Here is a 71,019-nt window from a genome sequence, read left to right as displayed (position 1 = left end):
CGGTTCAAGCTCAGCGCGGACGAACGAATCCATGCCACCGGATGTGGATGTCTCCCTGCACTGCACCCTGCTCTCTCTCTCGTTTCAGCAGCAGCTAGGCATGATCAGCCGGCCTCCGAATTATCCGTGCTGGTCCCCGGACGCCAGTTGTCACAGCAAAAAAAAAAGAGAAATAATTTTTCCCTCGCCGGGTCCACCTGTCAGCCACCCTTCTCCTCCTCCCAGCTCTGTTTCGCGGCGCGCACGTGTTGTCCCGTCGCCGGCGTCCATCCCCGGGACACGTGCCAGCCATCCTCGACAGCCGTGCCGCGCACGTCTTCCGCTCGCTCTTATCCTCCACGACGACGCCGCAGCCTTATCCTCTACGCCCCCCTCTCAAACCCTAGCCCGTTCCACTCCACCATTACCGCCGCCTCGAGCTCCCTCCGCCGCCGTTCCCCGCCATCCAAGTAGCCGGTGAGGCTCGCCGCCATCCCCTCCACCCCGTGCGCGCCTCCCCCGGCCTGCTCTGGGCTCGCCTCGCCGCGCCGCCTCGCTCCGCCGTCGGCGCGCATGCGCGCGTGGCCGTGCCCACGCACGGGTCAAGGCGCGTGCCTTGCCTTGACCCCGCTTGGGTGGGGCGCTTGCCCGTGGGGCCCACCTGTCGGCCTCTGGCCTGGCGGGTGTGGCCGGATCCGGGTGCACCTAGCGATTTTGCTAGGGTTTTCTTAGGTGTTTTTGTCTGCAATCTTGTAAAATGTGTAGAAATTCGTGTATAACTCCAAAAATTATGAAATTTATTTTGTTGGTTTCCTCTAGCTTAGATCTACTCAAGAAAAATAGTTTTTTGCATGTTACTTTGCTGTAGATTTATGTATGGTTTTTATCTTGCAAAAGTGATTAAAATGCTTATTTATTTGTGTATTGCTCTAAAAATTCCAAACCAAATTTTGTTAGACTCCTTGTGAGGTGTAGTTTTCAGTGGTTCAACTTGTTCACATGCCTCCTTGCCGTTTATCAAAGTTTTAGTTTGTTTTCTTATGCTTTATCTGAAAATGGTTTAATATAGAACTTTTTGCTGGAAAGTGAGAAAATAGTAAAAATAGTTTTGTTAGCCTTGTTTTCATGCCTAGTATCTAATATAATTTTCTTGGATTTGTTTAGTTTAGTTTGCATTCCTTTTCTGTTTTACCTTGTTTAGAGTGGCTAAAAATTAATATATTTATGATTAATTATAGGAAAATTCTTTTGCTGCAAAACCAATTTTCATGAGTTCTTTGCCATGTTCTCTGCATGGTCATTTTTAATGGTGATTTATGCTTGTTTTTAAGTTCATTTCTTAATTCTTGCATCTCATTCATGCATTATAGTGACCGAACCGACGGAGGTCGAACCCGTGGAGCCCGCCGAGCCCGTTGAGCCTCAACCCGGAGTCCAGTTCGTGGTCGAACCTGAAGTTAACCCAGGCAAGCAGCTAAGCATAATTCCTTGCACCTATCTAATTTGACTAGCTTAGTTATCTCACTTGGGTAATGTTGGGTTATATATATTATGTATGTAGTGCATTCTTGTACCTACTTTGATGCACTATCCTTCCTTGATTTGTTATCCATGTCTTTGTCACTTGTTAGTCAATGAACTACTTAATTTGACTAGATGCTTAGCCCTGCTTAGAATACTTATATTGCTCGCTAGACATGAATGGTTTGGAGAATCACATTTACCGTTTACCCTTGATCGCACTGGTTCAGTTGGGTTGTTAAGAGTTTGGTAGTCTCAAGATTCGAGCGGAATGGTAGGGCCTAAAGAATGGAGTCACATGGGCATAGTCCGCTTGAATCGTTTAAGGACCGTCCGTGGATGACGTCGGTTTTGAGCACCTTTCCGTGCTACCACATATCCAATATAATGGTATGGATAAGCCAATTACCTTCTTTGACTTGATCATTGATGTGCAGTCCTATATACGTGGCTACAAGTTATGCAGAGAGGCTTAGTGTGTCCCCAGGTAGACCTATGTGTAGAAAAGTTTAGAGATGTCCCTGGTGGAACTAAGTCGCTACTTGTAAGCTAGGTGTGAGGTTCAATGATCGAGCCTTGTTGGGAACGGTTGACGTGAGTACCCCCTTGCCCGGCGTGATCGGTTGGGTGAGTCGCATAGTCCTTGCGTCATGTGGGTAAAGTAGTACACCCTTGCAAGGTTTTAATCAATTCGAATTGCCGCGCTCTCGGTTATGAGCAAGCTCCTTATCCCATGAACTCCTCGTAGAATTTCGATTATGATGGGAATGGTTCATGTTACAGCTATGATTAGTTATAGATTATATTACTCTCTTAATCAACTAAAATTGTTTGGGGGTTTAGGCAATATTAATTAATTCTGATAGGTGATAGTGTACAGAGCTAATGCTTCTGCAATAATTACTTAACCGTAAAGCTTTTACTTGAGCTATTGCATGATCCTTGTTTATTTAATCGCGTAAGTCTTGCGAGTACCTTTTGTACTCAGGTTGCTTTCTAAACCTAGTTGCAGTAGAGTCGAAAGTGGTGTTCGGCCATTTCTACCCCGCTGATCCAAATGCGGGGGAGGAGTAGGTCGTTGTGGTTGAGATGGTGTATTTGAGCCAGGCATTATCATCTTAGTATGACTTTATCGTAATCGAGCTTCGTGAGAGCATGCAAATGCAATAACCTTTATGTTTCTGTTTAATATGACTTTCGTGAGCCCAAGGCTTGTAAGTGAAGCTTGAAACGCACCTATATTGAACTTGTAATATTAAGTTTCGAACTCTGTTTTTGATAAAACTGCTCTTTGTGGATTATTGACGATGTATTCGATTGTAAACGGTATGTGCATATGTTGACTTTGGGCGTATGTTGGAGCACATACCGGGACTACCAGATTTGATATTATTTTGGATGAATGACGTGTCGGTTATTCGTGTCTATAGATGTGGGATAACACGTGGCACGCTCTCCAGCAAGCACGTGTTAACTCTCATCTGGATGATAATGACCGGTGGTTCGTTTAAAATAATATCAAATTGGTCGGTTCTCACAACAGGTATCAGAGCTGAGGTTCCATGAAGTGAATCTAAAATTTGCTTAGTGGGGTGAGAGTAAAATAAAATTTGATCACTTGCACTAAGATTTACTTTTATTAAAAATTTGAACTTAAGGTGAAATGCTACCTTTCTTTCTTCGTCTTAGAGCTAATTCTTCCTTATTGCTTCACTTGTTTAATTAAGATATGCATAACTTCTCTTACGTTCATGGGTAGCGGGCGCGTAAGAACACCCTTTCACCTGCTGGAAATCTTTTGAGCCTTTTACCGGAGTTGAGAAGGTGGGAATCACCCATTGTCCTAAGTGCTAGTAGGAGGGTTGTAGCGCTGCTGGGCAATGCGGTTGTTTCGGGTCGTAAGTGAGTGTTAGAACGTTAAGGCATGATCACGATGTGAGGAGATGTCATGTTGCATTCATACCTCGCATGCATGCATACTCTTTCCTGTGGTTTCTAAATTTGTACTTGATCAATCTAGTGTACTGCTGTCAAGATCTTGTCTAGTTGGTTTTGGTTCATTTTAGTGGGCCAAATCTACCCTTTCTCTTAGATATGTTATTCTAGTGTTGGTTATGTGTTAGATTTTTATCTACACATTGTCTTTCCACCCTGCCTTTGAGTATCATTCTCCATCTTTCATTCCTGACCGCTAACCGTTTTGTTTATTAACAGGATGGTGTTGCGTTCGGGAACCGAGAGGGATGGTGCCAATGGTTCGGGTGGCAATAACAACCGCAACAACGAGGTTCCCCTCCCTAATCCTCCCGTTCACCCAAGCCTCGCGGACGTCCTAGTCCGACAAACTGAACTCATGGCGCACCTAGTCAATCAGATGGGCAATGTCGGCAATCATGGTCCAAGGGCTGAGCCTCAAGTGAACAGGTTTGGGGATTTCTTCCGCACCAACCGGCCCATCTTTCGTGGCTCTAAGGATCCTCTTGATGCGGATTTCTGGCTCAATGTCATTGAAGAGAAATTGGGTCTCGTTGAGTGTGAGCCATATGAGAAGGTTTTATTTGCTGCTCATCAACTGCATGATGCCCCTGGGGCTTGGTGGAGGAACTTCAAGGCATCTCACCCTGCCAACTACTGCTTAACATGGGAGGAGTTCCGCACAACTTTTCGTTCCTTCCATATTCCCAAGGGTATCATGGATATCAATATGCACCTGAAGAAGTGGCCACCGATGCCAAGAAGCAAGAACGCATGTACGATGGGCTCTCCGCAGAGTTGCAAGACAAGCTCTCCACTACCAAGTTTTAAGACTTCAATGACTTGGTGAATATCGCTATCAGAGCTGAGCACAAGATGAAGAATCTTGAGGCAAAGAACAAGCGTCCTGCTCCTACCTCTGCGGGCGGTAGCTCCTCACGTCCACGTCTGGGGCCTTCTCCTTTTCCACCTCGGGCACCGAGTACTCGACCTCCCCACCCTATGTGGATTGTGTGTCACCCTCAATCTCCTCAAGGACAAGCTCCTAGGCCGATCAATGCCTATTGGAGCAATCCAAATGTTGCCGCAAAGAGTCCATGCTACAATTGTGGTGGTATAGGCCATTTCTCCAGGGATTGCCCCTCTCCGAGGCGTGGCGGTGCCTTCAATGCTGTAAGCATCTAGGCCCTCAAGGTATGTTTCGGTGATTAATGACAACCATTATTGTGACTAATGAGTTTGTGCAGCTTAATAGATCATTATCGCTCATTTGGTCATATGTCAAAAGAGGCCCCTCAATTTCATTATTCAAAAAGGCGATCTCGGTATTCAACTCAATTTTATGTCAAGACTAAGGATCTTTCTAGTCCTAAGTGTCATAAGGTTGAGAAGGACACTTAGGTTAGTATAGGTTTTATAGTTTTGTAGTGATCGCACTATTAAGAGGGGTTAAAGCTAAGTAACTTGAGCATGGACATGATCATTTGAAAATGGATGCACACTATGGTCACTCAGGTTTCTAGAAATTCAAATAAGTGGTTCTCAAACTATATCTCAAGAATATTTGGATTTCATTCAAGACTCAAATCAGAAAAGACAAAATCAGAAAAAGTCTATACACCGGTTTAACCGACGCTCTCAATTTTCTATACGTCGGTTAAACGAAGTCAGCAGAGTCTGGACAAATTCAATACACCGGTTAAACCGACGTGTTTGAATTTAACGTCGGTGTATTGGTCCAGAGTTGGTTTTTCCAGGGAAATTCAAGTTCTATTCACCGGATTAACCGACGCTGTTTGAATCAAGACGTCGGTGCAATTGACCAGTGAGATGGTTTTTCAGAGGAATTTAAAAGTTGTACTCACCGGTTAAACCGACGATAGGTTTGAGTTAACGTCGGTGCAGTTGTCCAGAGACTTGATTTTTCAGTGGTTCAGTGGACAACTACACTCACCGGTTAGACCGATGCTACGTCGGTTAATCTGCCCCAGTTGTAACGGCTAGTTTTCAGAAGAGGCAGTTTACATTCACCGGTTAAACCGACGATGACAATGGGGGGTACGTCGGATTAACCGGCGCTACGCAGTTTTCTGGCAGCTTTTCTCCAACGGCTCTATTTGTGTGAGCTGCCTATATATACCCCTCCAATGGGTCATTTCGCCCACTCTTGACACCAGGCAACATCCATACACTCATACTATAGTCAAGAGCCACATTGAGCTTCATCATTCACATACTTGTGCATTCAATCAATCAAGAAGCAAGATTAAGGACTTGAGTAGAGAAAAGCTAGTGTGCATCCGTTCTTGGTGATCGGTTCTTGCTCAAGTGAAGGCCTTAGCTTGTTACTCTTGGTGATTGGCATCACCTAGGCGATCTTGGTGATCGGGGTGTTTCTCGCGGAGCTTGCCAAGGATTGTGGGAGCCCGGAGAAGAAGATTGTACGTGGCTTGATCTCCACCACGCCGGGATGGTGAACGGAGACTCTTAGTGAGCGCCCTCGTCTCGGTGACTTGGGAGGTGACAAGACTCTTTGAGAGTGTCACAACGTGGATTAGGGGTGTGTGCCAACACATCGATACCACGGAAAAAAATCCGGTCGTCTCTTGTCCACTCTCTTTATTCAAGCATTTTCTTTCTTGCAAATTACTCATGTGCTTGACTTAGAGATCATAACTTAGCTCTACCTTGCTAGGCTTTACTTTGTTTTTATCTCTCTTAGCTTGTGTAAGTAGCTTAGTTATCCGGTTGGTGAATTGGTGCCCTACTAGCTTTGCATAGGTTAAGGTTGCTTTACTTTATTTTAGAAATTGAAAAAGGCCCAATTCACCCCCCCTCTTGGTCCATCGATCCTTACAATTGGTATCAGAGCCTCGTTGCTCATTTGGATCATTAGGCTTCACCGCCTAGAGCTATGGCCAAGATGGGTGGTTCGCCGCCTCACTTCGAGGGCAAGAACTTTGCTTATTGGAAAGTTCGCATGGCCGCATACCTTGATGCGATTGCCCCCGAAGTGTGGTTGTCCACTAAGACCGGATTCACCGGAACTCCCACCGCCGAACAATTAAAATGGAATGCCAAGGCTAGAAATGCAATTTTCGAAGCCATTAGTGAGGAAGTCTTTGCTAGAGTTAATGTCATGGACTTAGCAAGTGATATTTGGAAGGAGCTCATTGAAATTCATGAAGGCTCCACTAAAGTTCGTGAGCAAAAATATCACTTGTTTAGAGCTAAGTATGATTCTTTTAAAATGCTAGCTCATGAAAATTGCAATGATATGTACTCTCGCTTGAATGTCATTGTCAAGGACATGAATGCACTTGAAATATCCAAAATTGACAGTGCCTCCATCAATCGCAAGATTCTCATGCTCCTCCCGAAGCCCAAGTATAACATCATCAATGCTATGCTTCAAAAGGAGAATCTTGACACAATGGAAGTAGGAGAACTTGTGGGCGAAATTCGCGCTCATGAGATGAGTATCCTTGGTATGTCCGAAGAGCCAACTTCAAGCAAATCAATTGCTCTAAAGACCAAGGCAAACAAAGCCCGCAAGCTCAAGATGATCAAGCAAGATTCAAGCTCAAGCAATGAAGAAGATGATCATCATGAAAGCTCATCCGATGTTGAAGATGATGGAGAGCTTGCTCTCATGATGAGGAAGTTCACCCGCTTGAATGACAAGATCAACAAGAAGGGTTTCAACTTTGACTCAAAAAAGGGAATGTTCCGGCCAATGGATGTCAAGAACAAAATTTGCTACAATTGTGGAGAAAAAGGTCACATCCGTCCAAATTGCCCCAAGCCGGACAAAAGAAACAAGGACAACAAGAGCAAGCATCGCCATGATTCAAGCGATGATGAAGAAGAAGAAAGGAAAAACAAGAACAAGAGACTTGGGAAGAAAAAGAGCCATGACAAGAAGACCAAGCTCTTCCCAAAGAAGAAAGGGCACACCAAGAGAAGCTTCTTGGTGGAAAAACAAGAGTGGGTGACCGATGTCTCGTCAAGCGAAGAGTCAAGCGATGAAGAAGACATAGTCACCATAGCCCTCACAAATGAAGAACCATCACTACCTCCACCTCCAATGTGCCTCATGGCCAAAGGTAACTCTAAGGTATGTGAGAGTGAAGATGATAGTGATGATGAGCTTGACCCTAATGAGTTTGCTAACCTCATTAATGAGTATACATCCGTTATCAAGAGGGAAAAGGGCAAAGTCAAGGTTCTTGAGAGCACTCGTGCCAAGTTAGAGCTTGCCCACTCCGATTTGCTTGGCAAGTACAATGACTTACTTAAAAAGCACAATGAGTCACTTGTACTTGCTAAGCAAGTTGAAGAGAGCCACAAAAAGCTTAAACAAGAGCATAGGGAGTTGGCTCACAAATATCAAGAACTTGAATTTGCCTATGAAGCAATTGACCCAAGTCTTGAGAACTTTGCTCATGAAACTATTGAGAAGGTCAATGCTTCTACTTCATGTGATGACCTACTCATTAATGCAAATGCCACTAGTGCTTTGCCCAAGCTTGTACCTTCTAGGGAAAAGGAATTGATGGATCAAGTGGCAAGCCTCAAGAGTAGTGTGGAGAAGCTCTCAAGAGGAGAATACATCCACAAGGAAATTCTCTTCAACAATGCATGTGACTATGGCAAGAGAGGTCTTGGTTCATTTCCGGAGCCAAATCAAGGCACTACTCCTTCTCCGGAGATCAAGATAAGCTTCATCAAGGAAGTTGGTTCATATTGCCAACATTGCCAAGTCACCGGGCACCACACTAGGGAGTGCACTTTACCATCACGTCCTCTTCCTAAATTACCCAAGAATTATTCTTCAATGTTTCAAAATAACTATTTTCTCTTGAGTAAAGTGAAGGGCAAGGTGAAGGCCAAATTCATTGGCAAACTCACTAAGGAGTCAAAGAAGAAGCTCCCCAAGCAACTTTGGGTCCCAAAAGCTCTTGTCACACATGTGCAAGGCCCAAAGCTTGTTTGGGTTCCTAAAACTCAAAAGTGAATTCTCATGTGTGTAGGTGAACTACAAAGCCGGTGGAAAACATTGGGTACTTGATAGCGGTTGCTCTCAACACATGACCGGCAATGATAGCATGTTCACCTCCCTTGAAGACCCCGGCGATTATGAACACGTCACCTATGGTGATAACTCAAGGAGAAAAGTTTTAGGTTTGGGTAGAATAGCAATTTCTAAAGATTTATCTATTTCTAATGTTTTGTTTGTAGAAGCACTTAGTTTTAATCTTATTTCAATTGCTCAATTGTGTGATCTTGGACTAACGTGTGCCTTTGACAAGAATGGTGTTGTAGTAACTCATGAAAAATACAAGTCATTGGTATTCACGGGGTTTAGGCATGGCAACATCTATTTAGTGGATTTCTCTTTAAAGCAAACAAGCAACATGACATGCCTCTTCACCAAGTCTTCTCTTGGGTGGCTTTGGCATAGAAGAATTGCTCATATTGGCATGAGCAACCTCAAGAAAGCCCACAAGAAAGGGATGATCACCGGCTTGAAGGACGTCACCTTTGACAAGAACAAGCTATGTAAAGCATGTCAAGCCGGGAAGCAAGTTGCAACACATCATCCCATCAAGACGATGTTGTCTACCTCCAAGCCGCTCGAGCTACTACACATGGATCTCTTTGGTCCAACTACATACAAGAGCATTGGTGGTAACCTCTATTGCCTAGTAATCGTTGATGATTTTTCACTTTACACTTGGGTTATGTTTCTAGGCGATAAGGGTGAAACTCCGGAACTCTTCAAGACATTTGCAAGAAGAGCTCAAAGGGAGTACAACTCCCCAATTGTGAAGATCCGGAGTGACAACGGCACCGAGTTCAAGAACATGAAGATTGAAGAATGGTGCGATGAAGAGGGCATCAAGTATGAGTTTTCCGCCACCTACACGCCTCAACAAAATGGAGTGGTGGAAAGAAAGAACAAGACTCTCATCACCCTAGCTAGAGCAATGTTGGATGATTATGGCACGTCCGAGAAATTTTGGGCGGAAGCAATCAACACGGCGTGTCATGCATCCAACCGAGTGTATCCTCACCGACTCCTCAAGAAAACTCCATATGAGCTCATCACCGGGAAGAAACCAAATATATATCATACTTTCGAGTCTTTGGTTGCAAATGCTTCATCTACAAGAAGAAAAGGCTCGGTAAGTTTGAAAGTAGATGTGATGAAGGTTTCTTTCTTGGTTATGCATCAAACTCCAAAGCATATAGAGTATTCAATCAAACCTCCGGGTTAGTTGAAGAAACATGTGATGTGGAGTTTGATGAATCTAATGGCTCCCAAGAGGAGGTTGTTGGCTATGAAAATGTAGGTGATGAGGAGATTGATGAAGCTTTGAAGAAGATGTCCATTGGGGACATCAAGCCGGAAGAGGTGCATGAAGGCAATGATCAAGGGGGAGGATCTTCCTCATCTACACCAAGCACCTCCACGGCGCCCCAAATGGATAAAGATCAAGAAAAAGATGATACACAACCTCAAGAAGATGTGCCAACGCCAACACCCCAAGTTCAAGAACAAGAAGAGCAAAGTGTTCCACCACAAGCACAAGTCACACATGATCCACCCCAACAAGCATCCACGCAAGTACCGCTAGTGAAGCATGGTCGCATCTCCAAGGATCATCCAATTGGTCAAATCATTGGTAGTCCATCAAAGGGAGTAAGAACTCGCTCTAAACATGCTTCATTTTGCGAATATCACTCGTTTGTTTCTTGTATTGAACCCACTAGCATAGAGGAAGCGCTTGAGGACTCGGATTGGGTGATGGCCATGTAAGATGAGTTGAACAACTTCACCCGCAATGAAGTTTGGGTCATCGAAGCTCCTCCGAAAGACAAGAACATCATCGGCACCAAGTGGGTCTTTCGAAACAAGCAAGATGAACATGGGGTGGTGATACGCAACAAAGCAAGACTTGTGGCAAAAGGGTTTTCTCAAGTCGAAGGTTTGGATTTTGGTGAAACTTTTGCTCCGGTCGCAAGACTTGAAGCTATCCGTATCCTTCTTGCTTACTCTTCACATCATAACATTAAGTTGTATCAAATGGATGTGAAAAGTGCATTCTTAAATGGCGTTATTAACGAACTTGTTTATGTTGAGCAACCTCCCGGGTTTGAAGATCCGAGGAATCCTAACCATGTTTATAGGTTGCACAAGGCACTCTATGGGCTCAAACAAGCTCCAAGGGCTTGGTATGAGAGGCTTCGTGACTTCTTAATCATGCAAGGCTTCAAGATCGGGAGGGTGGACACCACGTTGTTCACAAAAGACGTCAACGGGGATCTTTTCATTTGTCAAATTTATGTTGACGATATTATCTTTGGCTCAACTAATGATTTACTTAGCCATGAGTTTGCTACCATGATGTCTAGGGAATTCGAGATGTCCATGATTGGCGAATTGACCTTCTTCCTTGGTTTTCAAGTCAAACAAATGAAGGAAGGGACATTCATCCATCAAGAAAAGTATACTAAAGATATCTTGAAGAAGTTCAAGATGGATGAGTGCAAGCCAATCAAGACACCCATGGCGACCAATGGGCATCTCGACTTGGATGTGGACGGTAAACCGGTTGATCAATCCCTCTATCGTTCTATGATAGGGTCTTTGCTTTACCTTACCGCATCTAGGCCCGATATAATGTTTAGTGTGTGCTTGTGTGCCCGCTTTCAAGCTAACCCAAAGGAGTCACACCTTTCGGCTGTGAATAGGATCCTTCGGTATCTCAAGCACACTCCTAGCATAGGCTTGTGGTACCCCAAAGGCGCTAGTTTAGATCTCTTGGGATACTCGGATTCGGATTTTGCCGGAAGCCGTGTGGATCGCAAGAGTACCTCCGGGGGTTGCCACTTGCTTGGGCGTTCTCTAGTTTCTTGGTCGAGTAAGAAGCAAAATTCCGTGGCTTTGTCCACCGCGGAAGCGGAATATATAGCGGTCGGTGCATGTTGTGCCCAAATCCTATATATGAAGCAAACCCTTTTGGACTTTGGTGTGAAACTAGATAGGATCCCACTCCTTTGTGACAATGAAAGTGCCGTAAAAATTGCCAAGAATCCAGTTCAACACTCTCGCACAAAGCACATTGATATTCGCCATCACTTCTTGCGTGATCACGAAGCCAAGGGGGACATTTCCCTTCAAGGTGTGAGATCCGAGGAGCAATTGGCGGATATATTCACAAAACCTTTAGACGAGAGTACCTTTGTTAGGCTAAGGAATGAGCTTAATGTGTTAGATGCGGCAAACGTCATGTAAGTTGCCATGTCATATAGAAAAATGCATACATATAGGACACTTGTCTAACCATGGTAAGATAGTGATGAGCAAGGGTTTAGCTAGAGGTGGTGGTCCACTTGTTTTCCTCTAGGCTTGTAGAAAGGCTCATCATGAAGAAGCTTCCCGTGGGTTCAAACTTGACAAGTAGATCTTAATTTCTTGTTATGCATTTCTTGTCATATAGATGTGCACTTCATGTTTACTATACTTTCGCATGTGGTTGTAGCTTGCATTATCATTGCATGCGTAAGGGTCACAAAGGAGATCACTTGATGAAAATGAGACTTGTTTTCATATACAAGATCTTAATTCATGAAAAGTGAAAAGAGCAAAGTGTTAGGTGCGTTATTGCCTAGTGAGCAATGTCATGATGAGTTTGAAGCTTTCTATCTTCAATATTCCTATGACATGGCTCATACATTTCATTTGGCGCTTTGTCTCTCTTGCGGCTTTTCCTTGTATTTAAAAAGAAATTTATTTAAGCAAGTGTGCTATCCTATTTTTTTTGAGGGGTAAAGTCGCCTATGCAAGTCCATTAACTTGAGTTTATTTGAGTTTTATAAGTTTATTGGACTTAGCATAGAAGAGTGAGCTGAGTGTGGGGTTTTTGCCTTCACCGGTTAAACCGACGTTCAAAGGATCAATACCCATCGGATTAACCGGCGTTACTAAAGTTTGTCTCAGTTCAGTCAAGTTTCAGGCGTTCAACCGGCGTATACAAAAGTCAGAGCATCGGATCAACCGGTGATAGTAAATGCAAATCAGACCTAGCAATCAACCGGTGTTTTTATCAATCAACCGACGAGGTCACTTTTGGCAGCATCGGTTCAACCGGCGTTCAAAAACAGATCTGGTAGAGTCTCGGGTGAACTACACCGACGCAATCAACCGGCGTTCAAACCCTAGGCGTCGGATCGACCGGCGTTAAGGAAAATCGCGGGCCCACCTGTCATATATGTGTCTTGCCCGCGGACGCCTGGCTTCCTTCCTCCTCTGTTTCGCCCGACTCCTTCACGCCGCCGCCGCCCGACTCGCTCCCATCGCGCCGTCGCCTTCCCTCCGCACAGCCGCCGAACCACCGCACCGCCGCCGTGCGCTCGCGCTGCCACCACCGTGCGCCGGTCTCGCACGCTCACCGCGCCGCCCGCGCAACCGCTTGCGCCGCCTGCGCGCGTAGCCGCCGCCGCCGCTTGCACCGTACGCCGCCCGCACAAGTCTCCATCGCCAAGCGCCGCCGTACTCCACGCCATCCACGTGCTCAGAGCCGCAGCTTCCACACATCGAGCAGCCCACGCAGCCGCGCCGCCTTCGCTTTTTTCACGCCGCAGCCGCAGCCGATCCGTGCACGCCAAGTGTTCGATCGTTTGCCTGTTCGAGATGGGTCGCGAGAAGAGAAAGGGAAAGGAGGTCGTGGTCGAGAAGCCCGCTCGCAAGCGGACTCGTGCAGAGAAGGAGGCCGAGAGGGCCGAGATGGTGGCCAAGGCCACCGAGGAGCAGGCATCAGGCCGCGCTCGTCCGTTCCAGATCAGGGAGGACCCCAGAGGCAGAGGCAGAGGCAGAGGCAGGGGCATGGGTAGAGTGAGAGGTGCCAGGGCCACCAGAGCCGCAGCAGCAGCAGCAGAGTCAGATCAGTCAGATACAACTGCAGATTCAGATTCAGAGGCAGAGCAGTCCGAGCAGTCTAAGGGGCAGAGCACACAGGAGTCACCGACTCTACGACGGTCTGGCCGCACTCGGCAGACATCCCCAGCAGCAGAGACTTCACCAGCGACCGAGCGTCGCACTGGACCGAGGACGCGAGGAGGTCACCAGCCACAGGAGCCTCGCAGGTCCACAGCTGCAGCAGCAGCAGCTCGTAGAGCCGAGGCCCTAGAGGCCGAGCGCGCAGTGTTCCGTATGGACACTGTTGTGCGTCTGGAGCCAGGTGTGCTGCTCCAGAACTTGACCAAGGCCAATGCGGCGAAGGTCAAGAGGCTCAGGTGGAGTGTTCAGGAGGAGGACTGGTTCCCCGTGACCCGTGACAGCCGAGTCGAACGTAGGTTCTGGACGCTTCTTCAGGCCAGTTTCTACGAGACCTACCAGAGGCGGGGTCACAGGATCTTCCCGCACAGAGTGCTTGACTGGGTGTCTCTGAGGACAGCCGCAGGGGGAGCAGATGTCAGAGAGCACTTCGCTCACTTCAGGGGCCTGCCCAGGTTACTCCAGATTGAGCAGAACAGATATATTGAGGACTGGGTCAGAGTCTTCTATGCCACGGCCTGGATTGCTCCCGAGCGTCGAGCAGTACACTTTGTTTATGAAGGCCAGGTCTTTGGTTTGTCGAGAGCGACGATAGCAGGGATTCTCGGAGTTGACTTAGTTGACGTCTCCCTACACGAGATGGTTTACGGAGATGCAGATCCACCGCGCAGAGCGATGATTGGCGGGATTGCACCCTCTCATGAGGCGATCTCTCAGTGTTTCCGCCAGCCGTTCCCTGCCTCCTACGCCAGAGTTCCCAGCTTGCTGACCCCAGAGGCATACGCAGTACACATGGCACTCCGGAGGACTTTGCTACCGAGGAGTGGCTACCCAGAGGGGTTTACAGGACTGCAGCAGCTCCTGCTTCTACACATCCTCACTCACGAGCCGTTTGACATAGTTGACTTTATTTTGGCTGAGATAGAGGATGTGATCACAGACGGGATGGGTGTGGTGCGACAGTTTCCCTTTGCACACTGGATCAGCTATATATGTTCTATGATTGTGCCAGCAGAGTCACCCATCAGTGCTCCCTACCGTCACGACGAGGCTCCCCGGTTCCCAGTTTACCGACCGACAGCTCCACAGGACCGGAGGAGGGGCAGACAGGCAGAGAGAGCTGCCATGGCACAGTTGTCACCAGAGGCACAGGCCCGTGTAGCACAGGAGGACGAGGCACTGCTTGCCGCCGAGGCACAGCTTCCTGGAGGAGAGGATGAGATACACTGGTCTGAGCGTGAGTCAGACTCCTCCGAGGACGTAGAGTACTTCCCTGCAGCAGCCCCAGCTAGTCACGACCACGAGGCAGGGGGGTCTAGAGAGCCAGCTCCAGAGTCACCAGCAGCTGCTACAGTCTCTGAGTCTCAGGTGACTCAGCCGTCCGAGCTCACTTCACTACTACAGCAGCTCGTGACCCAGCAGAGGGAGGACAGACTTGCTCAGGAGGAGGCCAGGAGAGCCCATGAGGCTCAGATTGCTGCTATTCAGAGAGAGGCAGCCCGAGAGCGTGCAGCGACAGAGGAGCGTTTTGTTGGTCTCATTGACAGAGTTTCACAGAGGACAGACGCTCAGTTCCAGCAGATGCAGCAGGGCATGATGGCGATGTTCGGGATGATCTCACAGCTTTACTCTCACACCGGACTCGCCCCGCAGCAGCCAGGACAGCCAGGCCTTCAGGGTGTTGGAGCACCTCAGCTTGCCGTTACACCAGCTCCAGCCCCTACTGCAGCTCCAGCTACCTCAGCGACACCAGAGACCACGTTCTCGATGTCCGCATTACTTGGGTCTGCCGGTCGTCCACTGTTCTCTCCACTGCCAGCGACCACACTCTTTCAGGACTCACCGTCAGCAGTTCAGTCGGTCGCCCTCTCTTCCTCAGTTCAGGCAGCACCTTCAGGGGGAGGAGCAGTAGAGGAGTCCCTGCTTCCACAGTCGACGCAGCCGGCAGCTTCAGCGGTCACTTCTTCGGATATTGATACTTCTTCCGCTGGCCCGGTTACGACTTCTACGGATCCTCTACCAGGCAGTGCCAGCACGAGAGCCTCCACGACAGTCACCCCCCCCAGTGAACTCAGACCCAGACCAGCAGCTTTCGTCTGTCACCGAGGGTGAGAGTTCTCCGTCCGATGACGACGACCCGGACCGCTTCGTCGCCGTACCACGACAGCACGACCCGTAGCTCGCCTTTTGGTGCTTTGGTGCCAAAGGGGGAGAGGTGTTAGGGGGAGCACCAGAGTTAGGGGGAGGGTAGAGCTAGAGAGAGCTCGTAGTTATCAGGACTTTGATTCTTTGTATCACATTTGGTGTTAGTTCATGGATATGTACATTTGTCGCTTGAGTATGCCGTGCTTTGAGACATATCTATGAATTTCGTTTGAGCCGTTGAGCTCTTTGGTCCTTCTTTTCGAGTTCGCTTGTGTTTATCCTGTTTTATCTTTCTCGCTCTCTCGTCATTTATGTTTGTGTTGTCATCAATCACCAAAAAGGGGGAGATTGTAAGCATCTAGGCCCTCAAGGTATGTTTCGGTGATTAATGACAACCATTATTGTGACTAATGAGTTTGTGCAGCTTAATAGATCATTATCGCTCATTTGGTCATATGTCAAAAGAGGCCCCTCAATTTCATTATTCAAAAAGGCGATCTCGGTATTCAACTCAATTTTATGTCAAGACTAAGGATCTTTCTAGTCCTAAGTGTCATAAGGTTGAGAAGGACACTTAGGTTAGTATAGGTTTTATAGTTTTGTAGTGATCGCACTATTAAGAGGGGTTAAGGCTAAGTAACTTGAGCATGGACATGATCATTTGAAAATGGATGCACACTATGGTCACTCAGGTTTCTAGAAGTTCAAATAAGTGGTTCTCAAACTATATCTCAAGAATATTTGGATTTCATTCAAGACTCAAATCAGAAAAGACAAAATCAGAAAAAGTCTATACACCGGTTTAACCGACGCTCTCAATTTTCTATACGTCGGTTAAATGAAGTCAGCAGAGTCTGGACAAATTCAATACACCGGTTAAACCGACGTGTTTGAATTTAACGTCGGTGCATTGGTCCAGAGTTGGTTTTTCCAGGAAAATTCAAGTTCTATTCACCGGATTAACCGACGCTGTTTGAATCAAGACGTCGGTGCAATTGACCAGTGAGATGGTTTTTCAGAGGAATTTAAAAGTTGTACTCACCGGTTAAACCGACGATAGGTTTGAGTTAACGTCGGTGCAGTTGTCCAGAGACTTGATTTTTCAGTGGTTCAGTGGACAACTACACTCACCGGTTAAACCGATGCTACGTCGGTTAATCTGCCCCAGTTGTAACGGCTAGTTTTCAGAAGAGGCAGTTTACATTCACCGGTTAAACCGACGATGACAATGGGGGGTACGTCGGATTAACCGGCGCTACGCAGTTTTCTGGCAGCTTTTCTCCAACGGCTCTATTTGTGTGAGCTGCCTATATATACCCCTCCAATGGGTCATTTCGCCCACTCTTGACACCAGTCAACATCCATACACTCATACTATAGTCAAGAGCCACATTGAGCTTCATCATTCACATACTTGTGCATTCAATCAATCAAGAAGCAAGATTAAGGACTTGAGTAGAGAAAAGCTAGTGTGCATCCGTTCTTGGTGATCGGTTCTTGCTCAAGTGAAGGCCTTAGCTTGTTACTCTTGGTGATTGGCATCACCTAGGCGATCTTGGTGATCGGGGTGTTTCTCGCGGAGCTTGCCAAGGATTGTGGGAGCCCGGAGAAGAAGATTGTACGTGGCTTGATCTCCACCACGCCGGGATGGTGAACGGAGACTCTTAGTGAGCGCCCTCGTCTCGGTGACTTGGGAGGTGACAAGACTCTTTGAGAGTGTCACAACGTAGATTAGGGGTGTGTGCCAACACATCGATACCACGGAAAAAAATCCGGTCGTCTCTTGTCCACTCTCTTTATTCAAGCATTTTCTTTCTTGCAAATTACTCATGTGCTTGACTTAGAGATCATAACTTAGCTCTACCTTGCTAGGCTTTACTTTGTTTTTATCTCTCTTAGCTTGTGTAGGTAGCTTAGTTATCCGGTTGGTGAATTGGTGCCCTACTAGCTTTGCATAGGTTAAGGTTGCTTTACTTTATTTTAGAAATTGAAAAAGACCCAATTCACCCCCCCCTCTTGGTCCATCGATCCTTACAAATGCACCCAGGCCTAATAACCCTCTACCTCAAGCACAGCGCCAAGAAGCCAAGCCACAACAAGCTCCTAAACGTGGCCGCCTCAACTACACCACTGCTGAAGAAATTCTGGAGAATGCCGAAGTTCTTATGGGTACGCTCCTAATCAATTCTCACCCTGCTATGGTTCTTTTTGATTCTGGAGCAACTTTATTATTCATCAGCAAGAAATTTATACTACATAGTAAGCTTGAGATGTAAAATCTACAAGTGCCATACCATATAGAATCACCGGGTGGGGAAATCATTGCCAAACACTTTGTTAATGAGGTTCTAATTCTCATTGAGGGAGTTACTTTTCGAGCCAATTTTCTCATTCTAGACAAGCTGGGGTTAGATGTGATTATTGGGATGAATTGGTTGGGTAAGCATGATGGAGTTATCAAATGTGGGCCCCGCACCATCGATCTTTTGCATCCCTTAGGGAGTAGAGTTCTACTCTCTTTTGCCTAGATGGAATCTTGTTTATGTGCTTTGCAGAGTACTAAAGTTACTGCTTTGGAAGATATTCCTGTGGTGTGTGAGTATCCAGATGTCTTTCCGGAAGAATTACCGGGTAAGCCTCTTGATCGTGAGGTGGAATTCATTATAGAGCTCATGCCCGGGACTGCTCTTATCTCTAAACAGCCTTATCGAATGCCTCCTAATGAACTGAGAGAATTGAAGGAGCAACTCAAGGTTCTGTTGGATAAGGGTTTCATTCGTCCGAGCTCCTCTTCTTGGGGATGCCCGGCTCTTTTTGTGAAGAAGAAAGATGATAGTTTACGGATGTGTGTTGATTACCGTCCGTTAAACGAAGTCACTGTCAAGAACAAATATCCTCTTCCTCGGATTGATATCTTATTTGATCAACTCTTGGGAGCTCATTATTTCTCCAAGATTGATCTAAGGTTAGGTTATCATCAAATCAAGATCCAGAAAGAAGATATTCCTAAAACGGCTTTCTCTACTAGATATGGTCTTTATGAATTCACTGTCATGTCCTTCGGCCTCACCAATGCACCGGCTTATTTCATGTATCTGATTAGTAGCATCTTCATGGAGGAACTTGATGTCTTTGTGATCATCTTCATTGATGATATTCTCATTTATTCTAAGACTCAAGAAGATCATGCTCGTCATATTCATATTGTCCTTCAAAAGCTGAGAGAACATCGTTTTTATACCAAGTTTAGCAAATGTGAATTTTGGCTGGAAAAGGTCTCTTTTCTCGGTCATATTCTCTCCAAGGATGGTATTGCTGTAGATCCTAGTATGGTGCAAGATGTTCTTGATTGGAAGCAACCTCAGAATGTCCATGAGATTCGGAGTTTTCTGGGACTTGCGGGATATTACCGCCGGTTCATAGAGAATTTTTCAAAAATTGCGAAGCCTATGACCGAGTTACTGAAGAATGTGATTAAGTTTGAGTGGTCCCCAGCCTATGAAGAAGCTTTTCAAACCCTTAAGGATCGTCTCACTACTGCTCCTATTCTTGCTCAGCCAAATATTTCCAAGAGCTTTGATGTTTATTGCGATGCTTCTCGCATCGGTCTGTGTTGTGTCCTTATGCAAGAAGACCGAGTAGTGGCCTATGCTTCTCGACAACTCAAGAGACATGAAGAAAATTATCCTACCCATGATTTAGAGCTTGCGGCTGTTGTCCATGCTCTCAAAATATGGCATCACTATCTGCTTGGCAATCATTGCAACATCTATACTGATCACAAGAGTCTCAAGTATATTTTCACTCAATCTGATCTCAACATGAAGCAACGTTGATGGCTTGAACTGATCAAGGATTATGATCTTGAAGTGCATTATCATCCTGGTAAGTCAAATGTCGTCGCTGATGCACTAAGCCGGAAGGCTCAATGTAATTGCTTGACCATAGCCCCTCCTTTGCATACTCTCTGTGATGATCTCCGAAAACTCGGAATTTCTATGGTCAAGAAAGGTTATCTTGCTACTCTCACGGTTAAATCTGACCTTTATGATCAAATTAAGGAAGCCCAAAAGAAGAATAAGGGTATGGCTCGAATTCGGGAACTAATGAAGGAGGGCAAAGCTCGGTGTTTCTCTACGGATGATCATGGAGTTCTATTCTTTGGGAAGCGAATTGTGGTGCCTAAGGATCATAACCTCAGGCGAATTATCCTTGATGAAGCCCATAGTTCTCAATTCTCCATTCATTCGGGCAGTACCAAAATGTATCAAGATCTCAAGTAAAGGCTTTGGTGGACTCGCATGAAGCGAGAAATCGCTCGATATGTCGCCGAATGCGATGTTTGCCAGAAGGTTAAAGCCGAGCATCTCAAACCAGCTGGTACTCTTCAGCCCTTACCTATTCCATCATGGAAGTGGGAAGAAATTGGAATGGATATCATCATTGGATTACCTAAGTCTTCTCAAGGGTATGATTCTATATGGGTAATCGTTGATCGTTTGACAAAGTCGGCTCATTTTCTTCCGGTAAAGTCTACTTATCTCGTCAAGCAATATGCGGAGTTATACCTCACTCGTATTGTCTGTCTGCATGGTGTTCCTAAGAAAATTGTCTCTGATTGTGGTCCTCAGTTTGTTGCTCACTTTTGGAGAAGTCTTCATCAAGCCATGGGAACTGATCTCACCTATAGTACTGCTTATCATCCTCAAACCGACGGTCAAGCCGAGAGGGTCAATCAAATCCTAGAAGATATGCTACGAGCTTGTGCTCTCATATATGAGAAGAAATGGGTTACATGCTTGCCGTTCGCAGAGTTCTCTTATAACAATAGTTATCAAGCAAGTATCAAAATGTCACCTTTTGAAGCTCTCTATGGAAGACGGTGCAGAACTCCGATCAATTGGTCTGAATCTGGAGAAAGGCCTTTCTTTGGTCCAGATTTGGTGAAAGATGCTGAGGATCAAGTCAGGATTATTTGTGAGAATCTTCGCTTTGCTCAATCTCGCCAGAAGACTTATGCTGATCGTCGTCGCCGAGAACTCCACCTCAAAATTGGTGATTATGTCTATCTCAAGGTTTCTCCATTTAAGGGCACTCGCCGTTTTCAAGTAAGAGGAAAATTAGCGCCACGCTATGTGGGACCCTTTCGGATCATCAAGAAGGTTGGAGCCGTGGCTTATCAATTGGACCTTCCTCAATCACTCTCCGCCGTGCACAATGTTTTTCATATCTCTCAATTCAAGAAATGTCATCGTGTTCCAACTGACGCCAACGACCTTGAGTCACTTGACCTTCAACCGGGTCTTACATACGAAGAACACCCAATTGCCATTCTTGACCGAGATGAAAGAAAGGTGAAGCGTAACATGGTGAAGTTTGTAAAGGTTCAATGGAGCAATCATACCGAAGATGAAGCCACTTGGGAGCGTGAAGATCAATTACGTCAAGAATACCCGGAATTCTTTTCCGATGAGTAAGTTCTCTCCCTACCGTACTCCACTTTTTTGATGAAGTTCATTTTCCTAGATATTGTTATGTGTACACAGTCACCATCAAGAAAACCCTAGGAATGTCTCACACCACATCATCCCTGCCTTTGTGCACCATTTCTTAGATGTTTACCCTGTCTAGGTGAATATGGCCTCAACCTAGTCCGAATTCTATCCTTCCCCTCTTGCTTACCTAAATCTCGGGACGGGATTTTCTTAAGGGGGGAGAGTTGTCACAGCCAAAAAAAAGAGAAATAATTTTTTTCCCACGCCGGGTCCACCTGTCAGCCACCCTTCTCCTCCTCCCTGCTCTGTTTCGCGGCGCGCACGCATTGCCCCGTCGCCGGTGTTCGTCCCCGGGACACGTGCCGGCCATCCTCGGCAGCCGTGCCGCCCGTGTCCTCCGCTCGCTCTTATCCTCCACGACGACGACGCGGCCTTATCCTCTACGCCACCCTCTCGAACCCTAGCCCGTTCCCCTCCACCATTACCGCCGCCCCGAGCTCCCTCCGCCGCCGTTCCCCGACATCCAAGTAGCCGGTGAGGCTCGCCGCCATCCCCTCCACCCCGTGCGCGCCTCCCCCGACTTGCTCCGGCCTCGCCTAGCCGCGTCGCCGCGCCCACGCGCGGGTCAAGGCGCGTGCCTTGCCTTGACCCCGCTTGGGTGGGGCGCCTGCCCGTGGGGCCCACCTGTCGGCCTCTGGCCTGGCGGGTGTGGCTGGATCCGGGTGCACCTAGCGATTTTGCTAGGGTTTTCTTAGGTGTTTTTGTCTGCAATCTTGCAAAATATGTAGAAATTCGTGTATAACTCCAAAAATTATGAAATTTATTTTGTTGGTTTATTCTAGCTTAGATCTACTCATGAAAAATATTTTTTTGCATGTTACTTTGCTGTAGATTTATCTATGGTTTCATATTGCAAAAGTGATTAAAATGCTTATTTATTTGTGTATTGCTCTAAAAATTCCAAACCAAATTTTGTTAGACTCCTTGTGAGGTGTAGTTTTCAGTGGTGCAACTTGTTCACATGCTTCCTTGCTGTTTATCAAAGTTTTAGCTTGTTTTCTTATGCTTTATCTGAAAATGGTTTAATATAGAACTTTTTGCTGGAAAGTGAGAAAATAGTAAAACCTATTTTGTTAGCCTTGTTTTCATGCCTAGTATCTAATATAATTTTCTTGGATTTGTTTAGTTTAGTTTGCATTCCTTTTCTGTTTTACCTTGTTTAGAGTGGCTGAAAATTAATATATTTATGATTAATTATAGTAAAATGCTTTTGCTGCAAAACCAATTTTCATGAGTTCTTTGCCATGTTCTCTGCATGGTCATTTTTAATGGTGATTTATGCTTATTGTTAAGTTCATTTCTTAATTCTTGCATCTCATTCATGCATTATAGTGACCGAACCGCCGGAGGTCGAACCCGTGGAGCCCGCCGAGCTCATTGAGCCTGAACCCGGAGTCCAGTTCGTGGTCGAGCCTGAAGTTAACCCAGGCAAGCAGCTAAGCATAATTCCTTGCACCTATCTAATTTGGCTAGCTTAGTTATCTCACTAGGGTAATGTTGGGTTATATATATTATGTATGTATTGCATTCTTGTACCTGATTTGATGCACTATCCTTCCTTGAATTGTTATCCATGTCTTTGTCACTTGTTAGTCAATGAACTACTTAATTTGACTAGATGCTTAGCCCTGCTTAGAATACTTATATTTCTCGCTAGACAGGAATGGTTTGGAGAATCACATTTACCGTTTACCCTTGATCGCACTGGTTCGGTTGGGTTGTTAAGAGTTTGGTAGTCTCAATATTCGAGCGGAATGGTAGGGCCTAGAGAATGGAGTCACATGAGTATAGTCCGCTTGAATCGTTTAAGGACCGTCCGTGGATGACGTCGGTTTTGAGCACCTTTCCGTGCTACCACATATCCAATATAATGGCACGGATAAGCCAATTACCTTCTTTGACTTGATCATTGATGTGCAGTCCTAGATACGTGGCTACGGACTATGCAGAGAGGCTTAGTGTGTCCCCAGGTGGACCTATGTGTAGGAAAGTTTAGAGATGTCTCTGGTGGAACTAAGTCTCTACTCGTAAGTTAGGTGTGAGGTTCAATGATCGAGCCTTGTTGGAAACGGTTGACGTGAGTACCCCCTTGCCCGGCATGATCGGTTGGATGAGTCGCATGGTCCTCGCGTTGTGTGGGTAAAGTAGTACACCCTTGCAAGGTTTTAATCAATTCGAATTGCCGCGCTCTCGGTTATGAGCAAGCTCCTTATCCCATGAACTCCTCGTAGAATTTCGATTATGATGAGAATGGTTCATGTTACAGCTATGATCAGTTATAAATTATATTACTCTCTTAATCAACTAAAATTGTTTGGGGGGGTTTGGGCAATATTAATTAATTCTGATAGGTGATAGTGTACAGAGCTAATGCTTCTGCAATAATTACTTAACCGTAAAGCTTTTACTTGAGCTATTGCATGATCCTTGTTTATTTAATCGCGTAAGTCTTGCGAGTACCTTTTGTACTCAGGTTGCTTTCTTAACCTAGTTGCAGGAGAGCCGGAAGTGGTGTTCGGCCATTTCTACCCCGCTGATCCAAATACGGGGGAGGAGTATGTCATTGTGGTTGAGATGATGTCTTTGAGCCAGGCATCATCATCTTAGTATGACTTTATCGTAATCGAGCTTCGTGAGAGCGTGCAAATGCAATAAACTTTATGTTTCTATTTAATATGACTTTCGTGAGCCCAAGGCTTGTAAGTGAAGCCTGAAACCCACCTATATTGAACTTATAATATTAAGTTTCGAACTCTGTTTTTGATAAAACTGCTCTTTGTGGATTATTGGCGATGTATTCGATTGTAAATGGTATGTGCATATGCTGATTCTGGGCGTATGTTGGAGCACATACCGGGACTACCGGATTTGATATTATTTTGGATGGATGACGTGTCGGTTATTGGTGTCTCTAGATGTGGGATAACACGTGGCACGCTCTCCGGCAAACACGTGTTAACTCTCATTTGGATGATAATGACCGGCGGTTCGTTTAAAATAATATTAAATTGGGCAGTTCTCACACCAGTTACTTGGGCTCGGGGGAGTTTGTCAGACTGGTCACGAGAGCGCGTGTCTGTGGTTGGTTTTAGAGCGACTCCACACTTTCCAAGTTAGTCATCTAAAATGTAGTCTCTACTCCAGCAGCACCGACTAAATAGACTTCTAAATAAACTAAAAGGAGAAAAAAATAATGGGTCCTACTTTTAGTAGCCTAAGTAGAGGGTGAATAATTTGAGGGAGTGAGAGAGAAAATTTAGTCACTCCCTCATTTTAGTCACCGAAATAGAGACCCTACTGGTAATGGAAATTTGAGCAAAATAATTAAAATATAAATTTAGTCATCTAAATAGAGGTGCTGGAGTTGCTCTTATTGCGCCCGTCGCCGAGGATTCGCGTGTGCTACGTACGGCCTACGGGTCACATGGGAGACGCGTACTAGCAATCTGCGGTGCAGTAATGCTGTTTTGAAAACACGCGTCCCGGCACGACTTCGTGGAGCTCGATCCGGAGACTTTCAGCTTCCTTCTGGAAAGGAACCTGCCACCAAAATGCTGGAGCAACTACCCCCCACAAGAGAAGTTTTTTATTATTTTGATCCTTGTTCAGAAAAAAAAAACTTGTTTTGATCTTTACTTGACGAGGGGGTGGTGGGTTGACTTCAAATTTTGATGTCAATATGAGAAGGAGGGTCATGCTCGACTCATCAATAGACTAAAATATTCAGAGCAGCAGCTGCAACCCAACACCTGATTGCAGAAATGAGCTTTCGTTAGTGGCTGAACTGCACTTTCGATGCTGCAGGTGTGTTTAAAATCATTTGAATTTGTTTGCAGATATGCGCTCACTGAAGACCCGAAGGCGACGGCCGGTTTCGGAGGAATTTGGCGAATGGGTCCTCGCCTCCTCGGGTTACCGTTTCCACGGCTCGGTAATTTCCTGGGTTCTATGTCTTTCGTCGTACTAGTTCCCCCGCATTGAATCTGACCAGGACGGTGCCTCTCTTTACTTCCACGGCATCCAAGGTTCTTGTACCCTTGTACGTATGGTATGGCGCATCCCGTTCTCATTTCTTCCAACTTCTTGTACGTATCTTCCGAGCCAGTACCATGCGTGCCACCGAATCAATTCCAAGGCAAGTCGTCGTCACTCTCCGGGAACGCGGACATGTACATCGCCGGTGGTGTAGCACATCGTTATCATATGAAAATGACCGTATGCATGAATACAATGTGCAGAATGCTAATGCCAAATTCGACAGACGAGAGAGTTTGGAATATTGGTTAGGCGTGGAGGAACCGTCATGTGCTTTGTCACATGTGTGTATCATCATGTGCCTCTCTAGCATATCCTCGTTTCATCATCAGTATTCGTTTCCCTTCGGCAGTCCTGTTAGGACGTGTTGCTAGTGTCTTTTTTCTTTCGAAAACAACGTGCAGCTAGTGTTGACAATGGTATTATGCAGTGCCACTTCAGTACGATTTTGAAATGGACGACGTTTTCGTTCAGCTGATCGACGCGGACTGTTAGCCGTATGAAAGAGCATCTCTAGCAGTCTACACTTCCTTAGTAAACAGCCAATATTGGAACAATATATATTTGAACAGTTATCTAAAATCTCTCCTACCGAATTGTCCTAATATGTTACTCCAGCTTTCCTCAAACAAAGGTGGAACTTTTATTCTCCCATCAAGTTATTCGTATTGGGATAAAATTATTGGAGAATTATAAAAAAAACCTCCTCTAATAATCAATATAAATGTCACAGAGGCATCTAAATACTATTTTACGGAAGATATTTATTGAAGAACCGCCGGAAACCTGCAAAATGGTGAAAGGTCTTTTGTCGAAACGAGCACAAAACATAGGGCCGGCACGCAAAAACACCAATCCACCGACCGTGGAGTGAGTAAACAAACAATTGAAAGCCATCCCACGGTGGGAAAGGCGAAGCACTACAGAATCATCGCAACGGTCCGCTGGCAGCGAAACAAAAGAAAAAAAAAATATCGGCGCCGTCTCCTGCACTCCAGAGTCAGAAGAGACCCTGCCCCCCCAAATCACCGGGCGAGCGAGATCGTCGTGGGCGGCACTCGCTCTCGCGCGCGGTGAGGCGGCGCTATCAGAGCGGACTCCGCCAGGTAGGCAGGTCTGCTGCACTCTGCACTGCAAACATGGCCGCGGCCGCCGGGCTCAGCCGCCGCTGCACCGTCCGCGGACAAGTCGAGCTTTCGCCTTCCGGGAGCAACCGTCTTCGCCCGGTCCTGGTAATCGCCCGCTCCCTTGCTGCTACTGATTGGGTGTCTCTTGTTCCTACTTGCCAGAGATAGGTTGCTGCGTTTACTGGTGGTTAGTGATGTGATCCTGCGCCATATTGGTTGTTAGGTTTGGGGGGATTGTTTCGCCTTCGCACCGCACCGCACAGATCTGTTAATTAGGAATTCCTGGGTTGGCGGATGGTTAAAGGCATCGGAACGGAATGAGCAGCTGCGGGGTTCGGGTGGTGATAGATTTGGACTAATCGGTGCTTCTCCCGTAGTAACGACGTGCTAACCACTGCTCTAATTACGTTCGGCGGTTAGGGTCCACTGGAGCTCATGCCTTGCCTTCTCCTCCACCACCAGCTCCCTGCACAGCCTTGCCCTGCACTCAAATTCGCGGGAACAGGACAGATTCGTGCGTTTCAGCTGCCTAGCTTCTCATGTTGCTCTTTGTTCAGATTTTATATGCTTTGCTTGTTGCTCGCGTCTTAATATCTTATGATGACGCTGCGATTTCGGCAGGTGTTGTAGAAGAGGAAAGGTTAGGAGGAGGGGGAGAGGTAAGGTGAGCGACAATGGGGGCGATTGGGGGTGATGAGCTGGTGCAGTGGGATAAGATGGCTGGACCGGAGGCGGTTAATGGAGGCGGAGGAGGTGTGGGGAGGATGGACAGGATACAGGTGCTGGTCAGGCTTAGGCCGCTGAGCGAGAAGGAGGTTGCGAGGGGGGAACCTGTGGAGTGGGAGTGCATCAATGACACCACCGTCATGTTCCGGAGCACCTTCCCGGACCGACCAACAGCCCCGACGGCGTACACATTTGGTCAGTGACCTTGCCCCCCTTATTTTGATGCTACATTTGTTTTGTAGTTGGCCGCTGTTTTGTGCCTTTGCATGCTTAGCTTTTTATATTCTAATTCAGGAAAGTTCTTATTTCTGTTATTGTAACCCAATGGTTCTTGGAGTAATACCCAAATCCTAAAACAGTAAAACCTTTCAATAATTTTGTTTGCGAATGCGAGTATTTTTTTAAATTTAATTTAAGGTCCTTAGCAGTAGATTATCACCAGACCACAGATGTTACACATTTGGTCTGGTGGACCTTGCCCCTTCATTTGATGCAACATTTTCTGTAGTTGGCTGTTGTTTTGTGCCTCATTATCCTTAGCTAATCTATATTACAATTTGGGAAACTTTATTATTTATATTATTGTAACCCAGGCATCCATTGGTTCTAGGATTACCACCCAAAGCCGAAAACAGTTTAATCCCTTAAACAATTTAGTTGCATTTTTTGTATTACATTTAAGTCCCCTACCACTACCAGTAGATTATCACCAGACTACACTATACACTCACTATATATGTTACAGCACCATCTTTTGCTATTCTGAAGAATTTTGATGTACTCAGTTCTATGAGAGTAACCCAGATGGTCAAGAATGACTTCAATAGTTACAGTAGCCTTTTAAAGTACCTTTTCTTTTCTTTGTAAATAGAATGTACAATATTAAAGTGGTGAAGCTGTTGCCTGCAAAAGCCACCCTGGGTGATGTGAGAGAGCGATGGTGTTACCTGTATAAATTTTGTACAATGGCACCATCTGAGACCTTCAAATTCTGTTGTTGGGGCATCATATAAATATCAGCCCAACAGTCCTCCCAGACATACTAGATCTTGCTTTTTTTCCTCTCTTATTATAAGCTTATCCTGGCAACTATACAGATGAAAAGTAGGCATCATTTTTCACATTGCCCTTTGGTCACATCTATGACTGTTAACAGAAATGCTCTAATTGCAGATCGGGTTTTTCATTCTGACTGCAGTACCAAGGAAGTCTACGAGGAAGGGGTTAGGGAAGTTGTTCTATCAGTAGTCAGTGGCATTAACTGTGAGTGTAGACCATACAACAAAAATATTTCTATTTCTCAAATGACAAAGCTTCTGCTCTAAATTAAAGTTTTTTCCCCTTTGGCAGCAAGTATTTTTGCGTATGGACAAACGAGTAGCGGAAAGACATATACCATGACAGGAGTAACAGAGTATACAGTAGCAGACATATATGATTACATTAATAAGGTAAGAATAATCCTCATCCATCCTCAGGTTGCATGGTCAGTTTTATTTCGTTGCCGCTATAATAAGTCCTCAAAAAAGAAAGTTAAAGTACAGCCTAAGATGCATGTTTTTTCTTTTCTCAGCATGAAGAGAGAGCATTTGTTCTAAAGTTCTCAGCAATCGAAATATATAATGAAGTTGTAAGGGATCTTCTTAGCGCGGAAAATACTCCTCTTAGACTCTGGGACGATGCAGAGGTGAAAAACAGATTCCCATTTTATCACTATAGATTGTAATTCTCCTAGATTTGCATTTATTGATGTTTAAGTGGTATTTGTGAGACAGAAGGGCACCTATGTGGAGAACCTTACTGAGGTTGTATTAAGGGACTGGAACCACCTCAAGGGGCTTATTTCTGTATGCGAAGGTGCAATATTGGTTTCTTGCTGTGCCTTAAATTATTGTAGCTGGTGCCTATCTGTAGTCTCATTTGTGCATTATGTGATTGCAACAGCTCAAAGAAGGACAGGGGAGACCTTTTTAAATGAAAAAAGCTCCAGATCTCATCAGATACTGAGATTGGTTTGTCCTCTACTTGTTTACGTTGATCAATTGCATGGAAGTATGCTTTTTCCTGAAATCTGTATGTATTAATTCAGACAGTTGAAAGTTCTGCTCGGGAGTTCCTAGGGAAGGACAAGTCAACTACACTTGTTGCTAGTGCAGTACGTACATCCAGCAAATATGTGATGGAATTTTTTTTATATCAAAATAATCATGAGCATTATTTGTTCTGTGCAGAACTTTGTTGATCTGGCAGGAAGTGAGCGTGCATCGCAGGCGTTGTCTGCTGGCACAAGACTAAAAGAAGGTTGTCATATTAACAGAAGTTTGCTTGCCCTCGGCACTGTCATTAGGAAACTAAGGTTATTATCTCGACTCTCATTACATCTATTCAATTCGCATGCTAAGAGGAATGGCTTCTCTAATCCAGTATTAAATGCTCAGTTGGTTAATATAATTTAAGTCTGATCATTTTATGTGTGCAGCATGGGGAGTAATGCACATATACCATATAGAGATTCAAAGCTCACACGCATATTACAACCATCTTTGGGAGGTAATGCAAGAACTGCCATCATTTGTACACTGAGCCCAGCCACCAGTCATATTGAGCAATCAAGAAATACTCTATTATTTGGGAGCTGTGCAAAGGAAGTAGTTACAAATGCCCAAGTCAATGTGGTCATGTCTGATAAAGCGCTAGTTAAACATTTGCAAAAGGAAGTTGCTAGACTGGAGAGTGAGTTGCGGCAACCAGCTTCAAATTCCAGTCTTGAAGCATTAGTAAAGGAAAAGGACAACCAAATCAGAAAGGTTCTGCTTCCAACCTTTTGTTTTACCTTTCTGCTCTTCTTTCACGGTTGATCCATGGAAAATTACTCAAAACCATTTTTTGGCGCATGACCCTATTTGTATTTTCCTGTGGAGACACCTTCTTTCCAATATTTTAGCAGACAGCACAGTGCCACCTGTTTTGAAAATCATCGTCGCTTTGTTTCCATATATCCATGACATGCTGTTCACTTGCATTTGCAGATGGAGAAAGAAATAAAAGAACTCAAGTCACAGCGTGATTTGGCTCAATCTAGGTTGCAGAATCTGCTGCAGACTGTTGGGGACCACCCGAAGCACTCGGTATACTTCTGTGATTTCTGTTTCGTAGCAGTATTCATTTATTGTTCCTCACAGATGAATTTGCTTTTATGTGCTTAGGGCTCAGGAAAGCGTTCAGCCCGAAGTCCTCCATCAATTGGAATGCCCCCAAGCATCAGCAGGGATGATAGTTCTCAGATCTCTCATGATGATTCAGATCTTTACAAGGAAGTGCGATGCATTGAGACCAGTGGAACAGGAGGAAATGAACAGTTGGATATGTCAGCTGGTGAAAGCAGTAGTCCACAAGGTTCAAACATGAATTCTAGCTTGTGTGGTAATGGTTCAAATACGTCAGTGAATTCAAGGCATTCAAGGCTCCTTGGTGAATCTCCTATCACGTTGGAGCAGCATTTGGAGAATATCAGAAGGCCTTTTGCCACTGTTGGCAGAGATCTAGGATCTTCGACACGTAACTCATCAGGCTCCAGAATTCTTGGTAGAAGCAGGAGCTGTAGATCACTTACAGGTACTACTATGTTTGATGGCATGGAGGTGGATGATGACACCCCGCTGCATAGAAGTTTGGTTGGTTTCCCAGGAGGGCCTGAAGGGAATCATAGAAGGGGATCTGCACTGAACAATGATGTAGAAAGTGAAACTCTTTCAAGAGCAGGATCAATAGTTTCAACCAAGACGAATGGTGCATGCGATGCAGAGTTCACTGGTATAGGTGAATTTGTTGCTGAATTGAAGGAAATGGCTCAGGTTCATTATCAGAAACAGTATGGTGGTCAGGTACAAAACTGTCTGATTATCATAAAATAGGTTTTTTGCTCTTGTCACTGAAGCCCATGAAATAGTATGTCTATCGCCAAATTGTATTTCATGCTAAGGATTTATTCAACTTCACATTATGCACAACATGCTTTCTATATCTTTTCTTTGTACAGTGTTAGCTTAGTACTTCACCTATTATTGGAAAACTCTAGACAAACTTAAAACTAGTACTAATCTGCTGATTTTTCTTCTATCGACTCATTATATTAATAATTTGTTAATCCATGTTACAGAATGCAAATGGAGAATTTGGAGAGGGGACCATAAAGAGCATTGGATTGGACCCGATTGCTGATGCTTCACAATCACCATCTCGCTGGCCATTGGAATTCGAGAAGAAACAGCAGGAGATCATTGAGCTTTGGCACTCATGCAGTATTTCCTTAGTCCACAGGACCTACTTTTTCTTGCTATTCAAGGGAGATCAGGCTGACTCAATCTACATGGAAGTGGAGCTTCGGAGGCTGTCATTCCTCAGCGATACTTATTCTCGGGGAAGCACCCCTAGCAATGTGGTAGTAGGGAGCTTGAACTCTTCCCCAGCTGCGAGGTGAGTAAACATCACTTTCCCTTTTAATGACTTTTCAATGGACACAGCCGCCTCTTAGAATGAGAACTATTGATCCATTGATATGCTTCACGCAGTGCTAAGAAGCTGCAGCGCGAGCGGGAGATGCTTGCGAGGCAGATGCAGAAGCGGCTCACGGCAGTGGAAAGAGAGCACGTGTACACCAAGTGGGGCATTTCTCTGGACTCCAAGAAGAGGAAGCTGCAGGTGGCTCGCCGCCTCTGGACGCGGACAAAGGACCTGGAGCACGTCAGGGAGAGCGCCTCCCTGGTCGCCAGGCTGATCGGGCTCCAGGAGCCAGGGCAGGTCCTCCGGGAGATGTTCGGGCTCAGCTTCGCGCCGCAGCAGCAGCTGCCCCCTCGCCGGCGATCCTCCAACGGCTGGAAATACGGGTTACCTTCGTTCGGCTGATCGGATCAACACCCACTCATGACACGACACTGCACGATCGACGACTGACCAGAGAGTTGTAACTTTTCTCCCTTCTGTTTCTTCTTTTTCCTCACTTGTTGTGGTGTATCTTGGCTCTGATTTGAGTAGGATCTTAGGAAACACATTCGCCGGGCCGTTCGCTTGTGCTCCGGTGGCTGGCTGCTTGCATGCTTTTCTGCCTAGCCGCCGCCGCCGCCGCCGCCTCAGCCCCAGTTGCTGACGACACCATCCTACGACCGTAATTTCGGACGCTGTTGTGTAACTTTAACGTGTGGTGCGATGGTAATATGTCATTGCCATCTTGTCCGAGATTGCCCCCGTGCCCGTTGGACCGTGCCCCTCAATCCTTTCCCCGGATGGTAATGATATGGATCATGGTTCTAGCGTTCTCATATTCTCTTTACAGTTCAACTTGATTTTTCAATATTTTTAGCTTAAAATTATTGTATGAGATAAAAGATCGATTTTTTTTAGAATTTTTAGATTATCTAGATTAAAATTTGAGCACTCTGTACTCCCTCTGTGGTTCGAGGTCCGTGTGGCCCGGCGGGGTGGGCTGGAAGCGGAAGGATTTTGACGCGCGCTCGGTTGGGTCGAGGACGGCAACCGCCGCCGCTACCAGCAGGAACAGCAGCGGGCGCCCGAGCGCAACGTGCTGGATGGTGAATGCTGACACGCCTGTTCGGGTGCTTCGCGCCGGCGCTCCGTGCCCGTGAGCATGCATGGTCGGCAGTGCACCTCCACGTTTTGGACTTGACTTTTGGTCTTCGGAGCTTACAAAGGGCAGAGCACGACGAACATGTCGACGAAATAGGAGGCGTAGGTCAACGAGCACAATGCCAGGAAAATACGAAGCCGCGATGCGTTCATCTTTTCAGTAGTATGTTTGGAACTTGGAAGTCTGGAACCATGAGCGGAACACAGGACGGGGACGCTGCAGAGAAACCTTCATATCTGGACGCCGTAGACGACGGCTGGGTGGGAATGCGCCGGCGGGAAGAGATGGGACGGGAGGCTCCAGCTCCAGGAGGAGCACGCGCGCGCGGGCCGGCAGGCGGCAGCGGCAGCCACTCTGCATGATCCCCAGCCTCCGGTGTCGGGTGCGGTGCAGCCCCTCAACATGAGCCCCCCGGCTTCGGATCCCCCCTCCCGTCCTCGATTCCTTTGCTGGTCCCCGGCTCCCGGCCGCCGACAGTCGTGAGCCCCGGCCGCGGCCGGCGGTACGGTGATGATGAGCTCGCGCCTTTGCTGCGCGGAAAGTTAAAGCCCAACGCCGCATTGCCCATGCGTTTCCACCGTCTGCTGTTGCTGTGCATCCTGCGCGTGCTCTCGGAGCCCCCACGAGCCACGCTCGCGACTGGGCAGGTGCGGAGGAGCAGGAGGAGCAGAGCTGGTCAAGTCGATCTGGAGTGGTGCGCGGGTGTCTTGCAGTCAGTAGGGACGGTACTCCAAGTACTGTAGCCGTGGACTTGTAGAGAGGTACCTGTGTCACGTACGTTGACCTTCCCTCCACTTATTTCATTGCCACCCGTCGCAGCTACACTGCGAGTTACGCCGACAATGCCGTGCAGCGCCGATGCTCCGTGGCAGGGTGGTAATAGGCCATGCTTCATAATCTACATGACTCTTATACAATTTTATCTCAAATTGTATAGGATTAGAACTCGATCTTTTTAGAACCCGGCTCTTAAATTATCTAAATCAAAATTCAAAGCCATTTACCACCCTACCTCCACGCCTGCTCGCGCCGTATGTAGCTCGGTGTACCGAAGAAGTAGTTCCGTTGCATCTTGAATATCCTATTCTTTTATTGAGAAAAATCTTGAATATGTAGTACACTACACCACAAGGTAAACAGCTACGGCTGCGGATTACTGTACGCGCTAGGTAGTCGGACTGCTTTTTGTGAAAGACTGATAGGTATTTTTTTTCACTTCGGTATAAGTTTATGGAGGGAACACTTCATTACTAATGTATTCGTATAACCACGCTACAATCTAGTTATTTTTTAAAAAAAATATAATACAAACACAGACTCTCACGTTCATGGACGCACCCTCACTATTAGGATGATGGGGCATGCCTTAGTACCAGCTTATGTGTCACGGGGAGAAAATATTACTTAGACCTTGTTTGATTTACAAAAGACTCTAGCCCCTCCAAAAGACCCTGAGTCTAAAAAAAAGTCACACCCTGTTTGTTTTCAATGATTAAAGGGACTAAACCTCATTAAATGATGTGTTCAAAAGACATTTTTACCTCTTCTCCCTACATACATGCGGATAGGGTAGGGGGCAGTAGGTGGAATTGTAGAAAAAAATTCCTAAAAAGCTTCTCATGAGGGTCTTCTTCAAAAAAGTCTCTACCCTAAAAAAATCACTAAAAGTCCCATAAGTCCTAGGGACTTCAACAAAAGTCCCTCAAACCAAACAGGGCAAACTCACCTTTGATCTTATTTCGAAGATATAGCGCCAGAAAAAGTACACGAAAATAGTTTTTTTTATTTTAAAGTTTATCAGATGCAGATGATGCAGCGAATATTTTTTCCGTGTCACACGCCGTTGACGACGTGACCGCCCGTTGGTGGCGCAATCGCGACGTGTAACAGCCCCCGCGGCCACGCGCACGGCGCACCGAACGCTCGCGACTTTAATCGTAGGGAACCGGGCCAAAGAGCCTGCCCTTCTTTTCCCTCTTGTTTGATGCCTTCGATAAGGCGATGAGGATTTAACAGTGCTCCCAGGGCTTCCTGTCCCTTCGCAAAAAAAAAGGCGATGAGGACGAGGGGCCTAAAGTTTGATAGAGGAGTTCGAGACCTGTCGCCCATCGGCCCATGGGACCTTCTTGGTACAGGAGAATGCAAACATTGACCGGAGTTAATCTACTGTCAATTGCTGCTTCAGGGAAGCAAAATCTTTGAGTCCTGCAGCCGAATTCATGCCCAACTGACGCCTAGTTTTATACTGAAAAAAACCAGCGAGCCTGGGTGATTGTCAATTTGTCATGTTGTTCATGTTCAAAGCCAGTTTGTTCCTTTTTTTTACGTGAAATTACGCGTATTCTGAAGAGAAATGCTGCTTTCGGAAGCGGCACGGCCGCACAGGCACGCTTTGACAGTTCGTTTCAGTAGATAGTAGATAGGTGATGCACTGTGGTAGTGGACTAGTGGTTTTTCCAAGTACCGACTCCCAAGACCAGGGGAAGACGAAGCACCCGCTTCCGGCTTCCTGCATAAAAGGCAAAGGAATTACTCGGACAGCGGCGCCCGCTCGCGATCGCGGGTGTCAGTTAGTTGCCACACTGCCTCCACACACCACCAGAACACGGGGCCAGCCAGCCAGCCAGCCCAGAGGAAGCCATGGCGCGCACGAGCAACCACACTGCCTCGCCCTCCATGACGAAGGCCACGGCGGCGGCCGTGATCGCCTCCTCACCGTCTCCGCCTCGGCCGCCTCCTCCCGCCGCGGCTGCCGGCGCGGGGGCGTGGGGCCCCTACGCCAGCTCCCGGGCCTTCTTCTCCAACGTGGCCACCATCCTCATCATCCTGGCCTGCGTCTCTCTGCTCGCCTTCGCCCTTCACGGCGCGGCGCGCCTCGTCCTCCGCTGCCTCGCGCGCCGCCGCGCCGCGCGGGCGCGGGCGGACGAGCCCAAGCTCCCGACGAGCGCCGCCGACGCCGCGGGCGCCGGGGCGGCAGGCGCCGGCGCCCCCGGCGCAGCGGGCGCGTGGGCCGAGGCGGAGTGCGCCATCTGCCTGTCGGAGCTGGCGGGCGGCGGGCGCGTCCGCGTGCTCCCGGCGTGCGGGCACGGGTTCCACGGCGCCTGCGTGGAGGGCTGGCTCGCGGCGCGCGCGTCCTGCCCCACCTGCCGCGCGCCGTACCGGCCGCCGCGGGCGGGAGAGCCGTAGCCCGTAGCCAGGCTGCTGCAGTGCCGCCGTGCCTTCTTCACACAGGGCGGCGCTCCGTCGGCGACGCAGACAAGAAGCGACGGCAAGTACGTTCTGGTGGAGCAAGCTTTGCTCCGGCGCCTCCGATCCATGGCGTTCGTTTCATTATCGCTTAAAACCAATGCAAATTCACCGCCGGCTTCTTGCTGCCGCATGCGGATCGAGTTATCTGTGTTTCATGTCATGCGGAGCTCGCACTGTGGGATTAGGTCGTTGTACTACCAGAATTGACTGCAATTACGCAGGCCGATTAGCTCGTCGTGGTCTGAGTCGCTCAGTGCAGTGCGGAGTTGACAGCGCATGCCGCCGCCCCGGATTCCCTGGGGACAGACAGGGAGGGTGACGACGAGAGCTTGGAAAGATGACAAAAGCAGGGAATGGCCTAGGGCTCTGCCGCCGCTGCGGGGAATATTGGTGGTGGTGGGCCACCCCGCGCCCCGCTTTTACGACCGGAGTGTGGGCGCGGTTGGGTTCTGGCGCGGCAGGAAGCATCGGAGTCCGGCGATGGTGTCGCCGTGGAGTCGGTCCGTGGGCAGGGGCGCCAGGGGGGGGGGGGGGGGGGGGGTCCGGCGTAGTAGCTAGGCAGGGCACTGTTCGTGCTCGGTCGCTGGGCGGAGTACCTGTACCAGTATCGTCGCCGTCCTCTCCAATTCCCCGTCCATTTTCTCCTCACGACTCCGGTGGTCGCTTCGTTCTTCTTCTGTATCCTTGCTGGGTACAGCGATCCTGGTGTCGGAGTCTGGTGAAATTCTGGCGTTCGCGGGCCGCTTATAAATTCTGGTTGGATATAATCCAGCCCGGTATAGGCGGACACGCGCGCCGAAGAGCGAGGCCCAGATAGTGGGCCTCTCTATTGTTCACACTTTCCGTCCATGAACAATCCGGGTTTCGATTCTGAATTTCTGATGGACTTGCTGCTGGGAGCTTTTTTTATTTTTTTTTCAATTTTTCAAAAATATATACTGCAAAAATAAATTTGCAGATCTGGCCTCCTGTCGCCAGAATCGGCGGTAGGGGACTGTAGCGATGTTATCGCCGTTTCATCCGGCGGATTTTTTTTTGACCTGGGCAGCTTATTTTCAAAAAATTATAACTAATTTATATGAACTCGAATGGAGATAAACTTTATATGAAAATTATAGATCTTGACGAGATCTACAACTTTGTAGTTCAATTTTTTTTTCATTTGGAGCCATCTTGGTGCTCAAATAATTGATAAATGCTCTAGATCTGAAATTTAATTTTGGATCTGAAGCTTGTGACAATTATTTGAGCACCAAGATGACTTCGAATGAAATAATTTTGAACTACAAAGTTGTAGATATTGTCGATTTCTATAATTTCTATATAAAATTTATCTCCATACAAATTCATATAAATTAATTATGATTTTTTGAAAATGTACTGTCTAGTGTTCAGACCAAAAATTTAAGTTTTAGATCTGAAAAATAAATAATATAAAAATAAAAAACTCTGCTGCTGGCGTGGTGCGCTCCCGTTCCTGATCGAACTCCCCAATGCAAGCCCATGCTTCGTGCCTGTGCGGGGCCGTATCACAAGCTTGGTCGCAAAGTGTTTGTAGAAGAAAAGGCAACCATGCCCTGCCCCATTTTTATTAGTTTGGTCGCAAGTCATCATCATCATCCACGCCCGCAGATACCAAAGTTGACAGTATATCCTTGGTAGAGGTGGTAGAGCCGGTTGAAAACAGCGTGCCCCCACGACATGATCGCCACGCGCCCACGCCCAGTAGCATTCTACTCCATCCCCAGACCTGTCACGGCTCCTTCCCCCGGTCTCAGTTCAATCAGTTGCCATGGGCCTACGAAACCTGAGGGATTTGACTATGCAAGCCTATCAACAGAGCGGTCCTAGTGCATCATCGAATAAACAATCATTTAGCTGGAGTATATCCTAACATAGCCTGCTAAAAAAAAGGTTTCAAGGGGGTATTAGATTGCTTAGATTAGATGCATTCTAATGGTTGGAGCAGCTGGACCAAATAATCACTCTAACAATGGACAAATCCAACACGTAGCTAAAGCAAAAGCAAACACGGGAGGCGCAGATTGGGTCCGGTGTCTTTCTTCAGCCACACATTTGGCGGCAGGGTGTCTTTGATTGGGATCATGAGGCGCGCGTTGAGATCGGAGGTGCCATTTCCCCATCTTTTCTCTGACGAACTACGTAGATCCTTCTGCCGTACCTAAAATCTGACGACTGGTGTTCCTTGTCGAAGATGACATGGAATCGTCTCCTAATAGCGTAATGGAGCTGGGGGAAGGCTTGGGATAGGCGGGAAAGAATATTTAACGGGAGGAAATTGTCACTTCGAGCTAGTGGCCTGGAGAGATAAGGATTCTGTTTAACCTGTCCAAACACACGACGTCTTCAAACCGGTTTGGGGGTGTTAATTGCCTTGCGTGAATTCTTACCAACACCTCAATACTTATCAGTTGGATCAATCTGGTATTCTTCCGTAGAATTGGAATAAAGTCTTAGTGCTTCGCTTCCAAAATATTGGCATGCTAATATATAGGCAAACCTATAAATTTTGGCACTCGTTTGGTTAAAGGTTATTCTAAACTTGCTAAGATTTTTGTACCGCATGCCCATGTCTGGAAGCCGATGACATATAAGTTTGGAAATGTTTCTCGGTTTCACATTAATGCAATATATCAAACTAGTCCACTCCATCTCTTCTTTACTTTCTTTTTTACATGACGTGAATTAGTTGCAGTGCCGTTTATTTGTAGTAGTAGGCTACATGAGCTGGAACAGGCAGAAGAATTCTGGACCGAACAAGTGTCACCGTGTGAGAAAGGCTGGCGAATTTGTGCTTCGGAGGCAAGCTTGGAGCTCATAACTAACGGAGTCAACACCGCCACTGCATGACAACACAGGATGGAATGGAAGAGTGGAAAACCTGCAAAAACTGTTGCAAACGACAACACAAAACTCCAAAGAGCACAGGAACTACAATTGGCGTCGTCACACACACACACACACACACACACACACACACGCTTTAGAGTCTAGTAGACCTTACTCAACTCCATGTCTCCATTCCATCTCCATGCCGGCCAAAAGTCCAACGCGAGCACACGGCGCCTTTTCCAACGGACGGACAAGCAAGCACTCTTGGCTCTTGCCGTCTTGCGATTCTTCACACGCCAACGCAAGCGCGGCCGCGGATAACGAGCGAATCGATAGATTTCCCCTTTTTTTTCCCCCCCTCGCAGATCGTGCACTCCCTTGGAAGCATCCTCCCTCCCCGGCCCCCGTCCCGGCAAGAACCCAAGTCCAACATCGCAAACAAACGTTCGCGCACGACAGTGCCTGGTCTCACGCCGCGCCGACCCATATTTGATTTGAAGCCCCTTCGCACTCGCAGTTCACCAACCCAAAAACGCAAAAAAGGTTAAAACTGAATCTGGACCTATAACGTCTACAGCGGATAAATTGCACATTAGCAGCCATCAAGTCCCTTTGCCATCATTCATTTTATATAAACTTTATTTACTAGATCTTTTTAAAATAAAAAATTATTATTTAATAATTTTATGTAAATACAAAATTCTTATTCAATATATTTTTGTTACATGTGCTTCTCCACTAGTCCGGAGAAATCACGCGCAGTTCAAACCAGCGACGGAATCGCAGGGTAAGTTAGATTTGAAAATAGAATGATGCTCATTACATGATTCACGGACATATTCATGAAAAATTTATGTATTGCATTCTAGTTTTATTTTGTAATTTACCATTACGTGATTTTCAGGTAGTTTGCTGCCATTGCCCATTGGGCAGAATACAAGCACGCTTCGATGAAGAAACTGGCGCTGCCTATCATGCCCCACCAGAGTCACCGCCTCCGTCAGATATTGCCGGTGGTGGGCTGGCCGTATTTCGTTTTTGTTCAAGGTGTCCAACACTTGAGTTTGGTTTTTTTTTTATCTATTCCATTTCGTAAAACTCATTACAGAATATTTGTGTACCTCCTCGCATTCATACCTTCCTCTGGTTGCTCTCGAATAACAAAACTTTGACTAGAATGAATTTAGCCAAGAGTGCTAAATGTTGATGATACTTCTTGCTTGTTTTGGCTGTTGTGTTGCCAAAGTGCTCTGCTCCTATCTTTCTGATACTTTTCATATTGACTTTGGTAATGACTATGAACCTATAGCCCGTTGGTGCGTTAGCAACAATAAATATAAGGTTATGAATAGGTTCTCGGGCGCATTGATGTGGTGCTTATGGAAATTTAATAATGAAATGTGCTTGGACTGTTTGGCTACAAAATTGTTTGGAGCTGCTGGAGTTCAGCTCCAGAGCCATGCCAAACATGCCCTTAATAATGAAATGTGCTTTTAGGACAAAATGTGGATGGAAAAAGCTGCTCTTGAGAAGATTGATCAACACAATAAAGAACTGGCGCGTGCTGTTTGCGGATGGAGACTTGGCCATCCTAGACCAAGCACTATCCATGCTGCAAGACAAGGTGATGCGCCCCCCTTGCGTCTTCTTGGGATAGGGCAGGAGAGCTCACATATGTGGGCTTCACTGGAGGAGAACAGGTCAAGTTCGGGACCATCTCTTGGGAGAACACTCTCCGCAAATGCGAGACGAATGGAAACAGTTGAGAGACTGGCTACTGTCAATATTCTGCGTAGTTCTTCCATTACTGAAACTATAATCGCTTCTGAAACTTAGCTACTGAGATTTATCATCAAGGAGCCATAGTCGAACCAATATCCTCTCAGCTACTAGTAGCTAGCTTAGCAAGGTGAGTGAGGTTCCTTCCACTACTGATGCTGATTGGCACCGTGCCACAACATTCAACAACCAACTCTCTGATCTAGTAAGGTGCAATGTTGTGTTCTGCTGAGAATTAGCTGGGAATGACCATCGCTTGCACATGACCTCTCTCAGGTTCACTACTGCATGTCCGCACCCCATCAGCACACCCATCGGGGCTTTAACTGGCTGGTACTCGCCCAACCTTGCTCTAAGTATGGTACTCTTATCTCCTCAACATCATGTTGGTGAAATTAAGAACCTGGCTAGCAATCCAGCAATAGCCGTGCACAGGGACTTATCTCCTTACTTACATGATGTTGAAAGATCGCCTACATATTCGGGATTAAGCTGCTCGCTGACCAAAACCGAACATTTTGCTATGCTTAGGAGTTGAGCTGCAGTGCTCATTTCATTCACAACTACTTATTATCTTTATATTTATTAGCTGCTAATAAGCACTAATTCACCCTTATTTTTTCCACCTCTCCAGTTAAAATAATGTAACTTGCTGGTGTATTAGTGTCTACTTTTCAGGTCAAAATGGTGAAATTATTGCTAGTTCTTTTGCTTGTGGCAACGCAATTCGCACTGGGAAATGGGCAGATTCTACTGTGCTAATGGGAACCAGGCAGCATGTACGGGACTGACTAACTTGCACACACCCTCTTGGGATGGATGGTGAAAACATTGACATTCCGGATCAGTGTTGGGGGTACATTTGCCCCCCTCCCCACACCTACCCCACGCCCTAAGAAAGTGACATCCTCCCCTTTTGTTGTCCGACAATGAGACCCGAGGCGAGGAAGCAAGTTGTCCGCCAACGAGTAGGGGTGGTAATGGGCCATGGCCCTAATGGCCTCTTCACAGTCCAATAAAGCCCTTAAAATTTTTAGTTCAAAAATACATATGTTTAGAGCCCGGCCCTTTTAGGGCCCGATCCTTAGATTTCCTAGTTCAAAATGTTGGGCCCTTTACCACCCCTACCAACGAGACCCGCGGGGAGGAAGCAACAACAGTATAAACGGTTGCTTAGTGCCTAGGAGACTCTGTCTCAAAATGCAAGAGCTGCACTACCTGTGGGTCTCGTGACCGGTGCACATTTGGATACTTCACGTAACACAATATATAGCGTCCTGTTTGAAGCCACAAACCATACATGACACTACATTTTGTGTTCTGTGATTGGTGCATGCTTGACTACTTCACGAGGGAGCTTGTTGTGCTATCTCCGAAGGACGCTTCGATAAATATTGTTGCTATGAAACCAGACGAGTCTACAGTCACTATCCAAAATAACACGTTCGACGGCAACCTTTCTAAAGCTATCGAATGGCATAGCACGAAAGATAGTTGCCTCTGCCAAGCATTTCATTTGGAGCAGGGCAGATAGGATCAGTGGCAGATTTATGGGAGAGGGGGCTGGAGCCCCCCTACAGCCCAAATGTAAAGGAAGAAGATGAGAAGAAAAAGTTAAAGAAGAGGTGGAGATGGAGGAGAAAGAAGAAGCAAGCCCTCCGGATTCGAGTATGAGCTAAAGATCTATCTAGAACTGTTAAGTTGTTTGACACACTCTTGCCTTTGCCTCACAACTTGATCACGATGGGAAAGCAGTGATGTTGTCGTGGTTGGATTCCTGCATAATAGCATTATTTGTACTATTGTATTTCAAAAGAAATAGCGCTGCCTAGATTGCCTTCATCTCGGTTTTCCATTAAGCATGTGGCTTTATCCCAATGCAGTGTGTTTTGAGGAGGTGGTTGCCAGCTTGCCGGCTTGGAGTCACATCAGCCGCCTTAACATGGATTGTCCCGCTCAGTACCTTTGCACTCAGGGTGGGAATAATTAACTGAGAACCGAAATAATCGGAACCGAAGCAAAATAACCAAAACCAAAAAATCGGTTCCCTATTCGCTTCCGGAAACTATGTCACCGAAATAACCGAAAAAGTTTGGTTCCTACTCTCGGTTAACTGAATTAATCGAAAGATCCCAATTACATAAACCTTGCATTTTGTAAGAGTATATATAATTTATTTGTGATATATCATATATTCAATTGCTATGTATTTCTCTTATTATATCATTATTGTTTCCTTCTCAATCATTATACTCTAAAGTAGAGGAAGTATTGTCTAAATTTGCTATAAAACATGTATATTTTTCTTGTTATTTTAGCTTCTGCAAACAAATTTTGGTTAGTTTGGTTAGAACCGAAACCAAACCGGAATAACCGAGAACCGAAGTATTCAGTTCCTGAAATTTATTGGAACTGATCGACTCATATTTCTTAAGAACCGAATTTCTTGAAAAAACTGAGATACCGACCGAATTGTTCCGAAAAAACTGCATGCCCACCCTGACTTCCCACGGTGAGGACACATTCTAAAGATACTAGCATTGGATGTGAGTAGAGCCTTCACTGCACTAACTCTAACTCAATAGCTGATCGGGCCATCGTTTGAACTCCACCAATCTAAAAAAATGAGTGTATCATTGATAAAAGCTCAGTAATAACTTAACTTCTGGAGGTAGCCAAAGTAGTAGATAAATCATAGTATGGTTGTTTTTCTCATTATAGTGTTCTCCATCCAGTGATGGCATTCCATACCACCCCGTACCATGATACTCATTCTTGGAGGCAGCATAGTGAAACAACTTCCTTTTCTTTCTTTTTATCACTTCTTTTAGTTTCTAGCTATGTGGGCCTGCTATCAAACCATATCTTCACTCCACTAGTCTCTTGATACGTTGATGCACTGTTCTAAGTACGAAAGTTCACATTTATTATAGAATAATCTTTCTCATACGAGTTCAAATAAAGTTAGTGTAATAAATGATCAAGGCCCGATACAAATATTATGAAACTTAATATTGCATTTATAAAAAATCGATCGGGGAGGGAAGACACCCTCACCATATTGAATGGGTGGGTTTAGATCCCAAAATTTTACACTAAAAAACGTCACATCAAATATTTGGACACATGCATGAAGTATTAAATAAAATTTATTTATAAAAGTTTTTGCACGGATAGGTTGTAAATCGTGAGATAAATCTAATGAGCCTAGTTAATCTACGATTTGCAACAGTGATGCTACAGTAATCATTCATTAATTATAGTTTAATTATAAATTAATTATGCTCATTAGATTCGTCTCGCGATTTACAATCCATCCGTGCAAAAATTTTTGTAACTAAATTTTATTTAATACTCTAAATTAATAAGATTCCCTTTCAAAAAAAATTGGCATAGTGATCTGAACACACCCAATATCACTATGCTACAAGCTCATCTTGTACTTATTATTCCTAAACTTACAAATGTGTCCCGAATTATATAATCCCGAAACTGCAATTAGATTTCTATTTAAACTAGGAAACCAATGGACCGAATGGCAAGGAAAGTCCGTTTTTCGCTGCTTATCACCGAAGCCAACAACCTCCGCGATAGCGAAGCAGGAAATCCCTCGCCACTTTAATCCTCGCAGACGCAGCAACCAGCAAGAGTAGACGCCAAATCATTCGAAGGCCAAAATAATACCAGTAATAATTCGTGGGTGCCGTGCCGTGACGGCACCAACAGCGACCCGTTAGCCTGATTCAAAACCGGGGCGGAATCCATCCCCAATCCCTCACGACTCCTCGTCCGATCCCAGGCCGGCCGGCTGCCCCACGAGCTCCCCTCCCCCCCCCCCCCCCCCCCCACCCCGTCTCGCAGATCTGTTTCTCCTCCCTCCGTCCCGATTCGATCGCGCTTCCAGGCCACCCGCAGTGCCCAGATTTATGCAGCCATGCAGAGCGGCGGCTCGCGGTCGAGTTTGACTACTGCTGCTGCTGCTGCTGCTGGGGCGGGGTTGGGGAGGGACCGGTATCGGGATCGGCAATGGCGAGCCTGTCGGATTCGGCGGGCGCAGCCGGCGGCGGGGGCCGCGCGGGCGCGGAGCTGATGGTGCCGCAGTTCCTGCACAAGGCGCTGCACGCCATCCTCGCGGTGCGGTCGCCGCGCCCGCACGCCTCGGCGCCCGCGCCCCCGGCGTCGTCTTCGTCGGCGGCGGCGTTCCGGAGGCGGGACCAGTGGTTCCACCTGCCGCTCCACGCGCCGCCGCCGCCGCCCGCGGCGGAGAACCTGCCGGAGCCGACCCCCGGGGAGCCGCTCGTCGTGGACGTGTACCTGGCCCCGTCGGGCGGCGGCGCCGGCGCGGAGGAGGTGGTGGAGCGGTGGACCGTGGCGTGCGAGCCCTGGCCCTCGGCCGCAGCGGCGGCGGCCGTGGGGGAGGGGCTGGCGGTCAACCGGGCCTACAAGCGCTGCATCACGCTGCTGCGGTCGCTCTACGCCGCGCTCCGCTTCCTCCCGGCGTACCGTGCCTTCCGCACGCTCTGCGCGTCCTCCGGCCAGGTCTACAACTACGAGATGGGCCACCGCGTCGGCTCCTTCGCCGCGCCTTTCTCCCGCGCCGAGGAGGCGGCCATGCGCACCAATCGCTTCGCCCCCGTCGAGACCCAGCTCGGCCGCCTCGTCGTCTCCGTCCAGTACCGCCCCAGCCTCGCCGCCTTCAATTTCGATGTCACCTCCCTCGCGCCCGCCGCGATCATCATGGATTACGTTGGCAGCCCGGCAGCCGAGCCTATGCGCGCCTTCCCGGCCTCGCTCACGGAGCCCGCCGGCTCGGCCTTCCCGCAGCCATCGCGGCGCCCCAACAGCTGGGCGTCGCCTGTGCCCTGGCCGCACATGCCGGGGCAGCAGGCAAAATTCTCGCCGCCGCCGACACATTACGCGTCCCCTACGCCTTCGCCGCCCACGTTTGGATACCTGCACTCGCGGTTTAGCGGCGAGACTGCGCCAATGAGCATTCCGCAGGTGGGCGGTAGCAGGGGCCCTGTGCACCATCGGAACATGTCGGAACCCACTCGAGCCTTCATGTTTCCTCCACCTTCGCCCAAGAGTGTGCGGGGGGAGGCAGGGATGCATGAGTCCCCCACCGAGGCCAATCGGTCGTTCAAGAGGGTGGATGGCATCCGGATGGGCAATCTCTATGCTAACTTGCCGTCTGGTTCAAAGGTGATTGCTTGCTTGCTTTTGTCCTTAACATTAATTGATGTTGCTTATTTGCTATTTTGCTTAGATGGAAGCATATAGACTCTAAAGAAGTATCATATCTGAATAATTGAATGAGGCCTTGGTATGATAGTGCAGTGAGTGTTCGAGTATCACTATTTTTTGGGCTCTTAATGGAAGACTTGTAGAGAAAATATTTGTGCAAAATCAGAAAGGCATATTGTTAAAAATTGACTCTTCTCTTCATTCGTCAGACCTTCAATTTAAGGGCTGTCATTTTTGTTGGAGGCTAATAAGTGTAACATTTTTCTTTATCTAGAAAGGTCAGTACTGATTTTAGACATGAAAGGGATAGCAAGCCCAAAGCAACAGCAGAAGTTGACCACTGTAACCAAATTGGCAATAGGTGAAAGCTAGGCAATGCTAAAATTATAGCAGCTAAACTACGTCTCCACTAGCCCTATGTAGTCTTGAACTTGGTTTGCTATTTGAAGGACACTTCTTGTGCCACTTTGGAAGATACTTATGTTTCTTTCCTTCCAAATGTTCCACCCATTGTAGATGATAGGCACTCTGAAATCCCACCATCTTTCTTTGGATATGTATGTAGTCACCATGAACTAGCAGTCTGTACTGCCTAGCTGGTATGCTTGAAACCAAACTATTTTTCTGTCAAATTTCAGAACTTTATAGTTACTTGTGAATACAGTAATACAGACTCATTGGACCTCCCCCTTAACATGAGACCATCTGTAGTTAGGATCCTATTCACTGTTGTAAAATTCGATCCATGTAAAAAAATTGCCAGGGTTCTCTGTATTTCGCCCTCCACAGCTTTAGGCTGTGTTTGGATGAGCACTTGGAGCAACCTGGCCAAAATTTGGTCGTTGAACATAGGTGTGGTCTGTGAGGACAATGTTTGGATCAAAGCCATGGTTTGGCTTTCCCAGGCTGAGTGCAGTGTATTTTGGCCCCCCTGTGAGGCTGATTCGTGGGCTAGACATTCCCTGTCTAGGTCCACCAAATTTGATTTTGTTGATACTGTTACACACCTGATTAACCCCAGCATGCGTATAGCATAGTTACGATTTTCTAAGGTCCTGCTAGCAACAAATGACATGTTCTTTTTTTTTATGCAATTGTTTTGAAGTTTAGCTGGTGATTCGGTTTGATGGCCATTTAGTACGATATTCAATTATTCATATCTCATACGGGCAGGCAGTATGCAGCAACATGATAAATCTTAAAAAATTGATCGACATTTAGTTTCTCGATGGCGCCCTCTATGTATAATTGAGTAATTGAGTGCCTAAGTTCATGTTCAGAATTGTTTGCTAGAACCATTTGTATGCCTTGTTACTAGTTTTTTTGCCTCTTAGTCACATGTAAATGAGCTTTTAGATTGTTCTCCCTAGCTGATGGTAAGGTTAAAGTTAAAGATCATTTTGAAATATTTTAGACATACCAGGAATAAAATTTCATTGTTGAAATCGACCGATTCTGAACTCAAGTTTGTTATCTATGTATGTTACAGACTATTGAATTCTCAAATTCTCAAGTTTGACCAGATCTTTACAGCTCAAATTCTCAAATATTTTAGACACACATGGAAGAAATGCATGTGTATTCTTTTACAGCTCAAATTCTAAAGTTTGACCAGATCCTTTCAAAATGTAAAGATTTTAGCCAAGCTTGCATAGTTTGCTAGGACTAGAGACATATTGAATTTAAACTGTCAAATTAGAGACCCGTCAGAATTTCTGATCAATCCATGTTAGGTACAAAGAATGGTATTCTTTTGCCAGTGAATGTGTTATTTTCCATGTTCTTGCTACATCCTATGACTCCAAATAAAAGTCCATGTATTCTCAGGCGCAGGAATTATAATGTCCTAACATGTTTACTCAATTGATTAGGCAAAAGGCAAAACAGGAAAAAGATGCCTTTGAAGTTGTTATTTTTTCATTGCTTGAATATTAGGAATTCTTTCCACAGACCCCATCTTGTGTGGGAGCTTTCGCACTGGGTACAACCTTTAGTCAGGGTGCTATGATAGTAGAAATAGTTTGAAGTCATGGCCAAACTGCTGCCATGGGAATGTATGAAGCTGATTTAATTCTTGACAAGATGCCTCATGGCATACTAAACAATCAAGAGATTGTTTGTGCTTCTGACAGTCCCTATAACTTCTTTTCCATATATCCTTCTTTACTTGTAACCAGAATACTATTTGTGACTAGTTGACAAACTACGCCTTGACAATACCTTTAGATTTACTATCATCATCTAATTCCTTATTTTTCTTGCAAGCTCTGCAACCTGTTCATGGAACTCTGTTTCCTGTTGAATTGTGATTTGGCATAGCTGTTTATTTTACTCTTTGCCCCATGCAATTCATCTACTACCTCATGTTACAGACACTTTACATTTTGAAAAGATTTGGTTAAACTTGAGAATCTTTGACCATAAAAAACAGTATATATTAATAGATACACGAAAAATCTTAGGTGTATATTTGTCCTGAAACATACTTTCATAATATCATAATGTTATTGGATTTTCTAAATATACTTTTGTAGAAAATAGTGATCGAAGGTACTCATTGGAGATCGTGCATGTCCAAGATGTCAAATATTTTGACCAAGATGTATTGGACAATCATTTAGTGCATCTTACAAAGCAAAGCAATGCTGAGTGCCTGAATTGTATTACATGTTCACTGAATTTTTTAGCTTTAATACTTTTGCTCTGCCTGCAGATTAAAGACAGTAGGGATGAATCTGGCAGTGGCAGGTTCTCTGGTGTCTTCTCTTCTAGTGGTTCACCACGACTTGGGTTCTCGAGAAGTTCAAGCAGATTGTCTATGCAGGATGATACTGATGACGCAGATTTTCCTTTTGCTGTGGATGATGTTGATCCAGATTCCCGGCCAGGGTATGTTCAGCTCCTATTTCATATTTCCTGGATCATTATGTACTCATGTGCAAACTGATTTTTTTACTTGCTTATGCAATGTGTTTCTTAAGCAACATGGGCTGCCTCTATATGTCCAATGATCATACTGCTTGGGAACCTTTGCAATCCACATGAGTAAATCTTTCTGATTCTGTTGCATGCATTTTACAGGAGTAGTGGTGGGAAGGACGCTGGTGATCAGGCAGGTTCCTCATCCCATAAATCACAAGACGCTGCGGTCGGTTATCTTGTCCACCTGCTAAAGTCTGCACGTCCACTGCGAGATTCTAGCTACTCAACTCATACATCAAGGGCTGAATCTATTGAAGCAGCAAGCACAAGCTCCGTCATGTCCCGCAGGACATCTGATGCACTCGAGGAACTTGAATCATTCAGAGAAATAAAGGAGAACCTGCTAGCACGTAGTAGATCTAAGCTGCAGGATTCATTGGATAAACCCTAGCGTCAATGCTGCCCTTGATTCCATATTCTTTAACCGGTGAAGAATCCAAACTGTAGAGTTTACTACATGATGAGGTTTGGCAACTTATTCTAGACTTGTCAATGTAAATAACTAATCAACTGGCGCTTGTTTCTGAAGTAGAATATCCAGGGCATTGATTCTATTGTGGAAAACTGGAAATTGCCTCTCATACTTAAACTGAAGCATGACTACTGCCAACCTTTGTTCATAGTGTTTGTATACGAGCAGAACAGATTGCATGCCTGGTGGGGGGGGGGGACCTGTGACCGCTAGAATATAGGCGTGTGAAATCATCTAGCATGTTCTAGACTTAACTGTTTATTGATCCTGTCTTAAGTCTCTGTGTTTGTTCCATCAATTTAGCTATGTTCATGGTGGCACTGGGATTTGCTTACTGTGATTGGAACAGATGCATAGGCCGTACTCAGTTATCCCATTTTTGTTCTCCTTTCGGTTGAATGAGAATGGAACCTTTGTGAACTTTTTTTCTCTCTTCCTTTTGGACGTGTGAATGCCCCCGAAAAGCTGCAAATTATTAACTGTATAGGAATGTTGATTTCCGTATATCTTTCAGCTTCTACATTCATATCCCGTGTGATCAATCCCAGTTTAGGTAATTACTTTTTCATTCCAAGGCGAAGGTCCGAGATGCAACCAACAGCTCGTTGCTCATTGCCAATTCTCACTAGCATCCTATATTCTCTCTTTATTAGACGTGTGACATCCTTCGAAGAAACATCTCTCAGAATAAAGCGCCACCGCGCATCTTTATACTATCCCGAAATTTTCTATCCCGTTTGCGTGTTGCCAGTAAAAACGCACTTTGTTGTGACATAACAGATCGTTCATGAGATAAGCTGTGCTGTGTGAGCTCCAGTAAGTTCCATGAACACTACTGTCTAATTTGTAAAGTGAGAAGCGCGAGTAGGGATGCGATATCCATACATTTTAGTACATTGAATTGATCCAAAATTGTGAAACAAATCACAATCGCTCTGTTCGCATCAGCCAGCCAACCGTACTTTTCTCCCACAACAAATCAGCACCAGCCAGCTAGCAGTATTTTTCTCTCACAACAAATCAGCACCAGCTAGCCAGCAGTGTTTTTCTCTCACAACAAATTAGCACCAACTAGCCAGCCACAGCTAGCCGAACGAAGTGAATGATATTGCCGCGTAATTAATTTAATTTACAGGAGAGAAATGAACTAAAAAGGGCAACTGGGCAAGTCAATAGTCGGTCCAAAAAACACCATGGGATACCGGTTGCATCGCCAAAAACTCCATGCGACCCTGGCCGCCGAGCACCCGCGGCCGTCCACGGTCCAGCCACCGGCGGGCACCGAGCGCTCGAACACCTGTCTCCTAGTCCCAGCTAGCTTTTCCCCAGCTAGTAAAGGAGGAACGTCGGAGTAGCTCCTTTGTTCCATACAAACTTGGGGCATTTCTTTCCTCTCGTTTTTTACTCGCGATGAAGAAAAGCGCAAGGATTTGTTTGGGTTGGAGTTGGATTGGAAGCCAAGCCACGAGGCATGCACCCGGCTCAACAGGGCCCGGGAAAATCGAATCGAAGCGCCCACTTTTGCAGTGGTCGTTGTGAATGTGAACAGGCGTGTGGCCCGCACAAGCGGATCCTCCATCCCGAAAGCCCCTTCTCCCTATAAATACCGCCACCGGATCGGAGCGTGTGGCCTCCACATTCCGCCTACCTTCTTCTCGATTCGCAGCGCAGCTGCTCCTTGCCCATCCCGTTGCGCCTGCGCGATCGTGCTTCCAATCTCATGGCTCCCAACCTCGGCTCCGACCTCGCCCCGCAGTTCCCCTCCAACCCGAAGCACGGAGAGGTCGCCGGCGACGTCGAGGCGGCGGCCCACGACGGGCCGGACGGGCGCGTCAACTACCTGGCCCGCGCTCAGTGGCTCCGCGCCGCCGTCCTCGGCGCCAACGACGGGCTCGTCTCCGTGGCATCCCTCATGATCGGCGTGGGCGCCGTGAACGGCGGCGCGCGGGCGATGCTGGTGTCGGGCCTGGCGGGGCTCGTGGCCGGCGCCTGCAGCATGGCCATCGGCGAGTTCGTGTCCGTGTACGCGCAGTACGACATCCAGGTGGCGCACTCGGAGCGCGGCCGGCCGGCCTGCAGCGACGGCAGCAGCAGCGAGGAAGCCGAGGAGGGCCTGCCGAGCCCGGCGCAGGCCGCGGGCGCGTCGGCGCTGGCGTTCGCGGCGGGCGCCGCGCTGCCGCTGCTGTCGGGCGGGTTCCTCCGGCACTGGGCGGCCAGGGTCGCGGCGGTGTGCGCTTCCAGCAGCCTCGGCCTGGCCGGGTTCGGCGCCGCGGGCGCGTACCTGGGCGGCGCCAGCGCGGTCCGCTCCGGGGCCCGCGTGCTCCTGGGAGGCTGGCTCGCCATGGCCGTCACCTTCGCGGTGCTCAAGATGTTCAGCCTGGCGTTCAAGACGCAGGTCATGTCCGCGTAAATCAATCGTGTCCTCTATCTATATCAGTAAATAAAACGATCGGTATGTATGTCGATGATGGGCACGGGGTTTGGTAGAATGGTTCGGCCCGTCACGCACTTTGCACTACATCGTTAGATACTAGTACAAAACTTGTGTAACTTGTTGCATTGTCCATGGTCTGACTTGGGACATAGTGGCAGCACTGAACTTATTACTACGTAGTAGTACGTACGTACTGAGGATACGACGACAGCTTATGTGTGTTTACTTTCTAGGATCACACAGTGCACGAATCGAGTAGGATTTCTCTTTTTTTCTTGATCTGAGTACAACAAAGTCCTAGATCTACAACGATGACACAGAGAAAAGAGAGAGGAGCGAGATAGAGGACCTTCAGTGCCTGCAGAAGAGTTTGGTCCAGCCATCACGGGTTCGTTGATGAGATCTGCTCAAAGGCGGCGACGATTGGTGCAATAAAGTCGATGCCGGAGCGATGGCGTCGTGGTCGCTGGCCGCGACGACGGGACAGAGCTGGCGGCGGTGAAGGCGATGAAGGTGGGGTTTCCCGTTGCTCCAGCGCTCCCTCTAGATCGGCTAGGGTTTAGGGATGTGGGTGAGGGTGCTGGCGGCGCGACGAACCTCGTGCTGTGTGCCCGGCCCCTCACCCTCTTTTAATCTAGCGCTGTACAGCGGGGGCCCACTAACCATTAAGGGTTGGACGCCCCCGATCAGGGCGCGGATCAAGGGCCTAAAAGGCCGTTGGGCTTATTTAGTAGGAGATCAACATTGATTAACATTAGTATATATACTTCTATGAAAGTTGATGTCAATCAATGTCCGTTTTACGGCTTGCTAATCTTTGCCATCGCAATTTTCTTAGCTTGTTGTATTGATGTATTAGGAGCGTGCTACACGGTAGCACGGGCTCAACTGGCATGGCTCCGGCACGTACGTACGTACTTGGAGAACCCAGAGCGGGACCTCGGCACAGGCAGTCAGGCACACTCACACGACGTGCGGCACCGCATGTTCCGTGTGTTGGAGCGAGCACGCACCCTAGCTCTCCTCCGGTCCTCGAGTACCACCGCCTAACACGTACCCTCTCCTCCGGTCCCGTGACAGAACCGCCAAATTAAAACTCAAATTAAGCTAAATGGCCATCATTTGAACACATCAGGCACATTTGGTTTAACGGTTCAATTTGACAGTCCTTTCGAAACCGTCATTCCGATCGAAACAAACACCAGTAGTCTCACGCGAGGGTGAGCGCAGGTAGTACAAACATGATGAGTCCATATCAATATGATTACAATACCGAGTAGCGTACATTAAGTTCTACAGACCTGGTTTAATTACATAAATAATGTACAGGAGCAACTTTATTTTAAAACAAAGTCCGATATAGAAACCTGACGTCTATAATACATAAAGCGTCGTACCGAATCACACAATCAGCCCACGGTTGTGTGATTTGGAAACTGGCAACGACTAAGCATCTGGTCCGGCCACCTCCCAACCATCCGCGCCAAGCTGTATAAACTTAGCACAACAAGGGCAGAAGTCTACCTCATACTGACCTGAAATAGTTTGAGCCACAACCCTGAGTATACTAATACTCCGCAAGACTTACCCGACTATAGGTATACATAGCCCACTATCTAGACATGCACGGCTTTCTGGCTGTGGGTTGTTTTGCGGAAAGCATTTAAGAGTGAGCCCTGACTTTCAATATTTTAGCTCAAGATTAGGAATGGTTACCTATTTTCTACGGTTTGCATTTCTATACCAATCAGTGTGGAAAAATAATTGATTAGGTACAACTATACTTATCATCTTATTTTCTTCCATATCCTTACTACGATGCAGTGCTGTGATAAAGGTGCTCTTATCCGAGAGCGACTGTCGGTGAATTGATCCGATTTAACCTTGCAAGGTGGACCTAACCAACACGGCACGTATTTGTCCCGTCGGACTATACATACCAACCATTCCCCTCCCCGCCTCGAACTACAGGACCGTCCCACCATCATATGGTCAGCCGAGCTCAACGTGAGACCACCAAAAATAAATATATGCAATCCCATTTCTACGCGACTACTCGACTACCCCAGGAGGTGAGTTGGAGTCCTGTACTTTCGAAGCAAGGCAGTACTCGGCTTACCGGTTTCGACTACCTCCTACTCTCGGCATGCAGTTAGTACAATTCAAACTCGATCACAGGGCCAGACAACGAACGGTCCTTAATCGACACAGACGGGCTAGCCTTTCCCCGCCCGGTCTCCATTTTCTTTTCTTTCTCCAACCTATTCCATTATTACATATACTCAAAATAACGATACATCCTATATCTCGCGAGTGACCAGAAATCACTCGACTTCTACCGAGATCTTATTAAGCATAGCATTTTTATCGTCCTATACATACTAGTATAACTACAGGGAACCTAGGGATCATGCAACTAGAGTTCCAAATAATTCCTAAACCTAATGCACAATTAATAGAAACATATATAGATGTCATAAATTGAAATCATAGGATGTGCACCGGGGCTTGCCTGCGGGCTGCTGCTCAGAGCTAGGGTCCACTGGGCCTTGGGCCGAGTCGTCACGAAACGCCTGCGGGGCTGGCTCCGTCTGCTCCTGCGGCTCCGCGATCACCTCGTACACGACTTCCTCGGTCGCGGATTCTATATGTATGCACATAAGACAATGTGTAAATGCCATGCATATGAGACAAGGAGTATACGCTAAAATGACTTTGCCACTAGAAGATAAACATTACACAAATTCACAATTTACACAAAATGACGCAGGTATGGTGATAATTAACTTTAACCCTAGTGCTGGAACAATTAGAGGCCAAATTATCAATTAGAGTATGATTTACTATAAAATAAAATATGGATAGCAAAGACAATATTATTTGCCTCTCATAATTTGTATAAAAATTTACATGTAAAATAAATATTATTATACCTATACACATATTTAAGTTTGGTTGCATATTATATTCATATACTAAACTAGGTCCTATGAGTATGAAAATTTTATGGTGGATCACTCATGTTTAAAGTAAGTTACTGCAAAAATTTCATAATTTTTAGATTAACAAATCTATAGAAACTAATTAAGCAAGACTAAACACAATCTAAATTCTTGCAGGGGTAAAAAGGTCATTTTGCCACTGTGGATATTTTTCCTCTATAGATCTTACTCTAACAAATCCAACAAAATTTATTTCATATTTTCGCATTTTTCCTTGAATTTATATGGAGTTTACAAATCTCAGCCGAAACTAAACACAAAATACATAAAAGAAAACCCCCTAACCCCCTGACCAGTGGGCCCCACTGGTCAGTGGGACAAAACAGAGGGGCGGCCCAGCCAGGCGCGCACGCCATGGCGCGGCTCGCCGGCGCAGGGGGGGGGGGGGGGGCGAGGCCCGCGGCGGCGGCGGCCGGCGGCGTCCTGCGCGGTAGCGCAACAGCTACTGCACGGTGGGGCCCGCGCGCGCAGCCCCAGGCGGCGGGGCGGCCGGCTTGGCGAGCCCTAGCGGCGGCGGCGCTAAGCAGAGGAGCGGTGGCGCGCTTGCGCTGGCGGCGGCGGGGCCAGGCGGCGGCGAAGCGGCACGGTGCGAGCATCAGCGGCGGCAGGCGGCACTGGTGCGCGCGCAAGGGTGGCGGGGGGCGGCGCGCAGCGTGGCGTGCAGCGTGCGGCGGCGGCGAGCACGGTGGCCGGCGGCGGCATGGCGCGGAACGAGCGTGGAAACCTCGCGAACGCGGAGGAACGTGGAGAGCATGAGCACCAGCGGCTCACCTAAGGTCGATTTGAGCCGTCAAGCGAAGAAAACGGTGGTCGGAGGTGGGTTGTCGGCGTTGAGGCGGAGCTCGGCCGGCTTTAATGGCTGACGGCCGGAAAAGCTTCGATTCCTGGCGAGATAGGGCTTGGAGCTAAGTTTGGAGGTGTCGGGAAGGAAGCTAGGGAGGTGGTGGAGCTACGGGTGCGAAGGATTTGGGATCCATGAAGAGTAGCTCGCGAATCGGCTGGAGACAGTGAGCTCGCTCACTCTGTGTCCATGGCGACCAAGGGAGGAGGAAGGGAAGGAACCGAGGGCGCAGAAGGCAGTGAGGCAGGTGGCGAGCTCGGGAAGGCGGCGTGGTCGACTTGGCGGCGTCACCGACGGCCGGGAAACCGGGATCGGCCTCCACGACGACACGCACGGCGGTGGGAGGCTTCGGGAGAGCTCGGGGCGCCATTACTGCGACGTGCAGCACAGGGAGATGGGAGGTGGTTGTATGACAGGTGGGGTCCACGTGTAAGGAAATTTCTTAATTTGAATCCAAATTTTTGGATTGTTACAGGTCCTCGCACCCTGACTCCCTCCGAGCACACCCACCACCTAGCGCGCACGCGGCCCCGGCCCGCCCTCTCCTCTCGTACGCGCGCGAGAGCCGTGACGACGTTGCCGCGCGCTCTGATCAACGCCGCCGGCCGCATCGGGCGCGGCGGCGCGCGGGCGTTCGATCCACCCCGGCCCGTCGCGTGGATGGGCGATGGGTTTGTGTCAGTCGCGTGTATTCGTCGCACAAACAAACAACGCTGCTACCGAAGCCCCCGGCGACCAGCCTAGCTAGAAACACGTTCCAGGAAGAACTTGCCAGCGCCGTGCATGGCGCATCAGGCAACCGTAGCAGGGCCACGCGCGACGCGAGCCCGTCTCGAGCGTGGCAACCATGATCGAGATCGAGGAAGGATCCGCCGCGCACGGCGCAACGCGGTTGCCGGGGAACATGCAGCATCCGAGGTGCTCGCTCCATGTGAGATGAGATCGAAAAAGGAAAAGAAAAACTCCATGCGAGAGATGGGCGCGAGAACTCGGACAAAAAATAAAGATTGTGGTGGCGAGACCACCGATAGATGATCGTCGAGGATGGGGACGGAGGTAGCACGTGATGGAGTTCTTCCTCTCCCGGGAAACGTTGGATCTCCCAAATGCGCGTGACCAAATCAGCAGAGTTCGTGATGCTGCTACTGATGAGACTCGATCTCTAGCGTGCGCGCGCATCTCATCAGGTGGTGGCTCAGGCAACAAAGAGAGCGTAGTACGTGCCATCTACGACTAAAAGAATAACAAGCCGTCCAACTTACACTTCAAACAAATTGTACAGAGAATGACTCGTTATTGTTTGCGCTATGGACGGCTTGCGATGTTTAGGAACGACATGCCCGTTTAATTAAAGAGGAAAAATGAGTGTGAGATGAGCAAACACGCTTTCGTTCGATAAGTCTTCATACTTGGCACGGATGCTTACATTCTCTTCTGAGATTTTTAATTCGATCTGATAGGCGAGAATATATACGTGCAAACGTTGGTGCACTGCCGGTACATGTTGGACCTAATTAAAATAATCATGTTTAAAACACTTGCTACGGTGTACCCTTGTGGTTGTGCCTGTGGCGTATATGTATACTGTATGGGTCCGATTTGTACCAGAAAAGAAACATAAAGGGTGCATATTCCTTGCCGGCGAGGAGGGGCTCCAAATTTTCTTTAGTTGACGGTGATTAGGAAAAGATGACAAATAAAGGTTAATTATGTGGGGGCGCACATCAAAAGTTAAAGACAACTATCTGAAACCAAAATTGTATTATAATACCAACACCAACTTCATCTTATATTACCGTGGAGACACCTTTTGAACTTTCCATGTTAATCCTCATAAGTCAAGGCGTATTCACTACTACAAAACAGGCCTTTGTTCCAGGCCATTTGTCCCGGCTGTCTTTGGGCCCGCGACAATAGGTGACTTTTGTCCCGGGTCCAACGGCTAGCCAGCCCAGCGGGGGGACAGGGGCCTTTTGTCCCGGTTGGTGCCTCCAATCAGGACAAAACTCCTTGGCTCCCTTATCTCCTTCCCTCTTCCCCCGCCCGAGCCATTCAGCTCACTTGTTCTTGCTGTTCTTGGCTCGAGAGAGGGGAGTTCTTACTCATTTCTTCACCACATTTGTGAAGATCTTTGATTCCCCCGTCCATCCATCGGAGCTAAAGGTTTGGGGCTTGTTTTTCTCTTCTTCCATTGCTTGTGTAGCTCATTTCATGCTTTAGAAATAGAGAAAATGTGTAGCTCATTTCTTGGACATTTAGATTGCATATGTAGGTGTGATTTTTTTTAGATTTAGATGAGTATGTGGATAATAGAAATTTTTAGAATGAGTGTAGACACTTCATGTGATTTACTTGTATATATGACCATATTGTGGATAGTTGATTTTTGTATTAATGAATGGATTAATGAAATGAGTATATTAGAATTTTTTGTATTATGAATGGATTATTTTGACACTCTAGTGATGTATTCGTTCATGCTCACACTGAAACCATCTAGAAGCTTAAAAAATCTTTATTTCGAAATAAGTATACGTCGTTAATCTCCATTCAACGGTGATGGCACTACATTTCGGGGATACATGATGTGTTATAAGGACGTCACTAATGGGCTGGTCGGAACACCAGCACTTGCGGTTAATACGAACATAGCATTTGGCACAGTCAGCGTGGCCGTTGTTGCACTGAGTGCATATCAACGAGCATGCTGTTTGTGCCGAGTGCCGTGTTCCTATCAACCGTAAATGTTGGTGTTGCGACTGGCCTATTGGTGACGTACTTGTACAGCACCGTGTCCCCCCGAAAGGTAGTGTCATCACCGCAGAGTCGAGGTTGCCGACATATACATTTTCTGAAATAAAGTTTTTTTTCTTCTAGAGGGTTTCTGGATATTGAAAAGAGTGTTCTTCTGGAACTGAAGGGTGTCAAAATAATTAGGAGTTATAAAGATTTCTTTCAATTAATTAGAGATTTTGTCTTTTTTATATGTTTTCATTATTATTTGCAAAAGTAATTAATCTGATCATTGTAATTGTAATTGTAATAGTAAATAATATTTGCATTGTAATTGCAAGAATTTATAATTTTGTGAAAAATAAAAGTGTTTTCCAGTAAAATATGGCTTCAGCAGCTGGAGGGAGTGGTGCCGGTGGGGGTGATCGTTGTCCTTCTGGAGAGAATGGCACAACTCCAGTAGGTCGTCAGTGCAAGAAACCTAGCGCTTTTCATAGGGCAGCACTCCGTTATTTAGAAAAAGAATATAGAGAATGTGTGGCAAGGGGCGAGGAACCTCCGTTTGATCTTGAGGATTTGTTGCGGCGTTACGGTTCGTCACCACCAAACTCGGAGGTTTCAGCTCCGCCATCTTCTTCTGCGCCAGCAAGAAATCCGTCAGAGCATTCTGCTTTCCCACGCAAGGACGGTTGAAAACCTATGTGTTGTTGTGCGAATTTTTAAGTTGCATGTTGAGTACTTCTTTGTTAAGTTCTGTAATGGATTAAGTACTCCTTTTAATTAATCATGATGTATGATGGATATTGCAGATCTTTTAATTATTCATGTTATGTTACATTTAGTTTAATTTAGGTTTGATATATTTTATTTATTCGATATGTGTAAAGAATTCAAATTGATTCCTTTAAAATGCAGATGGACCGGCAATGGATGTACAATGCTGACCGACGTTCGAACGAATTCATTGAAGGCCTGCATTATTTTTTGTCTGTGGCTGAGGCAAACAAGCAGAATGGTTTTATGTGCTGCCCGTGTGTTCATTGCAAGAATAACAAGGATTACTCCTCTTCAAGAATCCTACACAGCCACATTTTCGCAAATGGTTTCATGGAGAAGTATGTTTGTTGGACGAAGCACGGAGAACGGGGGTTACCATGGAAGACAATGAAGAAGAAGATTTTGACGACCACTTTCCCGGAAATGCTGAATTCGGTGCATTCGATGACGATATTCCCATGGAAGAGCCCGAAGTAGATGTAGCAGAAGATGATCCCAACGATGATCTGGGGCAGGCACTGCACAATGTGCGGGCAGACTGTGAGAGTGAAACGGAGAGGTTGAAGTTCCAGAAGATGTTAGAGGACCACCATAAGTTGTTGTACTCAGATTGTGAAAATGGATTGAAGAAGCTTGGCACCACCTTGGAGTTGCTGCAATGGAAGGTGACAAATGGTGTATCCGACAAGAGATTTGGTGAATTACTTAAACTTGTTAAAAAAAATGCTTCCTAAGGACAACGAATTGCTTACCACAATGTATGAAGCCAAACAACTTGTTTGCCCTCTAGGATTGGGAGTGCAAAAGATACATGCATGCCCCAACGACTGTATCCTCTACCGAGGCGAGTATGAGAATTTGAATGCATGTCCCGTATGCAGTGTATTGCGTTACAAGATCAGAAAAGATGATCCGGGCGATGTCGAGGGGGAGCGTCCCCGGAAGAGAGTTCCTGCGAAGGTCATGTGGCATTTGCCTATAATACAACGTTTGAAGCGTCTGTTTAGAAATAAAGATAATACTAAGTTGATGCGATGGCACAAAGAGGAACGCAAGTAAGACTCGATGTTTAGACACCCCGCTGATGGGTCGAAGTGGAGAAAAATAGATAGAACGTACCCTGAATTTGAACTGGATGCGAGAAACATAAGGTTCCGTTTGAGTACGGATGGTATGAATCCTTTTGGTGAGATGAGCAGTGGTCATAGCACTTGCCCTGTGACTCATTGTATGTACAATCTTCCACCATGGCTCTGCATGAAACGGAAGTTCATCATGATGCCAGTGCTTATCCTGGGCCCAAAGCAGCCAGAAAATGACATTGATGGGTACCTAAGACCATTGATCGAAGAACTTTTATTGCTTGGGGCGATGAAGGTGTACGGATGTGGGATGAATACAAACAGAAAAACTTCAACCTACGAGCATTGCTGTTCGTAACGATTAATGACTGGCCTACTCTTAGTAACTTGTCAGGACATTCGAACAAGGGATATAAAGCATGCACACACTGTTTAGATGATACCGATAATATATGGTTGACTCACTGTAAGAAGATTGTATACATGGGTCATCGTCGGTTTCTTCCCATCAGGCATCCGGTACGAAAGAAGGGCAAGCATTTCAAAGGCCAAGCGGACCACCGAACAAAACCGATGCACCGTAGTGGTAAAGACGTCTTCGACATGGTAAAAGATCTAGAAGTTATTTTTGGAAAGGGACCTGGTAGCCAACCTGTTCCGAACGAAAACGGAATGACGCCCATGTGGAAGAAGAAATCTATATTTTGGGAGCTACCGTATTGGGAAGTCTTAGATGTTCGTCATGTAATTGATGTGATGCATCTCACGAAGAATCTTTGCGTCAACCTGATAGCATTCTTGGGAGTTTACGGAAAGACAAAAGATACACTAGAAGCACGTCAAGAATTGCAACGTATGGAAGAACGAGATGCATTACATCCACAACAGTGAGATAATGGATGAGAATACTTATGTCCTGCTAGCTATACTCTTAGCAAGGAAGAGAATGAAAGCATTTTGACTGCTTGAGCAGTATAAAAGTTCCATCTGGATACTCATCCAATATAAAAGGAATCCTAAATTTGGCAGAGAAGAAATTTACAAATCTCAAGTCCCAAGACTGCCACGTGCTTATGACCGAACTTGTTCCGGTTGTGCTGCGGGGGATTCTGTCTGATAACGTCCGGTTAACTATCGTGAAGCTATGTGCCTTCCTCAACGCAGTTTCTCAGAAGGTAATTGACCCGAACAATTTGATAAAGCTGCAAAAATGATGTGGTGCAATGCCTTGTTCGCTTTGATCTGATATTTCCACCATCTTTCTTCAACATCATGACACATCTTCTAGTTACCTTGTGAAAGAGATTGATATCCTCGGACCAGTATTTCTACACAACATGTTCCCATTCAAAAGGTTCATGGGGGTACTCAAGAAATGTGTTCGTAATCGAGCTAGTCCAGAAGGAAGCATCGCCAGTGCCTACAGAACTGAGGAGGCCATTGACTTTTGTGTTGACTTTATTGATGACCTTAAACCGATTGGGGTCCCTGAATCGCGATATGAGGGGGAGACTAAATGGAAATGGTACATTAGAAAAGAAATTTTATGTCTGCACCGATGATTTTTCATTCAAGAAAGCGCTTTATGCGGTTCTTCAACAATCATCCTTGGTTGACCCGTATATCGAAGAATACAAGAAGATTCTGCTCTCCAAATTCCCGGAAAAGTCTGAGGCATGGATTACACGTGAGCACATGAACACTTTCGGCAGCTGGTTGCGGAAGCATCTAATGCATAACTTGGATATAAGTGAACAACTGTTCTTATTGGCTAGGGGACCATCTTGGAATATCTTAACATACCAAGGGTACGAGATAAATGGTAACACAGTTTATACGATAGCCCAAGATAAAAAGAGTACAAATCAAAACAGCGGTGTCCGTATGGATGCCACGGACAATAATAGAAAAAAGAACACATACTACGGCTACATTGAAGAGATATGGGAGCTGGATTACAGTCTCAATTTCAAAGTGCCTCTATTTCGTTGTGAATGGGTTAAGCTATCTGGAGGAGGGGTAACAAAAGATGAGTATGTGATGACAATAGTTGATCTCAATAATCTTGGGTATAGAGACGAGCCGTTTGTCCTAGCCCAGGATGTCGCTCAGGTTTTCTACATTAAAGACATGTCCAGCGAGCCAAAGAAGGAGATAAACAAGTAAAAAGATGAGCCTAAGCGACACATAATTCTATCAGGGAAGAGAAACATCGTTGGAGTGGAGGACAAGACAGACTTGTCAGAAGAATATAATAACTTTGTTGCCATTACACCTTTCGAAGTAAATGCTGATCCATGCATCCGGCTGGCCAATGATGGTGCTCCATACTTGTGCCGTGATCATAATTAAGGGACATTTGTCAAGAGAAAATCCGTTACCGCTAATATTTCATGTACTTGAATCATTTTCTATTATTCTATACAAAAGTAATGACAATTCGAATACTTTTATTATATATGTACTGTACCATTATCCTTTATGTATTATGTTATATATATATTATTTTTTTTATAGTTTTCACTTAATTATCAGACTCAAGTATAATTTTCATACAATAATATGGATTACTCAACTAATTTTATTTATTTCATGAAATTACATTCACATTAACACACTATACTATCTCACTAACACACACGCTATCTCACAAACTACTCATTAATGTCATGAAATTGCTTATTTTTATGTAAAACTCACTTTTTAAACGCTAATATTGTGACAGAACCCACTTTCTGTCAAAAAGCAAAGGTTTGAAAAAATTTATTCACCTAATATATTTTTGCATGGTCAACATAAAAAATATGATTTCAAAAAATTTAGATATTTCGTTGACCCAATCAGTTGAATGAAAATTAAATATTTTTGTTGCGTGTATCAAGTCTATATAGAGATAAAAAAATTTGCTCCATAATTTTTGGAACCATAATTTTGTAACTAAATTAACAAATGAAAGCCTATTTTAAAAGAGAAGTAAAAAGAACCAAAAACAAACAAAAGATTTGGCGGAAATGAGGAAAAACGGACCCCTTTTGTCCTGGGTGGTAGATCCTCAGGAAACTAAAGGTGGGCCGCGGGCTCGGAATTTTCCCGGCCCGTCTAAAAACACATTTTGTCCCGGGTCGTGGCCCTACCCGGGACAAAAGGCCCCCACCCCTATATCTCCCTTCTTTCTCTCCTCTTCCCCAACACTTGGTGGTTTTCTTGATATGCGCCGCGCCGCCGCCGTCCCCTGCTCCCACCGCACCTCCTGCTTGCCGCCGCCGCCGTCCCCGAGCGCCGCCGACCTCCACCGCCCGAGCTCCGCCGCCCCAACGCGCCGTCGGTGCCGAGCTTCGCCCTCCCCGAGCGCCGTCGTCGACGTCCCCCATCCCGTTCCCGAGCGCCGCGCGCCCGAGCTCCGCCGCCCGAGTGCCGTCGGGCCGCCTCCACGCCGCCGTTCTGCCCCTTTGGAGTCGCCGGTGAGGTTCACCGTCGTCTCCTCCACCCTGTGCGCACCTCCACTGGCCCGCTCCGGCCCCGCCTCCGTCGCGCCGGACGCCGTGTACCTCGACGCCGCCGCCCCCGCCCCTGCGCGCCGCCTGCTACACCTCGACGTCGCCGCGCCGTTGCCTCGACGCAACTCCGCCGGCACGCCTCGACGCCAACGCCGATGCCGCGCCGTCCCTGTCCCCTACGTGGCATGGGCCGCCGGCCATTTCTTTTTTTCTTTTACTATAGAATTATATATATATTATTTGTTTCTATTAGTAAATATTAACTACAATTTAATTATAGAGATATTTTTGTTGAATTTAATTAAGGTATAAGGTTTCCATTATTTGATATAATCTAGAATTTAGTCATTAGATATAGTGAGAATTATGGAGAATTTCGAGAGAAATAGAGAAGGAAATGCTTTTAATTATTTAAATAGAGGGTGTATAATGTATTAGAGAATTAGAGAGTGTATAATGTATTTATTATTTACATATGTCATTCATAGACTTTAATTTATTATATATTTATTATTTAATTATGTCATTCAAAGACTTTAATTACATGTATTCTTTATTCTTAATTGAAAGGTGTCATTTATATTACTTCTTTATATTCACGGACGCTCTCTCCTTCTCACCGATGCTCGCTCACTCACTCACACACACACACACACACACACACACACACACACACACACACACACACACACACACACACACACACGCTCGCTCGCTCGCTCACTTGTTCAATTCTCTCTCGTTGTCTCCTTCTCACCGATTCCGACCGCTTGGAAAACTGGTTCCTAAGGGTTTTATTTGTATTCATTTTTTAGTTAAGGGTAGTCCCCTTCTCGATCCAAACATAGTCCGATCCAAACGTAGTCCCCATCTCGACCTCGTCCATGTAAACGAATTCCGATCCAATCCTCGCAAATATGTGCATTTTTTAGAGAATTTTTTAAAGAGTTTTATTTGTATTCATTTTTTTAGTTACGATGGACCCGCGACAACAAACAGACGCGGAAGACGAACAGTTCCTATTGAATATGATTGCCGAAGGTGGTGGTGCACAAGGAGATGCCCCCGAACAAGCTGATGATGGCAGCAATACCGACATATATTTGAATATGTCCGGTGACGGAATTGAGGCACCATCCATTCAGGATGACGCTGTTGGTGAACAAAGTGCTAATGTACATATCACAACTATACTTACTTGTATTGAAAATCATATTTTCATCTGAATCTATATGAATACTATATAAATATATGAATGTTTTTGTATAGCCGTCTGGATTATCGTCGCAGCAGAAAAAGACGAAGCGAAGCCCGACAAAGAAACTGGAAGGGCGGTACATTATAACGGAAGTTGGTCCAGATGGTGAACCGATCGCTCCAGAAGCTGCCGCCAAAAAATTCATAAGACAATGTAAGGAACATGGCCCCATTTAGGCCATTGTTTGTGATTTTAGTGATTGAGTGACAACATAATCAATGGGACTAACAAGTTTGTGAGATCACACTTGTAGGAGTTCTTAGGTCTCATGGATATGAGTCAACATGTCTAATTCATGGTCAAGACGCAATGTCTAATCTATCGTCAAGACGCCAAGTCCAATCCACCATCAAGATGACAAGTCCAATCCGCCGTAGAGATGTCAAATCATAGTGGAAATCCAATTGATCGCTGTGATGCATTGGATGAGTTTGGCAGAAAACAGGGGCACCGGTTTAACCGATGCCTAAGCATCGGTGCATCCGATGGTTGTCGGAAGATCCGACGCCCTGGCATCCGTGCAAGCCTGAGCACCTTTGGAGATCAAGTGAAGAAAGAGTGAAGCACCGGTTGAACCGACGAGGCCAAGTTAAGCATCGGTGCATTCAACGTACTATGTTCCAGAGACGATGTCAAGCATGCAGCAGCCAAGCCTTCAGCATCGGAAGATCCGACGGCTACCGGAGTAATGCGTCGGTGCAATGACGTCAGCAAGGTGTAACGGCTATATGAAGGACAAGTGTCACCGGAAGTTCCTGTGGCAGCCCCGCCTAAATTAATCTGGCTTAAGTGCGCTAATCGTCACCGAAACAGCAACCAGAGTTAAAACGCACTTAAAACGGAGTAATCCAGCAGTGTTGTCGGGTAAAATCCCGATTAAACCACTTGATACAGGATCGACAAAGCAGTTCAGAGAATACAACATTCCGCAAATTTTACTATAAAAGTATGAAACTGAATTATTATTACAAACCGAGTTTGAATTTTATAAAAAGACAACAGAGTTTAAGTGCGGCGGAGAAATGAACGATTTTCTACCGACGAAACAAGACGTCATGATGAAACCCGTACATGACGTCAACCACATCCTCAGATGTACCACCTGAAAAACAAAGCCACAAGCAAGGCAGAGTATACTAATACTCAGCAAGGCTTACCCGACTAAGGGTATATTTAGCCCTTTATCTAGACATGCAAGGCTTTTGGCTTGAGGGGTTTGTTTTGCCGAAAAGCATTAAGGGTAGATCCTTAATTTCGAATTTTAGCTTTTAGGTTCTAGTTTAATTAACCATTCTAGGTGAGCATCTATCCAATAGCATACATGGTGGGAAACAATTATCTTTCAACATTCAACCAACCATATTCATCATCATCATCTTTCACTTCTTACTCTATGTAGCAGAAGGGTTAAGCAGTCCCAAACCATGAGAAGCGGACGATTCGAATCGAATTTGTTAACCTGGCCAGGCAGACCTAAACACACGCATGGGAACAGAGACACCCACGCAACAGTTTCCTTCAATTCCCGCTTCACGGAACAGGCCCACCGCCCTCAAGTACAACAGTACGATGACTCTGTACTCGCCATTAGCTAGATGTGAACGAGTTCAAGACGGTGGGGAGTATATTCCGGCTGCGGTTCAATCCAGTACTTAAGCTTACCGATTATCATATTCTCGGCATGTGATTAGTACGTTCAAACGCTTAACCACCACTACCACGCACTGCGGTCTTATCCATTTTCACTAAACAGATGGGGTATCACAAGTACCACAACCCCGCCCGTGAGCCTTATAGTTGCAGTATGTAGAAGACATTCAACTCATATAATTCTCGCGAGTGACAGGAAATCACTCGACTTCTACCGAACCATTAGCCTAGCCAACTAGCGACCTACACATACTAGTGTTCAAGCATAGGTACCTAGGATCATGTTGCTAAGGTTCCAAGCAACTCCTGTAAACTTAAATGCGCAAGTAGATAGAAACAATAATAAGTGCCATAAATTCAAAATAGATAGGACATGCTCCGGGGCTTGCCTGGGATTAACACTAGGTTAGTGTTAGTTAGAAGGTGATTGCTCGGCGAGCATCTTCCTTCGGTCGTGTACATCGGGATCCATCCGTCCATCTTCTGGATGTGTCCACCATTCACCGTCTTCTGGCTCGGTTCCAACATCACATCCTTCATGCAGTACATCTATCGTACCTAAATGAAATGCAGCAATGCATATGTATGAATGCACAGTTTTGAGTTGCTCAACAATGTAGATGTTATTATTTTTCCTTCACGATAAAGTTGTAGTCCAACATGATGTGAGTTTGGATGTGAACTTCTTAATTAACATTTCCTGGGCAGTCATTTATAGAGTAGTTATTTAACACAACTTCGTTCATAAAATCAAAGTGGGGTTTTCATTATATACCAAAACATACAAAAGTTATTTCTTCTAACAAAACTAAAGATAACACGCTTTGTCCAAAACTATAATTACCCATAGGTCATGGGGTTGAAATTTTGATGCAAGGAACAAAACTGAAGTACCAACTTACAATAAAATTTTCATCTATTTTCATGAAGCAGATTAAACATGAATAGTAAATTAAACAACTTTTGCTGGGGTAAAGATCTATTTTTACAGGACAAAGTAGGACGTTATTGATTCTCAAACTTGGCATGCAGGTTCATCTACTCAAACTCAAGCTCTAGTAAAACTATGAGATTTTTCTAATGAAGTAAACTAGGGTTTTTGATTTACAAAGTTTATTCAAGATTAAATCCAAAGGACTAGTTATACATTACTAAAAATTCCCAAAAAATTTTCTATAGAATCTAGAAACTAAAGTAAGCCTTCTGTAAACATTTCAGCTCAGGAAAACTAAAATAGAACCCTGTGGATTTAATTCTATTTAACCTAGGCATAAACCAAGATCTAATGAAACCTATAGCTAGAGTTTTCAAAATGTCCTCAAATTTTTACAGTAAGCTATTCATCTAGGGTGTAGGACTCTGTCAAAAAACTAGCCTTAGTTCATGACTACAATAGGAGATACATTTGTGTGCTATTTAATCTAATCTTTATCCTAGATTACAATAGAAGCATAATATGAACATGTGACTGTAACAAAAGTTGTAGGTTTTGATCTAAGTATTCCAAAATATTTTAGTTTGAATTTTTCTGATTTTTCTACGATTTTCTAGGTATTTTCAAAGTTCGCAGCTTTTGAGTTCTATAGCTTCCTGTCGTTTTTACATTTGGACTCCTGGAATTCTGTCTCCTTCTCAGCGTAGGTCCCTGGTCGGGTGAAGAACAGAGGAGGGAGGGCGCGGCTTTTCCCGGCGAGGAGAGGCTCCGGCGGTGGGGGCCCCACTGGGGAAAAGCGAGAGGGGACCGAGGACTACCTCTAGAAGGTCTTGGGTCGCGGGGAGGCGCTTGGAGGAGGCGGCTCCGCGGAGAGGGGCGGCCGGCGGCGAACTGAGCCATGGAGGCGGCGCTCTGGTGAGGGATGGTGGAGGGGGTCGGGCGTGGGAGCATACAAGGAAGGTATAGACGGCCGTGGAGTGTTCAATTTGGGCATTGGAGGACCGGGGGTGGTGGTTCCACGATGAGCTCGCGCGGGGCGGCGGCCATGGCGTGCGGCGGCGGCGTTCCAGTGGGTCTGGGTGCCGATGGCCGGGCCGAGGAGCTGCAGAACGTTGAGAAGAAGCTCGCTAGGGGTTTGGTTGGGGGCGAGGACGAGCGGAGGAGGGGCTCCGCGTGGAGGTGGCTCGACGGCAAGCAACGGCGGGCGGCTGCGTTGCTGAGCAACAGGGAGAAGGGGAGCTCGGCTCTGAGTTTTGGCTCTAGCGCGAGGAGGAGGCTGAGGAGAAATCGGAGTTCGCTTCGTGAGATGACTGGAACGGCAGCGAGGGCAAAGGCGTGGCGACGCATGGCTCGGACGTCGAGAGCGGCGATGGTGAGACAACGACGTTCGACGGCGTGTCGCGCGTGGGAGGTGCCAGGGAGGCTGGTTTCGTTGAAACCAGGGGCGCGGAGGACGGGTTTGGCCGGGGGCGCGACGCGTGGGACGGCCGGTGGCTGACGCTGGCGACGAACGCCGTCACGGCAAGAAAACAGAGAGGGAGATGGAGTGAGGGCAAATCTGTAATTAACTCGAAGTTGAAAATTCCAGTTTGTAAACTCAGTTTTTCTCCCTATTCCAAAGATCAAATGAAAAACTTTTGAATACGAAACTTGCTTAAAATTTTGAAATCTACAACTTTAGTTTTTGGCACTTTTTCATTTGAGGCTTTGTTTAAAAGATAAAAATTGAAACTTGAATGCATTTGAAAATGTCGTATACGCTTGGGAAATCAACTTTTTCTCCCGTTTTTGTGTAGCAACTCGAAAAACTTTGAACACGAAAGTTGTTCGTCATTCAAAAACCTATAACATTGGTTTTGGGCAAAAATTCATTTGAGCTATATTTTAGAAATTATTTTTAAAGCATATTTGTTTAAAGTTTGAAAGAGTGTTTAAAACCTCGAATTCTATGATTCATTTGACCTGTCATTTTATGTGCAAAACTTCATTGAATGACGCATGATTTAATGCTAACAATCCAGGATTAGCTAGTTAAATATTTGGGCTGTCACAATTCCGACGCCCTAGCATCGGTTCATCCGATGCTCCCTGAAGTTGCTGCAGCGTGTCAGAGAGGCCAATGGTTACTTCAGAGCGCAGAGTGACCGGAAGAACCGATGCTCTATGCATCGGAAGATCCGATGCCTGCACAAAAAACTGGCCAACGGCTAGTAACGGCTCTCTTGATATGGTGGCCTATATATATGTGTTCCCCCGGCCATTTGAAGCTTGCTGGAGTACCAAGACATCACACACACACACCCAAGAACACCTCCAAGCCATCCAAGAGCATAGAGTTCAAATCCTTAGTCCTTAGCACAAACTTTGTGAGTATTAGTGCTAGGTTAGCTCTTGAGTGAGTGATCAAGCAAGGTTTAGATCCTTGTGCTGTGGTTCTAGAGTGAAACAAACTTGTATCTCGGTGTGCCGGCCTCCTTGGAGCATTAGTGGCTCGTCGGCAAGTCAACGACCCTCCGGCTTGGTGTGGAGTGGCGTCGACAATATTGTGCGGGGGACAGAGACCCTTCCTTCGTGGGCAATCTCCCTTAGTGAAGATCGGGATCAAGGTGACCGTGATTGTGTTCACGGAAGAGACTTGATTGCCGGGAAGCGATACTCTTTGTGAGTGCTTCAACAACGTGGACGTAGGGGCGCCTTTGTGGCAATCCGAACCACGGGATAAATCCTCGTGTCGAGAGTTCGCTTTCTCTCATACCTCCCTTTAAGCTTCTGCATTTCATATTACAACTTGTGTGCCTTTACTTTCTTAGTGTAGTATCTTGCTAGGATTAGCTATAGGTTGCAAAACTCTTTTGGGATGAGGGTTTCACACTAAGGTGAACCGTAGTTGCACATCTAGATAGCTTGATCTAGTTTAAGTTTTGTGCAAACTAGTTGGAGCCATAGGTTTAGGATTTTAATAGTGCCTAATTCACCATCTCCCCCTCTTAGGCTAGAGCACCCGATCGCTTTCAGACAATACGGATGTATTGTCAGGGACCACACCCGATCAGCTTCAAGCTATGGAAAGCTTCCAATCCAAGCGAATAACGGGATGCGGTACCCGAGAGAGAAAAAGAATGGTGCTGGCGGGAGCTTAAGAAGAAGTTCACGGTTCCAGCTGAATCAGAAGAACTTAATGTTCACTATTGCATATGGTACTGTCATGCCAATCCAACCAGGCGATGTGTACCACGGGCAATAAATTCTGGCAGGATACACAAGAGTTGGCGTGGAGCAGGTGTGCCAGGGTTGGGAGACGGTCGAGCTTGATATTCATGGAGGCGATGGGGAGAGGACACTAGCAGAAGCCATTATTGGCTACATCCTATGGGATAAGTGCTATATCATCCTAAAGTCGGATGATCGAACACCAAGACCGGCATCTCAGCATGCCTCTCCAAGGCCGGCATCTCCGCAAAAC

General features: G+C 46.4%; 4 protein-coding genes across 6 annotated transcripts; all 4 read left to right on the top strand.

The window, feature by feature from the left end:
* The first annotated feature begins 26,186 nt into the window (after positions 1-26,186).
* On the top strand, positions 26,187-32,439 carry LOC120656621 (kinesin-like protein KIN-7C). 3 transcript variants are annotated; one of them, XM_039934781.1, is made up of 14 exons: positions 26,187-26,504; positions 27,021-27,320; positions 28,299-28,388; positions 28,476-28,576; positions 28,699-28,812; positions 28,901-28,982; positions 29,070-29,137; positions 29,215-29,280; positions 29,357-29,481; positions 29,605-29,932; positions 30,155-30,253; positions 30,332-31,009; positions 31,285-31,601; positions 31,697-32,439. In XM_039934781.1, the coding sequence occupies exons 2-14, from the start codon at positions 27,074-27,076 to the stop codon at positions 32,028-32,030; spliced, it is 2,649 nt and encodes an 882-aa protein (XP_039790715.1). In that variant the 5' UTR covers positions 26,187-26,504; positions 27,021-27,073; the 3' UTR covers positions 32,031-32,439. The 3 variants fall into 3 exon arrangements, with proteins under 3 accessions (XP_039790715.1, XP_039790717.1, XP_039790716.1); XM_039934783.1 differs by having other exon boundaries at positions 26,304-26,504; positions 28,324-28,388; positions 31,697-32,434; XM_039934782.1 differs by lacking the exon at positions 26,187-26,504 and adding an exon at positions 26,764-26,913 and having other exon boundaries at positions 31,697-32,363.
* Positions 32,440-35,258: 2,819 nt separating this feature from the next.
* On the top strand, positions 35,259-36,271 carry LOC120654174 (RING-H2 finger protein ATL74-like). The gene has a single exon (XM_039931718.1). The coding sequence runs from the start codon at positions 35,410-35,412 to the stop codon at positions 35,953-35,955; it is 546 nt and encodes a 181-aa protein (XP_039787652.1). The 5' UTR covers positions 35,259-35,409; the 3' UTR covers positions 35,956-36,271.
* Positions 36,272-44,479: 8,208 nt separating this feature from the next.
* Positions 44,480-49,498, top strand: LOC120656620 (autophagy-related protein 13a-like). Its single transcript, XM_039934780.1, has 3 exons — positions 44,480-45,852; positions 48,608-48,783; positions 48,976-49,498. Exons 1-3 carry the CDS (start codon positions 44,677-44,679, stop codon positions 49,265-49,267), a joined length of 1,644 nt encoding a protein of 547 aa, XP_039790714.1. The 5' UTR covers positions 44,480-44,676; the 3' UTR covers positions 49,268-49,498.
* Positions 49,499-51,068: 1,570 nt separating this feature from the next.
* Positions 51,069-51,814, top strand: LOC120653664 (vacuolar iron transporter homolog 2-like). The gene has a single exon (XM_039931357.1). The coding sequence runs from the start codon at positions 51,069-51,071 to the stop codon at positions 51,756-51,758; it is 690 nt and encodes a 229-aa protein (XP_039787291.1). The 3' UTR covers positions 51,759-51,814.
* Positions 51,815-71,019: the final 19,205 nt, after the last annotated feature.

Source organism: Panicum virgatum, chromosome 1N (genome assembly GCF_016808335.1).
Source record: "Panicum virgatum strain AP13 chromosome 1N, P.virgatum_v5, whole genome shotgun sequence".
Taxonomy (NCBI): Eukaryota; Viridiplantae; Streptophyta; class Magnoliopsida; order Poales; family Poaceae; genus Panicum; species Panicum virgatum.
Note: the sequence above shows the minus strand (reverse complement) of the source record. Positions and strands in the feature narration are given on the sequence as shown.

Excerpts from the sequence above, each read along its gene's own strand:
- LOC120656621 (XM_039934781.1), top strand. The coding sequence starts at position 27,074 with ATGGGGGCGATTGGGGGTGATGAGCTGGTGCAGTGGGATAAGATGGCT. Across the intron at positions 28,813-28,900 it reads GACTCTGGGACGATGCAGAG|AAGGGCACCTATGTGGAGAA; the intron begins GTGAAAAACAGA and ends TTTGTGAGACAG. Across the intron at positions 31,010-31,284 it reads AGAAACAGTATGGTGGTCAG|AATGCAAATGGAGAATTTGG; the intron begins GTACAAAACTGT and ends TCCATGTTACAG.
- LOC120653664 (XM_039931357.1), top strand. The coding sequence starts at position 51,069 with ATGGCTCCCAACCTCGGCTCCGACCTCGCCCCGCAGTTCCCCTCCAAC.
- LOC120654174 (XM_039931718.1), top strand. The coding sequence starts at position 35,410 with ATGGCGCGCACGAGCAACCACACTGCCTCGCCCTCCATGACGAAGGCC.
- LOC120656620 (XM_039934780.1), top strand. The coding sequence starts at position 44,677 with ATGGCGAGCCTGTCGGATTCGGCGGGCGCAGCCGGCGGCGGGGGCCGC. Across the intron at positions 45,853-48,607 it reads ACTTGCCGTCTGGTTCAAAG|ATTAAAGACAGTAGGGATGA; the intron begins GTGATTGCTTGC and ends CTCTGCCTGCAG. Across the intron at positions 48,784-48,975 it reads GATCCAGATTCCCGGCCAGG|GAGTAGTGGTGGGAAGGACG; the intron begins GTATGTTCAGCT and ends TGCATTTTACAG.